At 48.1% G+C, this 71,544-nt stretch overlaps 2 protein-coding genes across 2 annotated transcripts; both read left to right on the forward strand.

The window, feature by feature from the left end:
- Positions 1 to 6,419: 6,419 nt before the first annotated feature.
- Positions 6,420 to 25,359, forward strand: LOC309415142 (serine/threonine-protein kinase PAK 3-like; the record flags this gene model as incomplete). The annotated part of the gene is given in 13 exon segments (XM_082012585.1): positions 6,420 to 6,470; positions 8,563 to 8,587; positions 8,590 to 8,696; positions 9,012 to 9,168; positions 12,590 to 12,653; positions 15,029 to 15,077; positions 16,396 to 16,508; positions 17,364 to 17,391; positions 17,393 to 17,509; positions 18,356 to 18,455; positions 18,897 to 19,093; positions 23,970 to 24,107; positions 25,267 to 25,359. Coding segments are annotated over 13 exon segments (1,239 nt in total).
- A 3,098-nt stretch (positions 25,360 to 28,457) lies between these two features.
- LOC309415143 (E3 ubiquitin-protein ligase RBBP6-like) lies at positions 28,458 to 38,920 on the forward strand (the record flags this gene model as incomplete). The annotated part of the gene is made up of 2 exons (XM_082012586.1): positions 28,458 to 28,623; positions 38,817 to 38,920. 2 exons carry the CDS (start codon positions 28,458 to 28,460, stop codon positions 38,918 to 38,920), a joined length of 270 nt encoding a protein of 89 aa, XP_081868712.1.
- Between the last annotated feature and the right edge of the window lie 32,624 nt (positions 38,921 to 71,544).

Consider the following 71,544-nt stretch of genomic DNA (forward strand, 5'->3'; position numbering starts at 1 on the left):
CAGTCCGGGTCCATCAGCCGCTGTGCAGCTCATGTGCTACTGACAGCTAAAATTAAGGCATGCACTGCTTGACGGCTTCTTGCCCACTCAGAGGTGTAGGCAGTCTGCACGGGAGGGGAAGAAAGCAGTAATTAGGATACTCTGGGTGTGTCGAATGAGAGCGCCAAGATCTGATGAACTCAAACAAATCTGAAGGAACAACTGAAAAAATAATATTGTTTTTTCTGGTCCGGTAGATTCCTAGACAAAATACAAACAATGAAGCAGAGGTGATGGCTCAAAGCAAATCTTCAGTAGTTTTTCAAAAGATGTTCAATTAAGGCAACAGGCAAGAGAACGGATGAGCCCACTAGCTATGATTACGAGCAACCAATGGATTTTGTATCTTTCTACTCTACATGTAATTAACAAAGACACAAGATTATCAGATTGGGACCCATCTGATCTGGTAATGCCTTCAGGTCCTACTTCTACCAATGGTGGATACATGAGACATGCACTCTTGTTTCATTCTTGTAAGCAAGCAATTATGGAGAGGAATACACAACCGAAGCTCTATCCTCATGTCCCACTGTTCTTCCTTAGAAAAATGTACATTTTAGAACCTTCTTAGAACACCAAGACACTACCTTATGTCTCCAGCCATGTCTTAAATGTTTTGAGTTTGCTTTGTCCTCCTTCTTTAGGCGCTGAAATCTAAGTCCTAACAGCTCCACACTAGATCACTTTTCTGTTTTTCACGTGTCATACAATGGAACCTAGAAGAGAGGTCTCCAAGGGAAGTGCCAAACACAGAGGCACTGGGCTGGGAGCAGTGTAGCTGTGTCAATATGGCACTGTGCTCAAAGCCAAAATCAGTACAACCTATTGTCAGCCAAGCTGCTCTCTCTGCAAGGTATAATTTCATGTCCTACTGACAAAAGTAGAACATGACAGTGCCTTGCAATTTTTGAAACGCAAAATATTGCATGGGATAGACATGTCTGTTGTCCTTGCCGTTTGCAGTAATGTGGATTTGAAGGAAGACCGAGAGGGCACTCTTCAAAGAGTCAACATGTAATGAATAAGAAGAGGGGAAAAAGAAGTCCCAGAAGTAAGGGTCAAACATATTAGCTTTCTGCGCAGTACAGACTGCTTGTTTCCTTTAACAAAATTTGGTTCTGATGCAAGTACAGTTGAACAGGAGAGATCACAGATTATTCACTCATTTAGCAAGGATTTAGCTGTTCCTTCCATTAGTCACCATAAAGAATTCTGCAGTTTTTGGGGTGGAGGGAGGAAGGAAAGAATAGGGAAAGAAGTGATGAGGTACCTGGTGTAATCTACGAGAGTTGAATGAGAGCCATCAGCTCCTGTTACTTCTCACTTTTCCCTTTGCTTTTTCTTGTTTCACATTGCTGCTGCTCGGCTCATGTTTCTCAACAGGTTCTTTTGCGGGTGGCACATTTTCTCCACTCACCATCTTTTTGCCAGTTTCTTAGTTAAGTTGAATCTTATTGAAGATTGTTAAGGCTTAAGGTTGTTAAGAAAAGCAGATTTATCCTTTGCTGGAGTTCGTGCTCCTTTTTCACCATCAGGCTTTGTCTTCCACTTCCATGATGTGTTTGATTCAGCACTTTCTGCTTTAGAGGCCTTCATGGAAGTGGCTTCACGATCTTTGTCAACCTTTTCATCACCTTTTATTTCTTTTTTTTCAGGTTTCGCATCAGAAGTTTTGCTTTTTTCAGTAGTTTTTTTTGACTTGTCCTCTTTGTTGGAGGGCTGCTCTGACTTGATTTCTTTTGGATGATCTTTCTTTGCCTTTTCCTCCACAGCTGGTCTATTTTCTGGGTGATCTTCTGTCACTTTTGGATGAATTTTCCATGGGGTACCAAGAGCCTTCTCATCCTTTTGAGAGGAAGATGTTTAAACATTGTCTGTCTTTGGCACGTCCTCCTTCACTTGTTTCACAGGAGGTTCCATTCGAGGAGACTTTTCACGATCATTATCCACCTTCTCTTGGGAAGCTTTAGCTGGTTTTCTTATATTGTCCTTCTGAGGAGGAACAGCCACTTCTGCTTCCCGCTTTGTCTTGCCAGTTTTTGATTTTGGCTCCTTCTCTTTCTTCTCCTTTTCAGACACCGGCTTGAACGTGTTGTGGTTTAGCCCCAGCCGGCAACTAAGCGCCATGCAGCCGCCTGCTCACTCCCCTCTCCCCCAGTGCGACGGGGGAGAGAATTGGGAAAAAACTCGTGGGTTGAGTTAAAAACAGTTTAATAGGACAGCAAGAGAGAAGGAAACAACAATGATAACAACCATAATAATACTGAAAAAGGAACATACAAGAACAAGTGATACCCAATGCAGCAATTGCTCACCCCCCGGCGATCGATAGCCCGTCCCCAAGCAGTGATTTCTGCCCCGCCGGCTAACTCCAATTTGTGTACTGGGCATGATGTTGTATGGTAGGGAATATCTCCTTGGCCAGCCTGGGTCAGCTGTGCTGGCTGTGTCCCCTCGCAGCTTCCCATGCACCCCCAGCCTTCTTGCTAGCAGGCCAGCACGAGAAGCTGGACTGTCCTTGACTACTTAGCAACAACTCAAAACATCAGCACGTTATCAACATTTTCTCATCCCAAATCCAAAACATAGCCTCACGCTAGCATCTGTGAAGAAAACCAGCTCTATCCTGGCTGAAACCAGGACAGGTATGCATCTAGTGAGGTTGAAAGTACCTACTTTGACTTTTTTGGGTTGTTTTTGCACTCTTTGTCAATATCTCCTGAAAAGTCTACTTCAGCAAAAGAAGAAGAAATCGCTTCTCATTTCTGTGTCTGACTAAGAACTAACCTGATCATACAGAGAACCAATGTGAAGAGCCATTGGTTGTCGTTACTGGGTACCACATCTGACTTGTCGTGATTTCCCTGTCAGGTGGTGGTTTGTGCGTGGCACTGGTCTGTGCTGCTGGGTCCACATCCCTGTTGGTTGCCAGATGCAAGGCAAAGGGCTTATCCTTGTTTAAAATTACTGGTCTACTTTCAGAAACTGTCTCCATAGACTTAAAAAAGAAATTCTTCCTCATCTCTTTGTGCACTAGGAGAGAAGCAGTGGGGGGGTTTCAGGGCAGTGCCCGTAAAAGAGCCTTTAGGAGGTCCTGTCCCTTGCCTGTCAGATGGCGCAATGAAGAGTTTGAGAAAGTCATGAGTGTTTTGGTGTCCACCAAAGCAGGTGGGTTTGGGGTTTTTTTGTTTGTTTGTTTTGTAGCATTTATAGCTTGTGTTTCGTACATAGGAGAGCTGGGAGGCTGGGAGGAAAGCCTGTAGGTAGCAGAGGATGTGCTTAGTTACATATCAAAGGAAGATGAAATAAATAACTATGTAAGGGTCAACATAAGTATTGAGACGTTTTGCTGTTTAAATGTCGACATAAACTTTCACTGAAATGGATTTGCTTGCACTTTTCTTCTCTCCTAGTTCATGTGTGGGTAGAAGAAAGAAGGCAGCAGACATACACACTGGCTAAAACCACTTTTTATTGCCGGCTGTAAAGGTGCCTCTTGGCTGTAAGCCTGAGAAGGACCCCGCGTTACAATTCTCGATGCCTCATATGCAATTTTAAGGCTACTCACATATTCATTTTTGCAGGCTAAAAAACCCATTGGCTTTGGCCACGACATGTTACTGTTTGCTTTTGTGTATTTGTGCGCACAACCTGCCCCGTTCAAGCATGCTTAATGCATATTTATTAGCTGAGTTGGCACTATCTCGTTGCAACTTTGCTGCTTTCAGCTGGTTTCTGTCTGGTTTCTTCTAATGCTAGGCCCACTTGTATAGGCGAGGCCACTGTTGGTCAAGTTCTCTTGTGCATGTCTTCAGAGCTACCTTTACACAGGAGCTTTTTCTTATGTAGCACAATGGGCTGATCAGCTTTGTCACCAGGGCTAGTTCAAAGCCTACGCAGCAGGAAGCAACTGCTGCCTGACAAGACTTCTTTATATCCCACGGGAGCTCAGTGGTTGTAACACACTTTCTGGTTTTCCTTGGGAGACAGGGGGGACCAAAGCTCTTGCATGAGAGCGTACCTTGGTCGGGGGAGGCAGGGTAAAAACGGTGTGGCCATCACAGGCATGGCTGTCCTGGGCTGTGAGATGTGCAAATGCTTGCAGAAAGCTCTGGGAATGCTTTTTACCTGTGCCAAAGTGTTCCTGCTGCTACCCCAAGAGTGACCTGCCCGAGCTCTGACATCTGGAGACAGGGGAAGGTAGAGCTGCCTCCGGTGTGACAGGAGGCTGCCACGCTTTGGAGCAGACATGCTCTGGTGGGCTCAGAGCAGGTGCCTTTGCTGACTCCTAGACTTCATGTGGTTCCCATGCTCATGGACAACCCCATCTCTGTTGATAGTCCTTCATAAATTTGAAGGATGCCATGAAGTACATGAATTCTGCCCCTCCACTCCGCTGTGGCAAGACCCCAGCTGGAGTACTGTGTCAGGACCCTGCACTTGGCCATGCTGAACCTTAGGAGGTTCACACGGGCCCATTCCTCGAGCTTGTCCAGGTCCCTCTGGATGGCATCCCATCCCTCAGGCGTGTCAACTGCACCACTCAGCACAGTCCACAGTCCATCAAATCTCTCTCTCTCCAATTTAGAGAGAAGGCTGTTGTGGGGACTGTCTCAAAGGCCTTACAGAACTCCGGATAGATGACGTCGGTTGCTCTTCCCTTGCCCACTGATGTGGTCACTGCATCACAGAAGGCCACTAGGTTGGTCAGGCAGGACTTGTCCTTGGTGAAGCCGTGCTGACTGTCTCGAATCACCTCCCTGTCGGTAGGTAAGTTGACATCTAGCTGCGAAAGAGGCAGTGTCAGGCCCCAAAATGAGTCAGACCCACGTTCAAAAATCAGGTGGTCAAGCAGCAACCTTAAAAACTTCCACCTTGTGGAATACTCCTGAAATGAATTCTCTTTCTCCTTTTGTCCCCTAAATGGCATTGAAACTGTGACTTTTCTTCTCTTGTTTTTTTTTAGAACGAAAGAAGATAGTAGGTGGAGCAATGATTACCATTTTTCCGGAGAAGCATTAGTGGCCAAAGGTCATGTTTACTTTTGTTTCTTTGCATCCTTGCTCCTTCACGGTGTTCAGATTTGGGTACAGTGTATACTTGTTTTGTGCATTTTATGAGTTATTCTTGGATCCTTTGAGCAACAGGTTATGGACTATGAGGATTTTTTTGTGGTGTTTTGTGATAGAGGAGAATTTTCAAGGATTTCTTGCATTAGCTGTAGAGAAGATGTGGTGGGTTGACCTTGGCTAGATGCCAGGTGCCCACCAAAGCTGCTCTGTCTCTCCCCCTCCTCAGCTGGACAGGGGAGAGAAAATATAAGGACAAGCCTGTGGCTCGAGATAAGGACAGGGAGAGATCATTCAGCAATTATCATCACGGGCAAAAACCAACTCAACTTGGGGAAATTTGTTTAAGTTCTTGCCAATCAAAATCAGAGTAGGATAATGGGGAATATGACGAAATCTTAAAACACCTTCCTGCCACCCCTCCCTTCATCCTGGGCTGTCACAGATGGATAATTTCGGCTGCTTAAAGAATCACTGCCGAAGATATCAGAAAGCGAATGATTTTAATCTAGATTTGTAAAAAGCGCGACTCTACAGAAGTCGATGGCAAGGTCCACTCTATTCCATATTCAACGTGGAAAAGCTGTGCAGAGAGAAGCCAGATTACAATTAAACTGGAATGATTTACTCGTCTATCGAATCGAGTTAATGTGTATATTGAGGAGAGAAAGTAGCGGAGACCCTCCCGTTGAGTCACAAGGCCCAGAGTGGACCGAAATCCACCCCTAGTCCTGGACTTGGTCAACGGTTTATGACTTAAGGTTAGGTAAAGAAAGTAAAGGAATGCCCTCCTGTTGAGTCACGAGGTTCAGGGTGGACCCCCATGCTTTCTAAAGTCCTTTTCAGAGAGGAGTCTAGGTGCGGCTGAATCCACTCCTAGTCCCAGACTTGGTCAACGGTTTATGAATAAAGGGATAGAGTATCAGGGATTCTGGTGTAGTGATATAGTCCATGATTTTGTGCTTCCTGTAACTTAAAGATGGCAATTTATCCAATACAAAATAGCAGCAATCACATTCACTAACAATGCTGAGATAAGTCACAGTATGAAATCATATAAAACTTAGCAGCATAATCCACTGAAACTTACTATGAGAATTCTTTTTCAAAATATTTGTTCTGCGGTCTTTCTCTTTATTGTTTTCTAACAGGAGCTTCCATGAACTTGTGATACCTGTTTGGATAGGTACACAGTCCCACTAACAAGCTGAAAATAGCACCTACCAGACACCGACAACACGGTGTTTTTCCTGCTGCCCAGCCCAGCCCAGGATTACGGCAGTGGTTGGTTTAATACTGCAGGGTCCCATGGGGATCCCTGTCTGGGGGCTGGTTAAGCTCGGCAGCGTGAGCGGGAGGGTACGCTTTCTCATCTGATGAGGAGAGGAAGAAGGCATTGAACCTCCCCCTGTTCCCGCACCCTGGCCTGAACATACAAAACCAGTAAGTCCCAGCGTTGGTTAGCTCTGTATACGGGGTAATTCAGAGCTACATGTTTCTGGTCAGACAGCACTTGTGGGTGAAGACTCTGCGGGCCGCAGTCCTACCATGACAGTGCTTCACCCAGGCCACTGACACCATGACAATCGGGTTTGAACTTTCCCATTTAGTCATGAGTTTCCTGTGATTCTGATAGGGTCTGTGAATTTATCTTAGTAGCAGAGAAAGGTATTGTTGTGTCTTTTACCACTACTGCTGTAACAGTGAGCAGCTTTGCCCAAAGTATCTGTGTAGGCTCTCTGTCATCAGTGGAGAGAGCGGTCATCAGACGCAGTTCACACCCTTGCAGGTTACTTGTCGGAGAAACTGTTCCCTGGAGGTCCCTGTCCCTCTGCACAGCCTGTACTAGTAGAAAAGCGAACAGCTCTAGACCATGCTCAGTGAGGAATGCAGTGTGCCAGTGTGACAGAGTGCCACCCTTGTAGGCTGAAGGAAAATCAACCGTAGTGTCTTTGCAACGGGCTGTATCCTACCTTTCTGTTTAAGCACTTTTAAACAGATGAAAATCTGCTTTTACAGAGAGAAGCTTGCCTTTCTATAGGGTTAAGATGACTCCTCAGTGGGAGACTGGCCTGATATAAGATGACATTGTATATGTTTTAGCTGCACAATTTAGCACTGTCAGACCAAGCGTAGAGCCCAGTGGGAAACATAGTTCTAGGCATTTGACATGACAGGAGGGCGATTATTCCCTGCTTTATTTTTCCCTTAATCATCTTCTATCCCCAGGTAAGCAAAGTGCTAGCAATGCATGGAAAGCCATGCACTGATCTAACGCATGGCAAAGGAACATTCCCCTTCCCATTAGGGCACCCCTGGCTTGAGAGAGTTGGCCCTTAATCCGGTGTTCAGGATGTCTGACGTCTCGCTCCCTCCTTTGGCCAGTTCAGTACCTGTTGCACTGTTTCTCTTTACACGTTGGGCAACAGCGCTGAGTCTCTCAGAAAATACAGGACGCTGTCTGTGTGCGTGTGTATCTCTGTGACAGTGTGTCCAAGTACAGGTGACTTAAGGCACATAAATTTGTGAGAACGTGCCCCTGCATCTGCATAGCAGCTGGGACTGGTGGGGGGGTTCAGCTCACCGAACTTCAAGGATCTGCACTGTAGGCTTCAGTTTACACGTCGCCAACGGATCAGCCAGACTTCCCTTGCCTGCCCCACATCTGGAGTCTGCCTGAAGGTCACCTACACCCTGGCGGTGGCTTTTATTCTCCACCGCCTGTAACGGGAGCCCGGGTGAGCAGTCGGGATGCCTGCCTGGCAGCCCCAGGCAGGTCGGCAGGACGCGCCTTGCTGCCGAGAGGGCTGCATTCCCTCTGGGCTCCTGCTGCGGTGAGACACAGTCAAACAGGAGAAAGATCACTGTGTGAACTTACGAGCAAGCAAAGAGGAGGTTGGTGCTGAAAAAGGAGAGGGAAGAGAGGGAAGTTCAGCACCATGGAAACAGACAATATGATTAGCCCATGGCTAAAACAGTAAAGAAACAAATAGCCATCTCTCCAAAAGCAAATTCCCAACAAGACTACGCAGCGGGCTTTGCCCTTTGATGTGCATTGATTAACGTAGCCAGTAGACATCTGTTAGCTTAATTAACTCTTACCATGTCTGTAGATACAATGCCAAAGCAATTAAGCAGCAACTAGATGTGACTTCTAGTGATATATCCAAGCATGGCATTTTGTGAAATTAGACTTTGACTAAGCACAGGCACGGTTTACTTGTTTTCAGCAAGAATGCAAAACGCCAAGACAACTTAACAAAACAGCAGGGTCATTTGTAACCTTTAAATTGTGCTGTGCCACGTGTAACTTAGCACTGGGGCTTGTAGAACTACAGGCATGTCTACTTTGGTTCCTGAAGATGTCTGAGCAGACCCAAGTGGTGTGTAATTATCACACCTCCCAAGTGCCAAAGTGGTGACTGTCGCTCATGCTCCCGTCTGTCCACAGAGCACAAAACCAGCATGTGAACCCCGCCAGCTCCGCCTGTTTCTGAAGAAGAGGATGAAGGTGATGAGGAGGAGGAAGGCGGCGGCATTGAACCTCCCTCTGTTCCCGCACCCTGGCCTGAACACACAAAACCAGTAAGTCCCAGCGTTGGTTAGCGCTGTATTTGGGGTAATTCAGAGCTGCATGTTTCTGATCAGACAGCACTTGCAGGTGAAGACTCTGCACGCTGGAGTCCTATCATGACAGTACTTCACCCAGGCCACTGACACCACGACAATCGGGTTTGAACTTTCCCATTTAGTCATGAGTTTCCTGTGATTCTGATAGGGTCCGTGAATTTATCTTAGTAGCAGAGAAGAGGCATCTTCCTAAGCATTTGCATTTGCAATATGATCTCAGGGGCATCTCTGCAAGCCACCTTTCTGACACAAAGTCATTTCTTGTCACAGATCTACACACGCTCTGTAACTGAACCTGCCGCTGCACTGGCACCAGCTAAAGTGGCCACCACTCTCCAACGTGGACAATCAAACGCTTTGTCCAGAAACACAGATCGGCAGGAGACAAAATCTGAGCTGGCAGATGAGGAGATCCTAGAGAAACTGAGTACGTATTCTCTATTTCTTGTCTGATGAGGCAGCGTACTGTCTGCACCTCTCAGGTTTGTATGTACCAAGTGTTCATCCTCAGTTTAGTGTCACTGAGGCACTTACGACTCCCTATACAAAGTGTTGTTGTGCTTAGAGGAAGCGGGAGAGCACTCTGGGTATTCCTTCTGCCTCTGCGGGCAGCTATGACTGGGTTGGAGTTGCCTGAGCTTCCTTCCATGCTCAAGGCAAAAGCAGATGGGTTGTGGTTGAGCAGAAGGCTATGACCTAGTGAACGACTTCGTGAACTCCTGTGTGCTGATGGCCAAACTGAACAGAATATTTGGGTTGCTAAATTCTCTGTAGACTCCTGACTCCTCACCAATCATCAGAGCCAAAATACTTTGCAGAAATCTGTTGGGCAGTTTGTGGGGGTTGTTTTTGTGTGTTTAGTTTTGGTTTTGTGGTGTTTTTGGGGGGTTTGTTTTGTTTTTTTGCCCAGTAGACAACTACAGCACTAAGTGGATTCCTTCAGCCTCAAGGAGCTCTCCTGCCCCAGATGTTCAACTGGTGTCATTTTTATGCTTGTTGTTACGACTACGGCTTCTTCTAATATCAGAGTTCATTTTTACAAGAATTCTATGTTTCTGTGAGAGAGAACTCCTTTGAAAGAACATCAGTTGACACCATGGAGAGAGAGGAAGAGGTGTTTTCCATGTGTCCCAAGAGAAAAAAACCCAGTCTTTCATAAAAATCCTTATTTTATTTCTCAGCTTTCTGCTTTTAAAGATGTATCAGAGGGACACAGCTATGTGGCATGACCAGGTAAAAGTGCCCTGCAAGGAAAACACGTCAAGCCCTTTGTGATTCTGCTGTACAACCAACCGAATCTGCTTCTTGCACGTCATATCTGCTGGTGCTGTGTTCTCAGATAATAAATTGTTGGGGTCATAAGAGAGCCCAGCTCCTTAGGTAGATCCTCCAACTCTTGCAGGCTGGCACAGCAGGGAAGGACCACTTCAGGCTACTCGAGACTGTGTCAGCATCCTCCGGCAGCAGGCAGGCGCTAACCCTGCCATCAGCAGTGAGCCCTGGCTGGCGTTGCTGGAGTGCCAGGTGAGGGGAGCGAGTCCCGCGGGGCAAAGGAAACCTGTTCTCCTACAGCTCCCATTAGCCATTTTGCCAAGGCCAGCAAAATAGTTTCATCAGGGAGTGTACCAGATGGTGTTGATGCCCCGTCTTCTTGCCGTGCTGGCAGGCGGGATTCCTGGCTAGGCACGCAGTCAGGTGCCCCTTTGGATGCTAAAGCCCTCTGCTGCAGAGAAATGGCCTGGGCCGGCGAGAGAGGTGTTTGTTACTCCTTACAGTGAAGAGAACATCACCTAGTTTTGTTTCGGATGCACAGGGGAAGAAGCAAGTATGTGATTGTCGTTGTGATACAGGAATATTGCCAGATCAGTCAAACAAAATCTCTGTGAAACTTCGGAAGTCTTTCCTCCTGAACTAATCTTCTGGAAGCATCTCAGTGTTGTACGTTCCAAGTTAAATCTTTAGGAGTCATTTGCTTTGAGCCATCACCTCTGCTTCATTGTTTTTATTTTGTCTAGGAATCTACCGGACCAGAAAAAACAATATTATTTTTTCAGTTGTTCCTTCAGATTTGTTTGAGTTCATCAGATCTTGGCGCTCTCATTCGACACACCCAGAGTATCCTAATTACTGCTTTCTTCCCCTCCCGTGCAGACTGCCTACACCTCTGAGTGGGCAAGAAGCCGTCAAGCAGTGCATGCCTTAATTTTAGCTGTCAGTAGCACATGAGCTGCACAGCGGCTGATGGACCCGGACTGTCCCATGCCCTGTGCTGGACGCGCCGGCCCTGCCTTCTCGCTGCTGCAGCGCAGAGCTTCCGGGAGGCGGCAGCACCCCATCTGGCCTGGCTTCTGAGCCTTACTGCTGGAATGATCAGCATCTCGTTTGTGCAGCTGCCTGTGTAATGCGGCAGCCTGAGGAATATTGCTGTTCGTGCTGTCCACCACGGCTGTGCTTATTTGTGAATAAGCATAATATTGGTAGACAGTAAGTTATCCATGGGACAGCACTGTGCCCTGGTGGCCCAGAAGACCAATGGTATCCTGGGGTGCATTAAGAAGAGTGTGGCCAGCAGGTCGAGAGAGGTTATCCTCCCCCTCTACTCTGCGCTGGTGAGGCCTCATCTGGACTATTACGTCCAGTTGTGGGTCCCCAGTTCAAGAGAGACAGGGAACTCCTGGAGCGAGTCCAACGGAGGGCTACGAGGATGATTAAGGGACTGGAACATCTCTTGTATGAGGAAAGGCTGAGAGACCTGGGGCTGTTTAGTCTGGAGAAGAGAAGACTGAGAGGGGACCTTATCAATGTCTATCAATATCTGCAGGGTGGCTGTCAGGAGGATGGAGCCAGTCTCTTTTCAGTAGTGCCCAGTGACAGGACGAGGGGCAATGGGCATAAACTGCAGCACAGGAGTTCCACCTCAACATGAGGAAAAACTTCTTTACTGTGAGGATGATGGAGCACTGGAACAGGCTGCCCAGAGAGGTTGTGGAGGCTCCCTCTCTGGAGACCTTCCAAACCCGACTGGACGCGTTCCTGTGCAAGCTGCCCTCGGTGATCCTGCCTTGGCAGGGGGGTTGGACCAGATGATCTTCAGAGGTCCCTTCTAACCCCTACCATTCTGTGATTCTGTGGAGATCGACATGCGTGCAGTGTTGAGAGTGCAGGGCAAATGCGTGTCAATCCCAGTCAGGTTGCAAACAAGCAGTGTGGTTCTTAAAGTGGCATAAGCAAGGTCTTCAGAACTTAGCCTGGTAATGAGTGATGATGGTGATAGTTCTTAAAACCCCATCATTCCTGGTTATAACATGAGAAGCTGTTCTTTAAAAACATAAAGGCATTCTTCCGGCAAACTGCTGAAAGGTTGAGAAGATCCCCTCTTGGAAACACTCTGCAATATTTTTCCTGTTCTGAAAATGGCACCTGTTCATCAAAATTGATTCCAGAACCCAAGGTGCATGTAATCTTTGGAAGTATTAAACCTTCTGTTGAATCACACAGAGTATTTATTCCTAAGGAAATAAAGGCTCTGTTGTTCCAGCGCTCATTAGTGTTTCTCGACAACAAACACTTGCATTGGTGCTTGTTCTTTTCCGATACCTGTCTGCTGTGAATGTTTCTCCATGCTCTTAGTTTGCTGTCAAGGTAACTCTCCAAAGGACTGTAGAAAATCCGTCTTTGCGGAGGTTGTTTCTGCTATGGAGCTGCCTGTGTGCCCAAGTTATTGTTGTTGTTGTTCCCCAAGTGGCTACAAACGACTCACAAGCCCAGACAGTGGAGCTGCATTTCTGACCTGCTGAAAGTTGGTATCTCCAGTTTGCAGTGAGCATCTTTAATTTTGTTTCTTTCAGGGAGCGTTGTGAGCATGGGAGATCCTAAGAAGAAATATACTGAATTGGAGCAAATTGGCCAAGGGTAAGTCCGACCACAGTTACTGACACGAAAAATGGGCCAGGTATTTTGCTGGTGTAATATCAAGCGTGAAGTCGGGCAAGCTCCAGACGTGTTCAGACAACCCTGGATTTAGATTCTCCTGTCTCTCAGTATGGATCGAATTTATAAGTGTGGTCAGAAGGCACGGCCAAAGACAGCCTGATGGAGCCAATGTCTTGTCTGCAGCAAGGAGCAGGACCGGGAAGGTCTACTGTCCCTCAAGTGTGTGGCCCCTGTTTGCTTATTTTCTTAGGGGGAATAGTTTTTTTGTATGTCGCAAAATAATCTGGCCACGCTAAAGAATGGCAAAAAAACTTTGTTGCCTAAAAGAGCCACTTAGCACCTGCTAGTTGTCAGATGGATAACAGTTCTCAATACCATTTCTTTCAAATATTTTGCTTAAAAAGATATTCAGTGATCTGGATTATAACCACATAGTTTAGCAACAGAACCCAGAGATTAAATAATAAGCTCTCTTTTCTAGCCGAGGCAGTAAAGAACAAAAATTCAGTAATAAACAGAGAGTTGAAGCACAAAGTACTCGATGAGAAAATGCATCTTCTTCCTGATGGCAGACCACTCGTGGATCCTGCAGGTTTTAGGAGTTTACAGAAAAAACCCCATCAGGCTATTTCCCTTTGAAACCCAACCGTGCTTACTGTAACTAGGATTGATTTGAAATGGTTCCGACGTGAGGAGGCAAGAACAAAATAAATGACATCAAAATTAGGTATCTGACTTGCCTTTTAAATACAGACAGACTCCCTGCTCGGTCAAAGTTTCTGTGGCTGTGTCGTAGTTCCGGGAGGGCCAGCGCCATTGTGTAGCACCAGGATCACGCTGCTGTCAGTGTCTGACAGAAGCTGTTCTCTGACATTGGGAGATGTTTTCCTGCCTGTTAAGGCAGGTGACCTTAGTGTTTGTAAAGAAACCGTGACTGCTTGTGAGGTTTGAAGTCAGGGTAGCACGTTGCTGACCTAGAACTGATAGATGCTGCAGAAAGCCAGACGCACTCATGCTCTTTCTCTGGCAGGCTTTATCGTAGACACTTCTTGTTTGGTGGGGCACTTGTGGGAAGGTGTTTCTGCTCCATTCATTGTATAAAAACCCTTTCTGGGATTGCCGCTTGCGTTGTACCCGAAGGTTTGGTTCTCATTGTCATTGGTAAAATGTCAGTGGACACTTAGAGCTGTGCCAGGCTCTGAAAAGATACGTGTCGACTGAAAAAGTGAGAGCCAGAAGAAACATACGTGTGAAGCACATGTGACCGTGACAGTAGGACCATCGCCCTCACAGTCTTTTGTTTTGCCCATCCTAGGAGTGAGCTGGTACAAAGGTGCCTCAGCAGCTGGTGGGAAGTGGCTAATATCTGGCCTAAAAGGGTCTCTCAAATGATTTCCTCCAGCTCGTGACTGTCATGCCGCAGGTCAATTTGTAGTGATGGGGAAAGATCCTCCAGAAAAAAATAATTTCTGGTGCCTGTTGGATTCCAGTGCTTCAGACATATTTCAGCCTGCAGGTACACAAACAAGCTGGGGGATCAGGTGAAAAGGAGCAAACTGATTTTGGCATTGTCAGTCAGTGGGACACTTGCCGGATGGGTGTTCCCACTTCTCAAAATTCCTTCCCTGGCTCTCCCTTGCCTCACTGCCCATGCAGACGTCAGCTTTGACATGATGGCAGTGTAAACCTGTGCTTAGCTCACAAGGAACACTAATGGGGTTTACAAGCCTGCAGTTACTTTAAACCCAAAGGGGTTTCCTCTGATCGTGGCCTTTCAGGCCCTTCACATCATTACAGGGGAAGAACCTCTTTTAACGAGAGGCAGATGGCAAACAAAACGCCACACTGCCTAGTCCACAGATGAGAGCACCATTTCTTTCTGGTGGCTCTACAACACGACCTGTGTCTGCCACAGGAGGAAAATACAGATACCATGAAGAGTCCTTCACGTGTCCGGTGCACCTAACAGAAGCAGCTGCTGACGGCTCTTGACACCTAAAGAAGCTGTCTAAGGTTCCCCTGTTTGGAGCACAACATGCCTTAACCTGCTCTAGCTGTGACCTCGTAGGATGGCTGGAGAATAGTTTCCTTGCTTTGCTATGCTGGAGAAAGCTGTGTCTGGATCCTTTCCTCATGTTGGACATCCCTTGTTCTTCATGATGGGCATAAGTTTTCTCTTGGATACCCTGTGTGGCAGAGGGCTGGTGGGCTGCTGCGCTGTGCGCTGCTGCCTGAAGGGGTGGGTGAACAACGGTGTTTTTTAAACCCTACAGGCAGCAGAGATCTCCTGTCTGGGCTTGCTTTCACTCCTAGGGACTAAAGTGCTCCTTTCTTTGCTGCTGTTTTGTTTCTAGGGCGTCAGGAACTGTTTACATGGCGATCGACATCACCACAGGACAAGAGGTAAGTGTCTACAGTCCCAGCCGATTTTGCAGGTCTTTAGTGCTCTCCCCTCTGGTGCAAAGGGTGGATGGGGTTTTTGGGTGGCCAGTAGATCTTTACTGCCAAGGCGGTTCCTCTGAAGCACAGGCTAGTGTCAGCTGGCAAAATACATCATCTGCTGCCTTCAGCCTTCAGAAATCCCAGCAAGCTTTTGGGACTGATAAAAACAGTATCATTTTTATTGCCAGCATCAATGTATTGGTTTAGAAATCATTCTCTCGTCTGCCAGATGAGAAGACGTATATCAAGAGCAAAGATCTCTCCCAAACCAAACAGTCGTGTTTAAGTCTGGTGTCGGTGACAGCCCATTACACCCTGTGAAGTGCTCGCAGGGAAGTGGGGGCCAGGAGGGTGAGAAACGAATCTTGAAGGAAAGCGGCGTTAGCTTTGACAGTCCCTGTAGTGGCCGATTTAAAGCGGCCTCTTCACATTCCTTTCCTTTTCCAAGGCAAGCGTTCTTGAACCTATACAAACCCTGCCTGAAAATGTGGCTAGAAACCCAGGAATGGGAGCGGAGGGGTGGTCTCTTTCGTGCCATGTTGAGAGCAGGACTAGACAGAGGCACTTTATAACCGCTCTTAGATAGAGGTCTACCCCTGCTTAGAACCCGGGGTGTATCCATAAAATGACATAGAATGGATTATTTTTTTGAAACCCTCAAAGTAATTGCCAATCTAAACTGTGTTAAGGAATGTGTATTTCGAGTTGCAAAATCAAGATTCAAGAAGCTAGGAAGTGCCAGGATTGTATTTTTTGTGTGTGTAACCTTAATGATTGTTTTAGTATGGCTTTTTAAATGTAATGTACGTCTGTGTTTTCTCTCTGTTATGCAGTCAAGTCAAGAGTAACAGCAGTTGCTGAAATAATGATGACAAATCGTACAATTACTAAAGCATTACCAGCAGTTTTTGTGTATCTTGGCAGTAACAAAATCACTTCCTGCTTGCAAAATGTGCATCAACAATAATAGTGGTGGTAAACTAAGACCGTCTGAGAAGAATGTCGATCCAGAGAGTGTTGTTAGAGATGCGTGCTTGATAGTTTAAAGAGCATTTGTACAGATTTTACAAGACAAAATGTATATGGCCATGTGTCCTGTAACTAGCACCCAGGCTAGCAGAGAAATCGGGTGTTGTAATGTAAGTTACTGAGCTCTTTGGTCTGATACCAAGACAGTTTGGCACAGCTCTGCTATGTCATTCCAAAACCACTCGCTCCATGTTCATTGGGACCTTGTGCAACAGACTACTCAAGTTAATGGCTTTCAATGTCGTTTTAGGTGGCCATAAAGCAAATTAATCTCCAACAACAGCCCAAAAAGGAACTAATTGTTAACGAAATCCTCATCATGAGAGAAAACAAGAGCTCCAATATTGTGAACTATTTAGACAGGTGAGTAGTTCTGGTATGATCACGTGAATGTTCATTTACATGCTGCAAGCCAAACCTTTTTAAAAACCCCTTTGGTCGCTGGCAGAAAATTGACCTCTATTGTTTATCTACTCATAGCCAGTGTATGGGAGGAGACTGCATTTTGTCTGCATTAATCTTTTCTGGCATATATTGTTTAAGACTGTTTTCAAGGACCTGGCACAGCCATCTCAGCCTACCTCCATGTTGTTTTGTTGTTGGCTTGTTTGGTTTTGTGTTTTTTTAAGTTGGTCATCTTTTCTGTGTCTTATCATAAGTGCTGATAAATCCTCATCGAAATTACTTCCTTTGGGCCGTTCCTGCTATTTTCCATTGCTGTGAATATGAGGAAGGCGAAGTACTTGTTTGCAGAAACACGTAATTTGCCACTTTTTAAATTGTTTTTCCTGTTCCTGGATGTATTTTCTGGTAGGTTTTCCAAACTGTTGACCAATTCCTGTCCTCACTGGTACACACCCTCCTAGCATGGACAATGATGGAAGTTGTGTTGCCTTGTTCCTGGAGCTGATCATGGAATGTGCGTGTTAAGATGGTGAACCAGATGATGGGATATGTCCTGCTCCAAGATTTATCTTTCCCATTACTGAACTTCAATTTTTCACTTGCTTGCCAGCTCGGACCTCTAATTGTTCACTTATGGGCCTTCCTCATTTAGACCGCACAGATTCTAAGTCCTGTGTAGCCTGGAGGGAATGTCTATTCATGTTATCCTGTTCTCATGTAAGAATGACCTGGAAACAAAATCAGCTGTAGCCTTTTTCCTGAGGTAATTTAGCCGTGCACATTCATCTCAGTGCCATTGTTTTCTTCTTTCAGCTACCTCGTCGGTGACACACTGTCCTGGTTTCAGGACACGACACACACTCAGGGTGGTTATGGAATACTTAGCTGGAGGCTCTTTAAATGATGTTCTTGAGGAGACATGTATGGATGAAGGACAGATAGCAGCTGTCTGTAGGGAGGTAAGGGATCCCGCCTGTGCTTCCGATTACTGGGACAGGATGGTACTTCTAAGCAGGTGGTAAGAAGATGAGAGGTTTCATGTTCAGAGCTTTGTTTCTGTGTTGCTTTTATGATACGGAGAAGAAAGAGCATCTTAAGTGAACTGCCTGCCAGTATCGCTGCACTTATTACACTCTGTTGTTTTATTCATATAATTTTATTGTACTACTTCTTTTTTGTTTGTTTTTAGTTTTACTCTTCTCAACTTTGCCTCTCTAAACCTTTGCCTGGAGCATGCCTGTACTGCATTCCTTTCGTGTACAAGCAAACATGCTGGTGACAGAATTTTAAAATACCAGCAGAGAAAAATAGGGGCTCCTTCATCACAGTCCTCGGCTTAAAAGAATAGCACTCCACCCAAAATGGTGGTTGCTCCTGAAAAATGACTAACGCGCTATTTCCAGATCTGCCGTCAAGCCTAACAATAAAATCTTTCTCATGCGACCTCCGACCCAAAAGTGATCCATCTTATACAGAAGGAAGGGACTTTTTGGTTTTTGGCAAACCATAGTTTGTCACCTGGGTGGAGATAGCACATTCCCTGCAGCAGCAGTCATTCCGTGTGTGCTTTCAGGGGACAGTCTGTGGCAAGAATTGACATTTCTGTTTCAAAAGCTACTACGCCTTCATTTAGGAAGTTATTACTCTGTGTTGAAGCAGCAAGCTATTCCTCTTGAGAGCACAATATTCTGCCATTACTCCCAATTCAACTAGAAATTAAATCCTTTAGAGCCATTTCTTTTCTTGTGTGATGAAATCTGGTCACTAAGTAAGTTTTACCCTCATGTTTCTTTTTTATCTATGAGTGCCTGCAAGCTCTGGATTGCCTTCATTCCAACCAAGTGATCCACAGAGACATCAAAAGTGACAATATCCTCCTTGGAATGGATGGATCTGTCAAACTGGGTAGGTATCCTTGGTCAGGTGCAGCATTCCCAGGACGTGGTGTGGGGCTGCTTTTGACTGACTGCCCGTTACCCAAAAGCGATGCCTGTGGTAGTGCACTGGCAGACCACTGGTGCGAGCTAAGAGTACAGTGCCAACGTCCAGAGAGGTACAGAAAGGAAAAAGGTGTAAAGAGTGGTTTCGGTTTGTGTAGGTCCCTTCCAGAAGGGACAGTAATAAAGAATAATCTAAAGCTTCAAGTGAATAAAAGCCACTGCATGAAACTTGAGGGGTTTTTTAAGTGGCCAATTCAGTATTTCCTCGGCTCGAGCACTGAGTAAACAGAGCACGGCCGCTTTACCAGATAGATTCAACAACGCCTTCTGAGGCATCTGGACGGGATTTCTTTTGCTTGGTTTCATAAATCAAGCTGCCTTTAACAGTACTTGGTTTTTTCCTCAGCTGATTTTGGCTTGTGTGCTCAGATCACCCCTGAGCAGAGTCAACAGAGCACGATGGTCGGGTCTCCTTACTGGATGGCACCAGAAGTGGTGTCGGGAAACGCATACGGGCCCAAAGTGGACATCTGGTCGCTTGGGATCACGGCAATAGAAATGGTGCAAGGAGAACCTCCTTACGTTAATGCTCATCCTCTCAGGGTAAGGTGCAAATAAAACCAGATACCACCGTCTTTCTAACCTGCCCCATGTTTTGTCTCCCATGAGACAAAATCCCAGTTACACCAGCTTGAACTAGTTCCACCAAGGGCTGCTTCTAAAAATGTCACTGGAGCATATCGGCATATACTGTCGCTGTCGTTATGTCAATGGGAGAACCTTAAAAGAGAAGTGACATGTAGCCCGTTCAGAGATGTGTCATTTTTGCCCTCAACGATGCTTGAGATTTCTCATGCGCTTTTGGAACTCTCTTTGAGCTGTATCTCTGAATGACAAGAATTTTTCAGCAGCAAGATCCTCCAGTTGGGGAATTTTTATGACAAGTATTTCAACTGTACCTGCAGGAGAAGTCTTTCCAAACTCAGATCAGTGCCGATTGCTCACCTGCGCCTTTCAGGAAGTGTCACTGGTTCTAGTAACGCCATAATTACTTCTTAGCAAATGCATTTCTACAAGTATGTTTTAGCACAGATACTTGTAGTAAGCTAATGTATTTTGATGTTTTGAAGTTTCCAGTTTTGTCCTAATTCCTTAAAATGAAATGACCAGTTCTTATACCAAAGGAGCGTGTCATAGTGGAAGAACGTCTGCCAAGATAACACCTCATGACTGAGAGCTGAAACAGAGCTCAATGCTGCACAGTTAATTCCTGACAGGATGCAGGAATTCAGGAGGAAATTAATTTTGCTCTATGCGTATACATATGCAATTCTTATTAAGGCTAGAATTAAAATAGAGCCTGACTTTTAGCTTTTCTCATAGCAGTAAGGCTGCGCTCTCTCTGGTCTGTGGCACCCCGACTGCGTACTGCAGACTGAAAGAAGAAACAAGAGAATGGTCAGGAAATATCCCTGGCCAAGCAAAGAGAGGAGCCCATACTTCACCTGCTTCCCTGGGAGACCCTTGCAAAAAATGCATTTGCCTTGCATAAGGCAGCAAAAACCCGTGAAGAGCATTAGCATGACTGGTCGGGATGCTGAAAGTTCCCTGCCTCCTTAACCTCAAATGCTGATTAGGGCTCCTCGAGAAGCCTCAGGTCAACTGTTTGTGAGAAAGATCACTGGATTTCTTCTCTCTGACCAAAGTCACATTCAGCTCTTCCTGCCCTCACCCAGATTCTTTGAGATGCTTTTTTTCTCCATACATGCCTCATCTCCTGCTGGAGATAAGATCAGCTTGGACACTTAGAGCTTCAAGGCATCTTCAGGTGTCTTAGTAAAACTGTGGTAGATGAAAATCAGGCACCTGAAGTTGCTTCCCTCTGCATTGGCTTCCTGGGCTCTTTTTCAGAGGTTGTTGCCCCTGAGCTAGGAACAGTGAACAGCCTGTGATGGACTGCCTGAAGTTCCCCAGTTATCAGCTAGTTTTATTAAGGTCAATCAACCCCAACAGGGACAGGATCCATCTGCTGTTGTATGTGGAATCAGGGACTTCAGTGAGAGGTCTCGGCTGCGCCCAAACAGGAGAGCTTATGAGCAGGGCCTGTTTTGACAGCAAAGGTTTTTAGCTGGTGGCACACAGTAGTTGTTGGCTTTAATAGTCATGTTTAGACAACGTTCAGGGAATTCTGCAAAGCCTGGAAACAAAAGGATGCTCTTTCATTTTTATGAAGGATTGTTTTAATAATGGAAGGCACACAGGAGCTTCCGTTACTTAAAGACCTAAATAAATTGTAAGGGCATGAAAGGCTCATTAATCCTAGAGTTAGCAGCAGTCTTCATGTAGATGCAGTGTTGTTTTCCACGTGTAGAGCAGGCGCATCCCATGCTGCTCACGTTCTTTCCAGCTGATGCAGAACTCACAGGAATGAACAATTTTCGAGCCATGTGTGTCCTGGATGTGTCTGTGATGGTATTTGTTTCCTCTCACAGTGATTTCCTTCCATCCGGCGCATGCCTAGGGCCTGGGGGACAAACACTGGTGTGATAAAAACCCTTTGAAATGCAGGTTGGGCCTCCTCCTGATTTCAATTAAAAAAATCACCCCAAACACACAGAAACAAAACAAACCCTTAAGCATTTCTTTTTCATTTCTTAACCACAGCGCATCAATTTGCCTCAAAACTGTAGCATTTTTTTCAAATGCTGCAGATCTTCTACAGTTTCAGGCTTCTTAATCATCTGTATGTTGTTCTGTCACATATCTGGGTGGCCTGGATACCTTTAGGATCTTGCTTTCACAGACTGCAGCTGTAATGGTCTGCTGAAGCCTTTCTTGTTTCTTGGCATGTGAAACAAATTAATGAGCTTATTGCCCATTTGCAGCTACTGCAAACACTCATTTCCTTTCTACAGTACTTGCTTTTCTTTGCCAGCTGCATATCATAGGAGACCAAAAGATATGTGATAAGAAGGTACTTCAGCTTTCCGTAGACCTTTTCCTGTTCTGGTAGAAATATTGAAAAGGGGCCGTACCGAGCTGAAGATGACTCTTCCTCATGATTCATGTTCTGAGAAGAAACAAGTAACTAAAAGAGCTCCATTTGTCCTGGCACTCCTGTTTCACACTCAGGTGAATGTGGCTGCAGTAAAACCCCCAAAGCTGCCATCGGTGCTGTAGTCCTTTACCGCAGGAGTAGTATCATCCCTCGGGTAGCGCAATTGAAGCGTAGTGAGGACAGGCACTCCAGCTCACCACTGTGTCCGGTGGCTGAGGTCAGCTGCAGATGGACAAGATCAGACTGATTTTGTGACATTTATGTTGTGGGAAAAGTAAAGAAGCTTCCTTTTATTGTTTTTACTCTAGGATCGTTTCTTTGTCTTTTTAGGCTTGGAAATTTTCCTCTGTATTGAAGAGGACAATAGCAAAGTCAATGTGGTCCCGGTCTAGTTAAGTGCCAGTAGCACAGAGCTGTTCTAATGGCAGACGTTTGTCCTGGTTTCAGCCAGGGTAGAGTTAATTTTCTTCATAGAAGCTAGCGTGAGGCTATGTTTTGGATCTGGGATGAAAAAATGTTGATAAGGTGCTGATGTTTTGAGTTGTTGCTAAGTACTCAAGGACAGTCCAGCTTCTCATGCTGGCCTGCATGAGCAGGCTGGGGGTGCACGGGAAGCTGGGAGGGGACACAGCCGGGACAGCTGACCCAGGCTGGCCAAAGAGATATTCCCTACCATATAACGTCATGCTTGGTATACAAAGCTGGGACGAAGAAGAAGGAAGGGGTGGAGGGACGTTCGGAGTTATGGCATCTGTCTTCCCAAGAAACCATTACGCGTGACAGAGCCCTACTTCCCTGGAGATGGCTGAACACCTGCCTGCCCATGGGGAGTGGTGAACAAATTCCTTGTTTTGCTTTGCTTGCGTGCACGGCTTTTGCTTTACTTATTAAACTGTCTTTATCTCAAACCATGAGTTTCCTCACTTTTACTCTTCCGATTCTCTCCCCCATCCCACCGTGGGGGAGTGAGCGAGCGGCTGCGTGGTGCATAGTTGCTGGCTGGGGCTAAACCACGACAACGTTTTAATGGAAGACCCCCACGGTCTATTTCTATCATTATTGCTGTGTATTTTAGGCATATTCTGCAAGTTTATGTCTGAATATTTCAAAGGGTTTGTCTTACGTTTCTACATAATATCTTGCAAAAGCTCAATGAACTCATCTCGCTGGCTTCTCAGCATGTTAGACCTTGGTTACAAGCGAACCACGCTGGCTACTGCTCACCCTATGTTTTGCAAAATGACGTTGTACTTCCTTGGCCTGAGGAATATCAGGAAGACTTGCTCAGCTGCATGAACACCGTCAGCTGCTTGGCAGTGAACTTCCTTGGCTTTGCTTAGGAAACTTGAGCTTAGCTTCGGCTGGATGCTGTTGAGGAGGAGAAAGGCTGGAATTTTCAAGTGTTTGGCTAGGCTTGTGTGCACAGAATGACTGTGCATTCAGATGAGCAGCTGGACATTTATGCACAACATGGAGGGGAATCCACAGAGCCCTCAACCCTTAACACAGGTGAATACTCCCAATTCTGAGGTAGCGGAGTGTTACCATAGCGATGGAATTACTCCTTTTTCTGATAGCAAGCATTAAAAGTTTTTCTTTTAACACATAAGTGACGCTGATCTGGAATTTGGAGACTGCTGAAAGACGTTGTTGCAGCTGGCTCCCGTCTGCCCAAAGATGCATTTTCTTCATAAGATATTTGTGCATGCAACTTATGTGTCTGTGTTGAAAAAAAGGTTCCCAATGTTTCTGTTTCTTTATCCAAGGGCTAAGCTGATGGATTTCCTTTTTTCCCATCTGGTTACCATTTTTATCAAGAGCAGAGCAAAAAACTTGTCTACCTTTGCTTTATGGAAGCTGTACTTTAGGGAACAGTGAGCCCCGCCGAGATGCATTTTCTGTAGTAATCCTCTGAAATAATAGCGTTAGGCCAAATTCACTCTTTAAAAGAGCCTGTAAACTGTCACTGTCACAAGCCTGTCACTACTTGGAGAAGCAAAATGTGCTTTTGCTGATGTAGTTCACAGAATCACAGAATCACTAGGTTGGAAAGGGCCTTCAAGATCATCAAGTCCAACCATTAATCCAGTGCCACCATGTTCCCTAAACCATGTCTTGAAGCGCCACATCCACACGTTTTTTGAACACTTCCAGAGATGGCGACTCCACCACCTCCCTGGGCAGCCTGTTCCAATGCCTGACCACCCTCTCAGTGAAATCAGCTGTCAAGGCAAGATCATTTTGATGTTGGAAGAGCTGTGGCTGCCTCAAGGTTTTTTATGTAGCTATAGAAAAATCCTGTCTGACCCCCTGCCAGGGAAGAAACTGCCACTGGAGACCGAACCTTAAAAAATGGGGTCTATCTGAGCAGTTATGGATATGAAGGAAACAGGTGGAGTCTCATGTTCCCTTTTTCTCTAGGCGCTGCATCTGATAGCTACGAACGGGACACCAGAGCTGCAGAACCCTGAGCGATTGTCCGCGGTGTTTCGCGACTTTCTGAGCTGCTGCCTGGAGGTGGATGTGGACAGGCGAGGGTCTGCCAAGGAACTTCTGCAGGTAAAATGGGACGCGGCTGCAAGCGAAACAGCTGTTCTATGTAATGGTTTTCTCACCAGCTAAACTCAAAGGCATGAGACGGAACCCCCTCATATTAGTCTCCAGTCTTGGTGCTTTTCAAAAGGAAAATAAGTGGAATCATAGAATGGTTTGGGTTGGAAGGGATCTTTAAAGGTCATCTAGTCCAACCCCCGTACAGTGAGCAGGGACATCTTCAACTAGAGCAGGTTGCTCAGAGCCCCGTCCAACCTGGCCTGGAATGTTCCCAGGGGTGGGGCATCTACCACCTCTCCGGGCAACCTGTGCCAGTGTTTCACCACCTCATTGCAAAAAAATTCTTCCTTAGATCCAGCCTGAATCTACCCTCTTGTCGTTTAAAACCATGACCCCTTGTCCTGTTGCAAGAGACCCTGCTAAAAAACCTGTCCCCATCTTTCTTTAGAAGCCCCCTTTAAGTACTGGAAGGCTGCAAAAAGGTCTCCCCGGAGCCTCCTCTTCTCCAGGCTGAACAACCCCAACTCTCTCAGCCTGTCCTCCTAGGAGAGGTGTTCTGTCCCTCTGATCATTTTTGCGGCCCTGTGTTGAATTTTGGTAGTATATTCAGCTGTACATAGTGGCAAATGGGATGGTAGCCACTGCTCTCACTGCAACCCAGAGCTGAGTCTGTCAGCACTGTCACTGGTGTCCCTGCTCTTGTCTTGGTGCTGAAAACCTGTACCTCCGTGGCCTTCAGAAGAACACATGGGCCTAGATACTCCTGGCATAAACATTTCCTAGAGGTATTGGAGTTCCCTAAGGAACGGCTTATGCCTCTGATCTTTTCTGACAACTCAAATAGCCCATGTCTTTAGAAAACAGGAACCTAAGTAAGTAGCTTGCGTTTCCTGAAAGGAACAAGGCCCTGGGAGAGCAAACAGCATTCCCAGAGTGCTGGCAGGGCAGAAATCCCAGCACGCTGAAGACAACTTGATAAAGGGATTAACGGGATTTTGGGCCCTGTTTGCCTGTGATAGCAAGGTACTGGACATGAAGACGCAGGTGCAGATGGTCCCCTCAGTCCTGTTTCAGCGTATTCCCCATAACCAGAGAAATGCTGCTTGAGGCTGTGAGTACCTGAGTTTGGAAAGTAATGGTTCATTTCTTTTTTTCCTTTGCACAGCATCCATTCCTAAAATTAGCCAAGCCTCTCTCCAGCCTGACGCCGCTGATCACTGAAGCAAGGGAAGCAAATAAGAACGGCAGCAGCCACTAGTGCTTCAGGCCGGCTTTCTCCCATGCCAGCTCAGAGCAGGACTGAGAATAAAACTCTACAGAACCTCAACACTTGTGCTGTGGGACAGGTGGATGGATGAAGAAGCCAATGGTCACAGTCATGGTGGTAGGAGGGAGAACAACCCAGTCCCTCAAGGAGTAAAAAATGACTGTTTCTCTTCTTCCTGCTTTCTGGCTCCTGAATTTATTTTTAAGACGAAACAGGGCTTAAGACAGAGAGGTAATGACCACAAATGCTTGCCTGCCTCAGCCATTTCCAAGGGAAAGCAAATTCAGTTGGAAGGACCCCTTCCTTCTCACCCTGTGAATAAGCTGTACACTCACTTTGAAATTGTGACAGTCAAAACAGCAAGTGAAGCAACACCCACCCAGTGTTTAAGAAAAAAAAAAAAAAAAGGAAAAAACCAGTAAAACAGCTTAGCTCTGTAGTCTTCATGTCTAGGCCCGGTCCTCAAAGGGCTATGTAGCCTTTAAGGCATGAACCACCGTCCTGTTTTGGCAGTAGGAAGGCAGGATGCTTGGGCTGTTCTTGAATTAGACCATTAGCTTGTTTGGCTTTGGCTTCTTGTTTAGTTCCAGTCTTTGTGTTGCCACTGTCATTCATACCTCAACTGACCTACCCTCGCTCGCTCTGTCCGTCCCAGTGTCTTTGGCTGAGGCAACAGACGGATGCAATGCTCATGGATGGCAGCAGTGAGCACAGCTGTGGGAGGTGCACCCAGGGAGAGGAACTCTTCCACATAGTGACAGAGCTCCGGGAGGAGGTGACTAGGTTGAGGCTATCAGGGAGAGCGAGCGAGCGAGAGACTCCTGGAAGCGCACCCTGCCTTCCCTGGGACATGCCCACCAGGCAGACAGGACGCATCATATGGGGGATTCCCCATCCTCTCCCCAGCTGGCTGAACACAGTGACTCCAGTATGCCCTCCGGAAGTCCAAAGGGGCAGCTCTGCTGATCCCTCTCCTTACTTTTCCAAGAATCGAAAACTCTACCATTTTCCAATTGCTATGCCCAAGGTGGCCTCCAAGTGTCACATGATCCACAAGTCCTTCTCAGGTCACAAACAACAGGTCCAGCGGGGCACCATCCGTAGTTGGCTCACTTGCTATCTGTGTCAGGATCTTCTGTTGCACACACTCCAGGAACATCCTGGACCGTTTTCTCTGCTCTATATGATGTTTCCAGCAGACATCTGGTGAGTAAAGTCTCCCACGAGAAAAAGGGCTAGTGATCGTGAGACTTCTCCTAGCCGCTTATAGAATATTTAATCTGCCTCTTCATCCTGATTGGGTGGTCTATAGCAGACTCCCACCATGCTATCTGCCTTGTTGGCCTTCCCCCTGATTTTTACCCATAAACAGCCAAGCCCATTGTCACCATCATTAAGCTCTAGACAGTCAACACACTCCCTAACATACAGGGCTACTTTGCCTCCTCTCCTTCCTTGCCTGTCCCTTGTGAAGGGTTTATAGCCGTCCGTTGCAGCACCTCAGTTGTGTGAGTCATCCCGCCATGATTCCATGATGGCAACTCTGTCATAGTTTTCCTGCTGCACAATGGCTTCCAGCTCCACCTGTTTGTTGCCCATGCTGCATGCATTGGTGCAGATGCACTTCAGGTGGCTATTGATCCCCCCACCTTTTTGGGGGGAGAAGCCCTAATTCCTACGTGACCATTCTCAGGCGCTTCCGTGGTTTCTAACACATCAATAACCCTTGCGTCTTTGCTGTCACACAGCTCTCCATCCTCGCTACCTCCACTGAGCTGGCAGACTGCAGCACCTCGCTAGCACCATCCCTCAAACATCGGCGTGCTGCCCCCAGGCTTATCTCTAGTGAGCCTGGTTTTATCCCCTTCCCCCTTCGAATCTAGTTTAAGGCTCTTTCATTGAGCCCTGCTAAGTCCTGAGCAAAGACCCTTTTCCCCCTTTGAGACACATGTACCCCGCCTGTCACCAGCAGGCCTGGTGTCGTGTGGACCAGCTCATGATCAAAAACCCACCAATTCTGCCGGTGTCACCGGGCTCAAGCTGCTGGCTCTTCCTGTTCCTTCCCTCAGCATTCCTGCAACTGGAAGGTCCGAGGAGAACCTACCTGTGCTCCTGATCCCTTAGCCAGTCGTGCCAAGGCCCTGAAGTCTCTCTTGATTGCCCTTGAACTTCTTACTGCAACTTTGTCACTACCTATGTGAAAAATCAATAATGGAGAATAATCTGAGGCCATACCAGGGTAGGAAGCTTATTCTTCACACCTTTAACTGGGGCCCCAGGGAGGCAGCAGACTTCCCTAAGAAGTGGGTCCGGTCTGCATATGGGGCCTTCTGTGCCCTTCAGAAGGGAGTCTCCTCTGACAATGACCTGTCGTCTTCTTTTTGTGGAAGCGGTACCAGTACAAGCAGATGGGTTTATGGCAATAACCATCAATGGCCATTGGCTCTTTGACCGAACTTCCTGTAAATGCAAGAAGAGACACTCAGACACCCTGAGATGTCCCCTCCATTCGCTGGGCCTGGGCACGGGCAGCCAAGCGCCGCACGGCAAAGCCCACTGCATCTTCCCCAGGCTGTCTTGTCCTGGCTGGCTGCTGCCAGGAGGGGACAGCGGGTGATGACAGCCTGGGGGTGACAGGAGGAACAGCAGGCAGTGACAGGCCTGGGGGGTGACAGGAGGGTCACCACAAGCCTGGGGGGTGACAAGACACTGAGCAATGACTGGCCAGGGGTGTGACAGGAGGGACACCACAGGCCAGGTGAGGCGTGGGGGGGTGCAGTGTTCCGTTGGGCATGCGCAGTGATGCGATCAGGGCAGCCCCTGCGGTTGGCGTCCGGTAAACCCCTAACGGAACGCTGAGGCAGAGGTGCCCGAGTGCCCACAGCGAGTGGTTGGGCCTGGGAGCGCTGCGTGAGAGCGGGAGCAGAGGCCGAGCCGGGGCCGCGGGGGCCTCTCCCTGTCGTCCGCCCGCCCGCCCGTCGCTGAGGGCCGCAGGCCGGACTTGTTGCGGGGGTGAGCTCAGCCCACGCTGCTCGCCCCGGCCCCCTCGGTCTGCTGCTCTAGACGCTGTCGTGGAGCAGGCCCCGACCATGTCGTGCGTCCACTACAAGTTCTCCTCCAAGCTGAGCTATGACACGGTCACCTTCACCGGCCTCCACATCTCCCTGTGCGACCTCAAGCGCCAGATCATGGGCCGGGAGAAGCTGAAGGCAGCCAGCTGTGACCTGCAGATCACCAACGCCCAGACCAAAGAAGGTGCGTGGGGGCGGCGGGCATGGGGGCTTGGGGACTGCCCAGCTGGCAGTGTCACAGGCCACCCTGTGATTGCCATGGCCTGCGGGAGCCACGCTCTGCTCTTTGTGGCTCGTCCCCACGTAGCCTGAGTCAGCCTGAGGCCCATCTTGCCAGCCTGCGGGGGGACTGGTAGGGCAAGCGGCGCGGGGGCTTACATGGGGTGGGAAGCGATAATGTGATTCGGCCACGCTCGGTAGCTGTGGCTTGTGTTGGGGGCCTCAGGGCTGTTCTTTTGTAGTTGCTGTTCTGACAACTACCTTCAGATCTGTGCTTTGGGCACAGAGCAGGCATAGAAGAATGTGTGGTTGATGTGTGATGTACAGGGCTTACAAATTTTTGCTTTCCTGGAATTCTTCTAGGTAAAATGATAAGGAAATATGGGAGGATATCTTATATTAATAACCTCTCCAGATGTCTTGGAAATCAGGTGGAGAAAGCTGAAAGGGATGGGAATAGAACAGGTGGCTACTTTGAAGAAATAAATTGTCTTTGGTGACTTCGTTTTGTGATCACCTTGCTTTACTCCACTGCACTGGAAAACTGGTTTGGTGGCTGTTGCAGAAACTGCTCGCTAGCAACACTTTGGATCAAGAGTGTAGCTGTGAGTTACCATCTATGCAGACCCTTTAATGGCATCTCTGCCATGGGTGTTCTCCGTATCTAAATGACACCTTGGAATTTCTTGTTAATATCGCTTCTTTTCTACACCAAAGACTTTGTCGTTCAGGTGCTATCGAGCATCATTTCACCATTTGTCTCCAAGCGTTTTTTTTCCCTGGTACTACGTGTGAACCATATCAGGGCAGTACTGAACTTTTCCGGCAGAACATTTATGGTGACTATACGTAAGAAACGTTCTTAGAGGAGTCATAAATTCTTTTAAACCTAAAAAATGGTGCTTGATTCTCAGAGATGATAATGGTTTCGTGGTACTTAGTATGGTATTTCAGTTTGGTAAGCTGCTGACTTGACAAGTTTGAATGTGATTACAGACCTTGGGGTGTGACTTTTCAGAAATAGATTTGTTGCCAAGTCTCTGCTCGGGGATGTTGCTGCCCAGGAGGAAAAGGTTCCTGCTGGGAGATGCCAGTTTTGTCTGAGAGCTGCTAGACTAAGCTGGCATCTGTTAAATTCAAATCAAGCAAACAAAAATTTCCAGGCACTTCAGGAATAGTGCTCCAGCTTTATTCCTTTCCTATTAAAAGAAGAAAAAGAAAGTTAACTTTTTAGTCTACGTTGTTTGACTTCACATTTATTAAGGTGCCATCAACCAAAATGAATTCAGTTAATTGAGGTGAAGGAAATAGAAGTGTATTAAAGCCAACTGCTACCATGTCCCTTCACAGAACTCACTCAGCAATGTTCTCTGCCGTAGGTAAACACCCTTCCGCAAATTCTCTGACACGGTGACCAAGCTGGTGGGGTACTTCAAGTACCAAATACAAGTATGTGCAAGTGTCCTATGCAAAGAAAGCCTTTACTTCCCCAAGCTATTGTCCCTCTACAGCTGATGCCTTTCAAAGTGTGCTGATTGACTTCTAAGGGGAATTCCTGTGGCTATCGGTCTGCTCTCGGGTGGCTGGAGCTCTCTTCACTCTGCACTGAACAAGCAGACTGTAAACAAGCATATCACAGGAGGTGCTGCCACTTGTAACCTTCTGCAGAGCTACCACAATCCTCAGTTCAGCACAGGCATTACAATCTCCTGCCTTTTTGTGGAGCCGCTGTCGCTTAGCCCAGATCTCTGAAAGGTCACTCCAGTGGTTTGTGATCTGTACCAGAAGGATACTCTGTATGACTCCGTCCTGCAGGCAGAAGCAGCTGCTTTGGGCTTCTAGAACTGCGGCTGGTGTGACCTGCCAGTTGTTTGTCTGGGCCTCAGTACGGTTTGAGCTCCTTCTCCATGAACAAGTGCAGCGCAGGCCTTTCTTGACAGATGGCTGTGTACTGGTTGGATTTTCCTTTTGAGAAGAGCTCTAGGGGCTGGTTTCAGGATGTGACTTGTGTAAGAGCTTCTGGTTTTGTTATTAGCAGTCCTTTCTCCTACAGTTTGAAACTACTCTCAAGTCCCGAGGAAGCTTGCTGTTCGGTTCCCGGGGCGGGGAAGATCAGGAGCTAGTTTCGGCTAAATGCTTTCTCACTTTTCTGAAGAAGCCTTCTGTCATCCAGAAATAGAAGTAGAATTTTCATTTCATGGCTGAAGTAATGTCTTGTGGTAGGTATGTTTTGGTCCATGAGAGGTTCCTGCCTGTAGGAATAATCTACTGAAAAATGGAGCCTGAATTGTGAGAGAGTCCTGTTTTGTCTGTGATCACTGAGCAAAACCACCCTGACAGAGCTTGTCTAGATAGACAGCATCTTTGGTTTTTAGATCATTGTTCTGTTTCAGTCTGCAAAGGTGAGGGCTTTTAACATGTAAAACTGTAGGCAGATCATGAAAGCGTGGAGAGCTTCGGGCACATGCTGGTTTTGACTGGCTTTTAAAGGCTGTCTTCATCAGTAATTTCATTGGAGTCTGTCTCTGCTGTGCAGGAAGGGAATCCAAAGGATTCATGTCTGTCGTGGTTTAGCCCCAGCCGGCAACTAAGCACCACGCAGCCGCTCGCTCACTCTCCCTCCCACAGCGGGACGGGGGAGAGAATTAGGAAAAACCTCGTGGGTTGAGATAAACACGGTTTAATAGGACAGAAAGAAAGAAGGGAACAATAATGATAATACCAACAAAGGAATGTACAAGAACAAGTGAGGCCCAATACAGCGATTGCTCACCACCCCGTGATCGACAGCCCGTCCCCGAGCAGCGATTTCCGCCCCCCCGGCCAACTCCAGTTTATGTACTGGGCATGACGTCGTATGGTAGGGAATATCTCTTTGGCCAGTCTGGGTCAGCTGTCCCGGCTGTGTCCCCTCCCAGCTCCCCGTGCATCCCCAGCCTGCTCGCTGGCAGGCCAGCACAAGAAGCTGGACTGTCCTTGACGGCTCAGCAACAACCCAAAACATCAGCACATTATCAACAGTTCCTCATCCCAAATCCAAAACACAGTCTCACACTAGCTTCTGTGAGGAAAACCAGCTCTATCCTGGCTGAAACCAGGACAGTATCCACCCCTTATTCCATACCATTTACGTCATGCCCAGGTCCTATACTTTTCAATACATTCCAATTATTCATTATTACTCTTCCTGTCCTTTAATATATACACACAGATATCACTCTCTTAGTCCATGGGCCATCACTTAAAATGTCTATGGAGTTCAGTCAGTCCATGACTCTGGGCTTCATCCATCATAGCAGTCTCTCAGGGCAGGGGAGATGGTATGTGGTGTTGGATTGTCATCTGGCACGGTCCATGTCCATGATCTGCAGGTCGAAGATGTCGATCTCGAGGGATTTGTTGGGCGCAAGCTGCTGAAGCCAGTTCTGGTTTCATCACTGCTGCACGTTGCTTGGTTTCAGTGAAGCTCATTCTTCATCAGTCTGGGTGATTCTTACTATAATACCATTGATATGGTAGATAGCAGCCATAGTAGTAATGTCATTCTGAACAATTAACATAATACAATTCAAATCATTGACTGTTTTCACCCAAAATCAAGTCTCCTTGAGGTACACATCGGACTTCCCCATCCTTCCGCATTACCCACCAAGTGCACCCAGGTCCCTGGGCAAAGGCAATCCCACGAATGGGTTTGCCTTTTCCTAATGCAGGAGTAACCCAGACTGTCTTCCCCAGCATGTTTCTCACATGCACCACAGGGACTTTATCCCCTTCTACAGTACGTAGAAGTTTTGATTGGGCAGGGCCGGCTCTATTAGTAGATCCCCTAGTGTTGACTAACCAGGTGGCTTTGGCTAAATGTTTATCCCAATTTTTGAATGTCCCATCACCCATTGCTCTCAGTGTAGTCTTTAACAGTCCATTGTATCGTTCAATTTTTCCGGAAGCTGGTGCATGATAGGGGATATGATACACCCACTCAATGCCGTGCTCTTTGGCCCAGGTGTCTATGAGGTTGTTTCGGAAATGAGTCCCATTGTCTGACTCAATTCTTTCGGGGGTGCCATGTCGCCATAAGACTTGCTTTTCAAGGCCCAGGATAGTGTTCCGGGCGGTGGCATGGGGCACAGGGTATGTTTCCAGCCATCCGGTGGTTGCTTCCACCATGGTAAGCACATAGCGCTTGCCTTGGCGAGTTTGTGGAAGTGTGATATAGTCAATCTGCCAGGCCTCCCCATATTTATATTTCAACCATCGTCCTTCATACCAGAGAGGCTTTAACCGCTTGGCTTGTTTGATCGCAGCACACGTTTCACATTCATGGATAACCTGTGCAATAGCATCCATGGTCAGGTCCACCCCTCGATCCCGAGCCCATCTATATGTTGCATCTCTTCCCTGATGGCCTGAGGTGTCATGGGCCCACCGAGCTATAAATAATTCACCCTTATGTTGCCAGTCCAGATCCACCTGAGCCACTTCAATCTTAGCAGCCTGATCCACCTGATGGTTGTTTTGATGTTCTTCGGTGGCCCGACTCTTGGGTACGTGAGCATCTACGTGACGTACTTTTATGACGAGATTCTCTAGTCGGGCAGCAATATCTTGCCACAATTCAGCAGCCCAGATGGGCTTGCCTCTGCGTTGCCAGTTGCTCTGCTTCCATTGCTGCAGCCACCCCCATAGAGCATTTGCTACCATCCATGAGTCAGTATAAAGATAGAGTACTGGCCATTTTTCTCGTTCAGCAATATCTAAAGCCAGCTGGATGGCTTTCACCTCCGCAAACTGACTTGATTCACCTTGTCCTTCAGCCACTTCTGCAACTCGTCGTATAGGGCTCCATACAGCAGCTTTCCACCTTCGATGTTTGCCTACAATACGACAGGACCCATCAGTAAACAGGGCATATTGCCTTTCGTTCTCTGGCAGTTCATTATATGGTGGAGCCTCTTCAGCACGCGCCACCTCCTCTTCCGGTGATATTCCAAAATCTTTGCCTTCTGGCCAGTCCATGATCACTTCCAAGATTCCCGGGCGATTAAGATTTCCTATTCGAGCCCGCTGTGTAATAAGCGCGACCCACTTACTCCACGTAGCATCAGTCGCATGATGTGTAGAGGGGACCCTCCCTTTGAACATCCAGCCCAGCACCGGCAGTCGGGGTGCCAGGAGGAGCTGTGCTTCAGTACCAACCACTTCTGAGGCAGCTCGAACTCCTTCATATGCCGCCAATATCTCCTTTTCAGTTGGAGTATAGCGGGACTCAGATCCCCTATATCCTCGACTCCAAAACCCTAGAGGTCGACCTCGAGTCTCTCCTGGTGCCTTCTGCCAGAGACTCCAGGTAGGGCCATTCTCCCCGGCTGCCGTGTAGAGCACATTTTTAACATCTTGTCCTGCCCGGACTGGCCCGAGGGCTACGGCATGAACTATCTCCTGTTTGATTTGTTCGAAGGCTTGTCGTTGCTCAGGGCCCCATTTAAAATCGTTCTTCTTCCGGGTCACTTGATAAAGAGGGCTTACAATCAGACTGTAATTTGGAATATGCATTCTCCAGAAACCCACAACACCCAGAAATGCTTGTGTTTCTTTTTTGCTAGTTGGTGGAGACATAGCTGTTATTTTGTTGATCACATCCGTTGGGATCTGTCGACGTCCATCTTGCCATTTTATTCCTAAAAACTGGATCTCTTGTGCAGGTCCCTTGACTTTACTTTGCTTTATAGCAAAACCAGCTTTCAGAAGGACTTGAATTATTTTCTTCCCTTTCTCGAAAACTTCTTCTGCTGTGTTGCCCCATACGATGATGTCATCAATGTATTGCAGATGCTCTGGAGCTTCACCCTGTTCCAGTGCAGTTTGTATCAGCCCATGGCAAATGGTAGGGCTGTGTTTCCACCCCTGGGGAAGTCGATTCCAGGTGTATTGGACACCTCTCCAAGTGAAAGCAAACTGTGGCCTGCACTCTGCTGCCAAAGGGATCGAGAAAAACGCGTTAGCAATATCAATGGTGGCGTACCACTTGGCTGCCTTTGACTCCAGTTCATATTGAAGTTCTAGCATGTCCGGCACAGCAGCGCTCAGTGGCGGCGTGACTTCATTCAGGCCACGATAGTCTACTGTCAGTCTCCACTCTCCATTAGACTTTTGCACTGGCCATATGGGGCTGTTGAAGGGTGAGTGAGTCTTGCTGATCACTCCTTGGCTCTCCAGCCGACGAATCAGCTCATGGATGGGGATCAGGGAGTCTCTGTTGGTGCGATATTGCCGCCGGTGCACTGTTGTGGTAGCGATCGGCACCTGTTGTTCTTTGACCCTGAGCAACCCCACCACAGAAGGGTCCTCTGAGAGACCAGGCAAGGTGGACAGCTGTTTAATTTCTTCCGTCTCCAAGGCAGCTATACCAAAAGCCCACCGGTACCCTTTTGGATCCTTGAAATACCCTCTGCTGAGGTAGTCTATGCCCAGGATGCACGGAGCCTCCGGGCCAGTCACAACGGGGTGCTTCTGCCACTCATTCCCAGTTAGGCTCACTTCAGCCTCCAGTACAGTCAGCTGTTGGGATCCCCCTGTCACTCCAGAAATACAGATGGGTTCTGCCCCTATATGGCTTGATGGCATCAGGGTACATTGTGCACCGGTGTCCACTAAAGCCTTATATTCCTGTGGGTCTGACGTGCCAGGCCATCTAATCCACACAGTCCAATAAACTCGGTTGTCCCTCTCCTCCGCCTGGCTGGAGGCAGGGCCCCTCTAATCCTGCTCATAGTACTCGTTACCCACTTCTTGTAAATAGGAATCAGAAGTCCCTTCAAGAGGATCAGAGGTGAGATCAGCTCTTCTATTCTTTCTGGGAAGCTGCCCACTGGAAAGTGGAGCGACGATTTTCCTCGAGGAACCTGAACCCCCTTTTGTAATTGTTTTTCCTTGCAGCTCGCGTATTCGTGCCTCTAGGGTCGAGGTAGGTTTTCCATCCCACCTCCTCATGTCCTCTCCGTAGTCACGCAATTGAAACCACAGGGTGGCTCGTGGTGTGTATCCTCTATATCTTCTCTCTTGAACAGAAGAGCGCTTACTCCTAATGGCTGAGACACTGGTCCGTATGGGTGGAGGGTAGGGCATATCCTCTTTGAATTGCCGGAACTCTCGGGACAGTTTCTCTATAGCAGAGACGCAGGCCCGTAGGGAGGAAGAGAGACTTTCTTCGTATTGCCGGAGTTGGCCAGCCAATTCATCCACCGTTGGTCTCTCTCCGTCCTTCCAGGCCATTACTGCTAATGAGTTGGCATATGATGATGGTGCACTCCGTACAAACTTCCGCCACATAGGTTGCGTGCAATTGACTTCATCTGGATCTTTGGATGATTGTCCATTGTCCAAGTCACCATAAATCACTTCCAGCACCGCTAGCTCCCTCAGGTACTGGATACCTTTCTCCATGGTGGTCCACTTGCCTGGGTGACATAGAACATCTTCCTTGAAGGGATACCTTTCCTTCACACCCGACAGGAGTCGTCTCCAGAGGCTGAGGACTTGTGCACCTTTTCCAATTGCTTTGTCAATGCCCCCTTCCCTAGAAAGGGATCCCAGCTGCTTGGCTTCCCTACCCTCTAATTCCAGGCTACTGGCCCCATTATCCCAGCATCGGAGCAGCCAGGTGACAATGTGCTCACCTGGACGACGGCTGAAATCCTTTCGCATATCTCGCAATTCACTCAGGGATAGAGATCGGGTAGTTACCGTCTCTTTTATGAGTTCTTCCTCTTCCTCCTCTTCAAGCGATGACTCGCTCTCTTCCCTCTTCCGTGCTTGTGATGGCCCTGCTTCAGAGCACTCTGCCTCCTTCTTAGCAGGATCTTCCTCCTCCCTTACTAAACGAGCTGACTTCCGCTTCCAAGATTTCTTCTTTTGTACAGGGGCAACTGATACCGGGATGGGCTGGTCCTCTGGTTCAGCTGCAACAGTCTGAGTAGCTACAGTGCCCGCCGTGGGGGTTGGAGTAGTGGCAGTGCCCGCCGTGGGGGTTGGAGTAGTGACAGTGCCTGCTACAGACGTTGGAGTAGTCACAGTGCCTGCCACATTGCCATCAGACCCAGAGAGCCCCTCTCCCCTTTGCACAGTGTTAAATAGGGTTCGGTAGGCATGGGCCAGGCCCCAGCACATGGCAATGATTTGTGTCTCCTTGGAGCTGCCAGGCTGACAGCATACTTCTTCCAGATATTCTGCTAGTTTATCAGGATTCTGCACTTGTTCGGGAGTGAAGCTCCAAAACACCGGAGGTGCCCACCGCCCCAGGCATTTGCCCATGCTGTTCCACACACCCTGCCATTCATAACTATCCAGCCTTGGGGCAGATCTCCGGGTGATATTCTTAAATTGCTTGCCAACCTTAGACAAAACTGAAACCATGTTCCCCAGAAGTAGCAATAGAGGTATTTTAACCAGCCAAGGGTGTTCAAAATACTGAAAAATTATTGTGATGAAGGAGGAAATGTTATGATAGAGGGTATCAAAGGTACCATTCTGCATTTCCTCCATAAAAAACCTTTCAGAGGCAGAAGTATAATTGCTAATCGTCTCCACAAGACTGTAGCCAAAATACAGTAACGGCTTTAGTACAGAGCTCAGATGATACCACATTAAGCTCAAGGTCACTGCTCTAAAAACAAAATTCACAGGCGAGACATTACTAATCATTGCAGAGTACAGCAGCCCGCAGAAACCAACACCGATCCTTAACATGTACAGCAAAGACGAGAGCATGATGCAAATCAAACTGATATTGTGACCTGCAACCGTTATTATCTCAAGCCTCGGGCCCCACGTTGGGCGCCAAAAAGGACTGTCGTGGTTTAGCCCCAGCCGGCAACTAAGCACCACGCAGCCGCTCGCTCACTCTCCCTCCCACAGCGGGACGGGGGAGAGAATTAGGAAAAACCTCGTGGGTTGAGATAAACACGGTTTAATAGGACAGAAAGAAAGAAGGGAACAATAATGATAATACCAACAAAGGAATGTACAAGAACAAGTGAGGCCCAATACAGCAATTGCTCACCACCCCGTGATCGACAGCCCGTCCCCGAGCAGCGATTTCCGCCCCCCCGGCCAACTCCAGTTTATGTACTGGGCATGACGTCGTATGGTAGGGAATATCTCTTTGGCCAGTCTGGGTCAGCTGTCCCGGCTGTGTCCCCTCCCAGCTCCCCGTGCATCCCCAGCCTGCTCGCTGGCAGGCCAGCACAAGAAGCTGGACTGTCCTTGACGGCTCAGCAACAACCCAAAACATCAGCACATTATCAACAGTTCCTCATCCCAAATCCAAAACACAGTCTCACACTAGCTTCTGTGAGGAAAACCAGCTCTATCCTGGCTGAAACCAGGACAATGTCCCTTTGGTTAATTCAGACCAGATGATTAGCTTAAGAGGAGAGATCTAATTCTGCCCTACTTGTGAAAGCACGCTCAACCCCCCCCTCCGAATTTCTGTGATCCACATTCTAGTTCTAGCACTGCCAGTTCTGTTTCCATTTCATTGTAAAGCACCAAGCAGCTGAGAAGTGTGGTTGTTGGTGGATTAAGCTGCAAGCCATAGGCAGAGGTGGCCGGCTGTCTTCTGTGTTCCATCGGCCTTGAGCACCAGCAGCGTGGCTGAATCGCTTTTAGTGAACAGCTATGAAAGCAACGGCGCAGAGATTTCATGCTTTAGCTAAGGGCCTGTTTTGTAGCAGGGCAAGCTTGTCCGACTTTAGATCTGCTTTACGCAGGTGAGACTTGGCTGTGCTTTGTTTTTCTCCAAAGATCTCTTGGTTTTGTAGCCTAACAGAAGCAAATGCCACTTAAGCTAGATCAGGACAGAACCTCATGCGTTAGCAGACTCTCCTTTAGTGACCTTTGGGAGCATTTTGCTGTTGGCATTCACGCTCTCTCAAAAAAAATGGAAAAGATTGTGCAGCTTGCGTTTGGTTCTCAAACCTGAAGATTTCTTGGAATGTACTGCTAGTGTGCTGAGACGATAAAAATGCACCCTTACATCTGAAATCTGGCTTTTCTATCTGCAAAGGGCTTCCCTCTCTGCTGTGCTGTGTAATTACATATTCATATACATTCTTTTGAATTGACTAATGTCTTTTTCTGTGTTTATGTTGTTTTCAGAATACACAGAGGCTAATGCCCTGATTCCTAAGAACTCGTCAGTAATTGTGAGAAGAATCCCTGTCGGAGGAGTTAAAGCTACCAGCAAAACATACGTTCTGTAGGTATCCATAAAGCACTGTGTTCTGTGTTAGTGGTTTGGGTGTGTTACCTTTTCTAATTGATATTCGTTTCCAGAGGCACTCAGATTGTATCTTTCTTGTTAAAGCTGCTGTTACTTTTTGTTGTAATGCGGTAGATTTTATTGTTCCTGTCCCAAAGTAAACTTATGCTTTTCGGCCTGCTGGGACATGGGGTTCAAACTCCAACAATGGTAACTTTTAAGAATGATTCTATTTGGCTTGATCTTGGGGTTGTTTTTTCTGAGCGCCAAGTTGTAGATGCTGTTTCCTCTACGTGGAGAGATTCCTTGTTATACATGTTTGCTTGCCTTGCTTTTAGAGTGAAGACAGGTACACATTGGAGTGTAAACTTAGAATTTGTTCCCATCTCAGAAGAGTCTGATTCTCAGTGTTTCTGCGAATCCGTCTATTTTTTGCATTTGGGGCAGGGGGGGTGGCATACGGCAGGTATCCTTATGCCCCAAATCTGGTGTTTTTGCATACTAGCTAGAGGGGAAAGACCAAGGGTTGCCAGCTCTGCTGATGGGACACTTGGGATGATGCAGGAATTATTTGTTAACTATATCGATGGCTGCATGTCTCATTCATGATGATCTGCATGCAGATACAGATCAATGAGTATGTGGAATCTCAGCAAGTTCCCAGATGTAATAAATATTTCCCCAAATACTGTAGCATTTTCAAGGTTATCTTAAAGCAAATTCTTGCAATTAAGTCCTTTTTTTTTTTTTTTTTATTTCCCTACAGGACTCCTAAATCGCAGAAAATCCTAGGCACTGCCTTCAGGTGACATTTCTACTACTATTTTTAGTCACCATGTTTAAGACACAAAACTGTAGTACAGACTTCATATTTTTGATACTTACGTAGCAGAGACAAAATATCTGAGGCACTTTTGTGTTCTATTTCTGTAAGTCTTAGAGTAATTTTCTGACAAAGTAGAAATGGGCTTTTGGGGGTTTTTTTAGTTGCACTGAAGGTACCAAGAGAGAACCATTTATGTATATGAATACGTTTCCACATGCACTAGACTATCAGAACATCACGTTTTGATGTTCAAGTTCTGTAATCTGTTTTCATTGCTGTATGTTGGGCACAAGGGCTTTCTTTTAAGTTCTGATCACTTTTATTTCTTCTTCCAGATGTCAGACTGAGCCAGTGAGTGGAATATCAAGAGGCGTATGTAAAACACCATCTCACACTTTTTTCTACCCACTGCACTTAATTCCAATCAATGTAGCCTTGTGTTAATTTCCCCAACATTAACCTAATATATTTTCCACTAAAACATAGATGTTGTATGTACAATGTATTTGATTCAGCATCATAGAAATTTTATTCTACGTTTCTAAAAAACTAAGCAGTGATTCGGATGTCTTTCTGATGATGTTTTACTAGTGTCAGCTTAACTGCTGCTTGTGGCATCATAGAATTCAATATCCTGGAAAAGGAACCAGATGAGAGCTACCCTTTTTACTTGTGGAAAAACTGCACGTCATATTAGTTCCCAGTAAATGCCGCAGTCCGTTGCTGACTGGTGGCCTGAGGACTTCAATCCTGCAAGCTGTTGCAGGAGGTAGCTGGGAGGGAGCAGTGTGGTTGCAAAGGAGAAAAAAAAAAAAAATCTCAGGATTGTGCTCTGAATCCATGTTTTCGTCATCATTAAGACTTGGTTTTGGTCTGCTGGCAAGGAGAATAATATTAAATTCTCACACTTCCCAAACTAATTTGCGTAGTGTGGCCTGTGGTCTAATACACGACAAGAAATCAATTTTCTCAGTTTTTATAGGCTACTCTGTCATGGCAGACACCTTAATTTCAATAATTTGAGCAGCTTATTTTTTTTCTTGATAAAGTGGTGGGTTACTTTTATGGCTGATGCTTTGGAGTGGTGTTTCCATTTGGGTTTTGTGGGGTGTGGTGAGCCTGGCATTTTTAAACTTATGGAGAGGAGAGGCAGAGTTCCTGTTTCAGGGCTGATGTGCCCATGCTTGATTTTGACAGGCATAGTTTTTTCCAAAGCATGAACATTAATCAGCAGTGATAGAAGTGATTCTTTAAAACAGAAGGATGACATAAACAGTGCATCTCAGAACCTCCCAATTGTCTACTAGCATACATAAAACGGCTTTAGATTCCAACTTCAAAGCAAATGTTGCTAGGAGGATTTGGTTTTGAGGATAAGCAGTCAAGTTTCTACTATTCTTTTGATTTTACACACAGAATCTTCTGATTAGTTCTGAGAAAGCACTGATTAAAAACAATGCAGCTCTACCTTAAAATCTGTAGTACTTTTATGCTACCAGCAGCCAAGTTACAACCACAGATAATTATATCAATTTTCATTAGTTAGCAAAATGAATGAAAACAACCAGAACCAATGTTCTAAGCTCCTCCTAGAGACCAAAATTTGTAGCTGCATTTTTGCTTGCTTTTGAAAGAACTCGGCCATAACTGACAAATACAATCATTTCCTGAACTACAGTATAAAGTGGTGTCCCAATGTGTAATTTCAAAGCACAAGATGGCGTTTTTGCTATTCTAGGAATTAACCTAGGTGAAATATGCAGAGCCCATTGAATCAAGTTAAAACTTACCTGCCACATTTCTACATTCTGCTTCACTTCATCCTCTCCCAGAAATTCATTTATATCTGCAAGTGCTTTTGCTGCCAAAACTCTTCGGGCTTCCAAACTTAATTCTGACTGCAGAACAATGTGTGGAATTGCCTCTGACACATCTTTGCTACCTTGGTTTTCACATCCAATGGAAAAGTTCACTTTAGAAGAAGAATCAGAGTCCTCAGACACATAGACTCTTCTGCTATACATATTAGTCTTGTGGTCTTTTCTATGACCAATCTCATTGGTAAAATTGTGCCTTGGCGTTCCAGGTTCCGTGGTATTATGGATAGATGCTAGACCTGAAGAAAAGGTTCTGCTGCGTTGTACTTCTTTGGTGGAGTTCCGTCTGTTATAAAGTGAGGATCCATCTTTTCGTCCATCCAAATTAAATTTACCTTCACTCCAGAACATGCATGTATTACGCACTAATGCTTCTTTGTTTAAATCCAACTGCAGCTTTTGTTCACCTGTGGCAGAACATTCCTCACCACTGTTCTGCTTAAGTTTGTTGCACAGTAGTATCTCAGCAGGTACTGTCCATGCAGTTTCTCCTTGTTCTAAAAGAAACTCAGTTCTCCTTAAATCTGAATCACTATAGCTTAGACGCCTTTTCAGACCAAAGGCCTGAGCCCAAGAGTCTGCCTGGGGAAGGATATCCCCGGTGAGCTGGCGCTTTGGAGGGCCCTCCCAAAGCAGCTAGCTGGGCAGCAGGGCAGGGAGAGCTGCCAGGCCTGGGCTCCCGCCATGCTCCTTGGGCAGTCCTGTCCTGCACAGGACTGGGGGCCGAGACGGCTCCTGGCATCTGGGCGGAGAAGACCATGGGGAAAAAGAAAGAAACCAAGACCCTTGCTCCAGGACAGAGCCTTGCTGAATGCCTCAGCTGGTGCCCAGGCTTGCCTCGCAGGCATCTCTGAGCTGCAGGCTGCTCCCGTGTGCGGGGAAGGGGAGAGAGCCTGGCTGGAGGGCGCCTGGCTCCTTACCTGCACTGAGGAACAGCTGGCCACTTCCTGCCTAGCATCTTCCTTGGAGAAAAAAAAGAGTGCAACGTTTCAATCTCGCAGTTGGGAGCACAACAGTGAGAAAAAGCAGAGTGCCTGTTTGCAAGGCTAGGAAAGAGCAGAGCCCCAGTCTTGCTGTTTATCTGCAATGACTCCAAGGGCAAGTGAGGACCAGCAAGACAATTCCTTCCCAGCACCTTCCTTGGAGGAGAGTGCAATGTTTCAATGTCGCAGGCAGGAGCGCAAGAGTGAGAAAAAGCAGTTTGCCTGTTTTCAAGGCTAGGAAGGAGCAGAGCCGCAGTCTTCCTTTTTATCTGCAATGATTGCAAGGGGAAGTGAGGACCAGCAAGACAATTCCTTCCCAGCACCTTCCTTGGAGGAGAGTGCAATGTTTCAATGTCGCAGGCAGGAGCGCAAGAGTGAGAAAAAGCAGTTTGCCTGTTTTCAAGGCTAGGAAGGAGCAGAGCCGCAGTCTTCCTTTTTATCTGCAATGATTGCAAGGGGAAGTGAGGACCAGCAAGACAATTCCTTCCTAGCTCCTTCCTTAGAGGAGAGAGAAAGTGCAACGTTTTAATGTCGCAGTTGGGATTGCGAGAGTGAGAAAAAGCAGAGTGCCTGTTTGCAGGGCTAGGAAAGAGCAGAGCCCCAGTCTTGCTGTTTATGTGCAAGGACTGCAAGGGCAAGTGAGGACCAGCAAGACAATTGCTGCCTAGCACCTTCCTTGGAGGAGAGCGAGTGCAATGTTTCAATCTCGCAGTTGGGAGTGCGAGAGTGAGAAAATGCAGAGTCCGTGTTTTCAAGGCTAGGAAAGAGCAGAGCCCCAGTCTTGCTGTTTATCTGCAATGAGTGCAAGGGCCAGTGAGGACCAGCAAGACAATTCCTTCCTAGCACCTTCCTTGGAGAGGAGAGAGTGCAACGTTTCAATTTCGGAGTTTGGCGTTTGAGAATGAGAGAAACCGCATTGGCTGTTTGCAGGGCTAGGAAAGAGCAGAGCCCCAGTCTTGATGTTTATCTGCAATGAGTGCAAGGGCAAGTGAGGACCAGCAAGACAATTTTTGCCTGGCACCTTCCTTGGAGGAGAGCGAGTGCAATGTTTCAGTCTCGCAGTTGGGAGTGCGAGAGTGAGAAAATGCAGAGTCCGTGTTTTCAAGGCTAGGAAGGAGCAGAGCCCCAGTCTTGCTGTTTATCTGCAATGAGTGCAAAGGCAAGTTGAGGACCAGCAAGACAATTCCTGTCTAGCACCTTCCTTGGAGGAGGTCCTGACAGTCAGGGAGAAGAGAGACAGAGGGAGGCTGAGGGGGCAGAGGCACGGCCAGCAGGCTGCCTCGATGGTGCAGGGGGCCGGCAGGGGCGCAGCTCTGCACGGCCAGCAGCGCTCTGAGAGCCCGTGCGCAGGCAGCAGACATGGCAGCACCCAGCTGGGAGCAGCAGGCAGGGACTTGCTGACAAAGGCTGCAGTTACCCTTTTGGTGCTGTCGAGAAAGGCCAATAAGTAGTCGTAGGCTTCCTTCTCTTTCTCCTCCGTCTGGCAGGTGGAGGCGGTATCGGCTTCACCTGATGAAGAGCAAGAGTGAGGAGAGCTGTAGGCAGGGTAGGAGGTAGAGGGACGAGAGAGGCCCTCTCTGCAGCCCTGCACCTGCTGCCCTGCACACGGCAAGCCCTGGGCCAGGGTGCTGAGGCTCTGTCTCCTCCAGGAAGCCGCTGGCAGCAGGGTGGGAAGGTGCCAGCCCTGCAGCACCGCTGCCTCCTGCCAGCCCAGCTGCCTCTCCCTGCCCTGCTCTCCATCCCGAGGCCGGAGGTGGTCCCCTGGGGTCCTGTTGATAGCCACTCATAGCAAGGATGTCCTCCTTGTCCTCTGCGATGACAACAGAGCTGGTGGAGCCCAAGTCCACAGTGTGCACACTATTGCTGATACAGGCCAGGACGCTGTTGGCCTTCTTGGCCACCTGGGCACACTGCCAGCTCATGTTCAGCCGGCTGTCAACCAGCACTCCCGGTCCTTTTCCGCTGGGCAGCTCTCCAGCCACTCCTCCCCAAGCCTGTAGCATTGCATGGAGTTGTTGTGACCGAATTGCAGGACCCGGCACGTGGCCTTATTAAACCTCATACAGGCATATATAGGAACCCTAACTCTAACCCGAACACAAACCTTAACCCTCCCCTCCCCTTAGGGTTCGGGTTCGGGTTCGGGTTCGGGTTAGGGTTAGTGTTCGGGTTAGTGTTTGGGTTCGGGTTAGGGGTTCGGGTTAGGGTTTGGGTTCGGGTTCGGGCCAGAATGCCCATCAGACCTCTGGAAGTCACACTCTATGTAACAGCACTCCTCCAAAACTATGGAAAATTGTCCAAAATTAACCACAAAAATAACTAAAAGTTAACAAAACAAAGCAACCACTGTGGAAATGTCTTCTCCACCACAAAAAGTTGACAGAACTTGAACATATGTGGTAGAATAATCACCAGAGGAGACTTGGAACTCCCAGAAGGAAAAAACGGAGCTGCCAGAAGTCAGTCATACTCGACCGGAACTAACAGATAAAACACCAGAATTAGAATATAAAACAAAACAAGTACACACCCAGAAGTAATGTCAAACACACATCCTACACCCCTATCCTGACCCCAGGACAGACAACAAGAGGAAAGACAACACCCTGAAATAAAAAAGACTATGAAACACTCCTGGTAAGGCAAAACCAACTAAACCACACCAGTCCAAAACCCTACCCCCCCCAGCTGATACTCTTTAACCATATCCCACTTAAACTTTAGCACTCAATAACCCCAACATCACCAGAACGCTATGTTGTGATCTTGTGTGAGAGACTGAACCATAAAACATTTGTCTCAAAGATTGTTTATCTAAGCGAAAATTCCTTTGGCTGATAAGGGTGGTCACATGGCCACAGAGATCTCCGGTTGATGAGAAACACCCTGCCAAGATGACGGCTACAAGACATGCGATAGTCGTGTGAAGACAGTCCTGTGAGGAGCGGGGCTGGAGCCACCCACCGTGAAGTGTATGTGCATACGCAGCAATGCGAAGATGTGCTAAATTGCAGGCCTTGAACGAGAATAAAAAGGACTGCCAAGACGAGCCCTTGTGCCGGCTGCCGCCGAGCGCGATCACCCACCACCGAAAACATTGAGAGACTTGGACCCCGGGACACTGCAGATCCATGGTGGTGACTATCCTTGCAACTCTATCCCGAACCACGTTGCTTTTAAAGTTTTGTTTCTGTCTTCATTTATTTAGTTTGCTGTCCTTATTTTTTATGTTTTTCCTTTATTTCCTTAATCCTGTTGCTTTTTAAATCTTCTGCCTATGTGTATATATCCAGTTTGCTGCCCTATTTTTTAATTCTTTACTTTCTGTCTGGTACCCTGTCGCTTTTAAAATTTTCTTTCTGTGCCTCAGTTTATTTAGTTTTCTGTCCTTTTTACTGTCTTTTCTTAATCCCTATGCTTTTAAAATTTTGTTTCAATGTGTACTTTTATTGAGTTTGCTATCCCTATTTTTTAATTCTTTCCTCTCTGTCATGTACCCTGTTGCTTTTACAGTTTTTTCCTATGCCTATTTTTATCCAGTTCACTGTCTTTATTTTTAAATTTTTTTCTTTTTATTCTCTACTCCATCACTTTTTAATTTTTCTTTCTATGTCTTTATCTATTTAGTTTGATGTCCCTATTTTTTAATTTTTTCCTTTATTTCCTTAATCTCATTGCTTTTAAAATTTTCTTCCCATTTTTACTTTTATCCAGTTAGCTGTCTTTATTTTTAATTTTTTTTTCCTTTCTGTTCTGAACCCCACTGCTTTTAAAACTGTCTTTCTACATCTACCTTTACCAAGCTGTCTATCCCTAATTTTTAATATTTTCCTGTCTGTCCTGTACCGTGTTGCTTTTAAATTTTTTAGAAATGTCTACTTTTATCCAGTTCACTGTCTTTATTTTTCAATTCTTTCTTGTCTGTCCTGTACCCTATTTCTTTTTGTATTTTCTTTCTATGTCTTTTTTATTTGTGTTGTGGTTTAACCCCAGCCAGCAGCTAAGTACCACACAGCCACTCGCTCACTCCCCCATGGTGGGACAGTGGAGACAATTGGAAGAGTGAAACTGAGGAAACTTGTGGTTTGAGATAAAGACAGTTTACCAGGTAAAGCAAAAGCCATGCACACGATCAGAGCAGAACGAGGAATCCATTCACCACTCCCCATGGGCAGGCAGGTGTTCAGCCATCTCCAGGGAAGCAGGGCTGCATCACACGTAATGGTTTCTTGGAAGACGGACGCCATAACTCTGAACGTCCCCACACCCCTTCCTTCTCCTTCGTCCCAGCTTTATATACCACGCATGACGTCATATGGTATGGAATATCTCTTTGGCCAGCCTGGGTCAGCTGTCCTGGCTGTGCCCCCTCCCAGCTCCCCGAGCACCCCCAGCCTTCTCGCTGCCAGGCCAGCATGAGAAGCTGGAGAGTCCTTGACTGCTTAGCAACAACCCAAAACATCAGCACGTTATCCACATTTTTCATCCCAAATCAAAAACACAGCCTCACATTAGTCTCTATGAAGAAAATTAACTCTACCCCAGCTGAAACCAGGACATTGAGTAATGTTGATAACACACTGATATTTTTAGTTGTTGTGTAGTGCTTATACTAAGTCAAGGACTTTTCATCTTCGCATGCGCTGCCAGCGGGGAGGTGCACAAGAAACTGGGAGGGGGCATTGCCAGGACAGCTGATCCAGACTGACCAAAAGGATATTCCCTACCATATAACGACATGCTCAGTATATAAAACTGGAGTTGGCCAGGGGGTGGGAATCACTGCTCAGGGATGGGCTATTGATCACACCGGGTGGGTGGTGAGCAGTTGTTGCATTGTGCATCACTTATTTTTGTATATTCCTTTATCAGTGATATTATGATGATGATGATGATGATTTCCTCTGCCTTTGCTGTCCTATTAAGCTGTTTTTAACCCAACCCATGAGTATTTTTTTCCAGCTCTCTCCCCCATCCCACCTGGGATGGGCAGGAGGCAAGTGAGCGGCTGCGTGGTGCTTAGTTGCCAGCTGAGGCTAAACCACAATAGCCCCACAGCTCTTTTTAGGGTCTATAGCAAGCTTTGTAGCGCTCTTCTTCCTCCAGAAGCCCTCAGGCTTTCATTGTGCCCCAGAGCACTCTTACCTTCCTGTCTGCCATCTACAATGCCTTTGTTTGGTCCCTGCTCTCCTGAGGGTATCTGTACTCTGTTCATATCCCCTCCTGAACACCTCATTGTGTCACCAATCTTTTGTTTGTCTCCCTCTTCCCCAACATCCCCCACCCCCAGAGTCCTCTCATCTCTGTCATGATGCCTCCTGAGACTGTTCTGGTGTGCCATGGCACCCTTCAAGCTCTGCAGCCCTCTTTGTCTCTCTCTTATTCAGCCAGATCCATTCCTCAGGCTTTCTCTGTGCCCCAGAGCTCTCTTACCTTTATTCACTGCCATCTAGGACATCTAGTCTATCCAGTCACTCATTCCATGAGGACATCTGTACATTGCTGGGACACCCTTTTGAGTTTTGCATTGTGCCCGAGTCGTCTTCTGTCTCTCACTCTCAGCTCTCATCATCATGCCTTCTGAGGCCATCCTTGTGCCCCCTTTGTTCAGCCCCTGGCCACTCAAGACCATCTGTATTCTGCTCAACTGATCAACTGAAATTGAAGGAGGAACTGCCGCCCTGGGCAGCAGAAGGTGGAGAAGGGACAGGCTCCATCATGGCCCATTTCCTACCCGGATAGAGCTGCCAGGCTTGGCTGGGGCCCGGGCAGGGCCCTGCTGCCCTCCAGAGAACCCCAGGGCCTCTGACAGGCCTCCCAGGGGCACATGTGGGGCCAAGCAGCCCCTCCAGAGAGCCCCAGGGGCTCTCCCGGGCCTCGCAGGGCACCGTGGAAGGCGCTGTAGGGCCGCTGCGAAGGCCTGGGGAGCAGCACGGCTACCTGGGGCTCCACGCGGGGCGCAGCAGAGCCCCTCCAGCTGTCTGGGGAACAGCAAGGCTCCACGGGGCTATGTACAGGCCCTCCCGGGGCCCTTGGGGGGGCCTGGGGGGCAGCAGGGCTCCCCAGGGGCGCAAGCGGGACCCAACGCGGCCCCCACAGCTGCCTGGGGGGCGGCAGGGTCCGCAGGGGTGCGTGGGGGGCCTGTCAGAATAGGAACCCTCCGGGTGTCTGAGGGGCAGCGCGGGGCGGGGAAGAAGAGCTCAAAACAGCACGTCAAGTTCCGCAGCCTTTATCGATGGCTGGGAGGCACAGGCAGGCCGGCTGTACTAAGGTCTCTGCCTGCGGCCTGCAGAACGCCCGTTTCCATCCTGGGTCACCATCTGAAGCGTTCCTCTCGCTGCCCTTTGGCTGCTTCTTCAGGCTTGATGGCCAGCACACCCACTAGAGCCACGGCCCACGGCCCACCTGTCCCCTTCGCCACGAAATGGGAGCGGTGCAGAGGGCGGGCACCATCCAGGCTGGGATCTCCCTGGAGAGGGCAGAGCAGGCAAAAGCTTTCCTTCACCGTTCCTCTGGGTTTCACAGCTTGGCAGAGCAGCTGGTGCCTTGGGGCCATGATGCAGGGCGTGGTGCATCCTGCACGGCCCCGGGCTGCTGGCAAGGGGGCAGGTCCAGCTGCTCAGGGGGTGCCAGTGCGCAGAGCACCCCGGGATCAGCTCTGCCCACAGCTCCAGCAGCACAGCCAGCCGCCTCCTGGGGCAGGGGTCCTCCTCCTCCATGCCCTCCGGAGCCAGGAGCACAGCGCTTGCAGGTGGGATCCGGAGGGAGGCTTTTTCGCTGCAGCGTCCAGGACCAGCAGGGTTTGAGTTGCCAGGGAAGAGATGCAGGCGCTGCTGTCTCTTGCCTTGTCTTGAAGGGCTGGCACGGAAAGGAGCAGAGCCGAGGTCAGAGCCCGCATCTGCAGGGCATCTGCAGAGCCCCTCTGGCCAGCACCCCCCCAAGCCCCCAGCTCTTCCCATGGCCAGGCAGGAGGCAGGAGTGCCGGGATGAGCGGGAAGGTGCTGCCACCAATGCCCCACACCCCCCTGAAATCTCTCTCTGCTCTGCCCACGCCGCCCCTCATGTGTGCAGGGAGCAGTGCCCTGCCCAGCTGGGGCAGGCGTTGGAGCTTCCTTCCCAGGGTCTTTCCCTCTCTCCGCCAGCCCCTGCGGACACCCCACTGCCCTCACTCACCCCTGTAGATGACCTGGAGCTTCTCCGGGTACCCATCCCTCAGCTGCAGCCCGGCGAGCCCTAGGCACACACAGCCCGTCACAGATCCCACTGGCCTGCCTGCCCCAGCAGCCCAGCTCCCCGCCACCAGCCCCGCAGGCCTGGCCACGTGGCCTCCTCCCCCTGGGCAAGGCTGAACCCAGGGCGGTCCCCTGAGCGTGAAGGCCACGGCGGCTGCGAGGGACCCAAGAAGGCTCCCACCAGTCCCCGCGACCAGGCAGGGGTGTGAGAGGGCAGCAGGGAGCCTGTCAGCTCAAGCATCAGGCAGTCCGGGCTCTGCAGCCGCTCGCTGGATTCAGCAGCCACCGTGGCTGGGGATAAGCTGCCGCGGGGCAGAGACGCACCCCCGGCGGGGTTGTGGCTCACCAATGAACCTGATGGCCACCTCACGCAAGGGCTCCTGTGGGCTTTGCAGGTACTGCAGGCTCTGCTGCAGGTGCTCCTCCACTCTGCCACCGTCCTCCAGGAGCTGGAGAGAGCACAGGGGGCCAGCGTTGGCACAGATCCTCCCCCTGCACCCAGGACTGGCCTCCCCTGCCTTCCCCAGCCCTGCCACCCAGGACGCCCAGCCAGTGGACGGCTGGTGCCGGGGTTCGGAGGCAGCAGAGGGCACGGTGCTCCCTGGGGTGCTGCAGTGCCACCCTGCTGCCACAGCCCAGCCTGGTGGGGGCTCCGTCAGCACTCCTGGCCTCTGGAGCCAAAGGGAGCCTGTATGCGGTGCAGGCAGGCAGTGCTGGGCTGCCACAGTGGGCAGGGGCACAGCTGCTAGCCCCACGCATTGGGGCAGAGGGGCTTCTCCAGGCTGGGTGTGGAGCTTCGGGGCCACCCTTACCAGGCACTCGCTGACCCTCCATGTCTGCTCTGTCTCCAGCAGCTTCCTGAGCTGCCTCCGCTTCAGCAACTTGGCAGCTCCAAGGAGGGCTTCCCGAGAGGCCTGCAGAGCAGCAGAGACCAGGAGATGGCACCGCCAGCCAGGGGACAGGACCTGGGCGTCCCTGGGCGGAGCAGGGGGGCAGCAAGGGTTGGGGCTCCAATGCCTGGCCTCAGACACCTGCAGGCGCCGCTGGGAAGCCCACGGGGGCTCCAGCGCCAAGGTCTTTGTGGCCGCGCACTGCTGCTGAGTTCTGCTGGATCGGGCAGGGCAGGTGTAGGAAACGTCCCCGCCCACCTTCTCAGCTGCTGCCAGCTCTGCGGCCACAGGCAGGGAGGGGCTCTGAGCCCAACTCAGGGACTCCAGAGGTTGGGCCCCAACTGAGGCACATTCAAAGGGCTTAGAAATCCCCACCTGAGACACACTGTGGTCCATGTCATGCAGGTGGAAGAACAGGGGCATCAGGCTCCTCTGCATGACCTCCCTCATCTGCTTTTTGTGGATGCTGACTGCAACCTGCATCGCATCTCTGCAGAGGAGGATGGAGCGCTCTTGCACGCAGCTGGACTCCTAGGAAGAGAGAAGGAAGAGGGGAGGACCTCAGTCCTGGCTCCTCCAAGCCCATGGGGAGGAGACGAATGCTTGTGGCTCTCCCTCTGCAGTGAGGGGAAGAGCTCACGGGCCAGGGGGCATGTGCAGAGAGGGACACGCCACCCCGGGCCACACACACGTGCCCCCCCCCAGGCATGCTAAACAAGCCTCTGCTCTCCGGCCACCTTACATTCTCAAAGAGTGGCGGGAGCATCTCCACCAGCTGCAGAGTGACGGGGACAGCCACCTGCCTGTCCAGCAGGCAGAGCATGTTGCTGAGGACAGTCAGGGCCGCCGTCCTGATGTTGCAGTCATCATCCTGCAGTCGCCGCATGACGTCTGGCAGCAGGTCTTGCAGGTTTGCTGCCTATGGGAAACACACGACTTCGCGCTGTGACGCAAAACCACTCTGCATGTAGTGGGTGCAGCGCTGGTCAGACAGAGATCTCCTCCCGTGCAGCACAGCCCAGGGCCTGGCCTGAGGTGCTCAGGGGCCGCTGAAGAGGGCAGCAGGGGCAGTGGGCACCCTTTCCGCTGGTCCGTTCCCGATTCCTGGCAAGCCGCTGCGTGCACCACCACCCCAGGCAGATGCCCTCACTGTGCCTGGCTGCCCCTGCTCACCTGCTGGGGTCTTCCAGACAGCGTGACGAGGCTTCTGACTGCCAGCCTGTGCAGCACCACGCTCTGGCTCTGCAGGTGAGACTGGATGACGTGCCAAACTTTGCTGTTGACGTGCTTACAGTCAGTGTAGTCCAGGAGCTGAAAGTCACCCGGCAGCAGAGTGAGAGGCCGGCACAGCCAGCAGAGCTCCCGGACAGATCTGGGCACGGCACCAGGGCCAGCCACAGCCCAGGTGGGAGGCAGCCGGGCCCGCAGAGGGCCCTCGCCGCCTCCCCTCTGCCCTCTGCCTCAGGCACGCAGCCCCGCTTCCCCCCGCCTGCCCCCTGAGAGGCGGCGCTTGCCACCAGGCCCACCTCGACAAAGACAGTCATGGCACCGATGTCTTGGTAATCCTGTCTCTGCAGGAGGCCTATGACCGCCAGTTCAGACATGGAGACGCAGCAGGCCGGTGCTTCACGCTGCAGCACCCTGGCCAGGGGAAGAAGGCATTGGCGGCACCGAGCTGGGCAGGCAAACTTCTCCGGGCCTGCGCTGTCAGCCCCAACCACTACCCCGCGGGCCAGGCCACGCGCAGTACGGCTGGGCTTGCGCCTTGCGTTGCCTGCTTGTGCCCCACCACCCACGAGGAAGGGGGTCGTGCGGGGGGCCCTTCCTCTGCAGGGGAGAATCGCCGGGGCAGACAAGGACGACTGATGAGGCTCTCACCTAGTCAGCATGGCGATAGCAGTGTGGTACGTCTCAGATCTCATGAGCAGGTCCCAGGCACCCTGCCTCCCGATGTCTTCAACCAGGGCGTCGCCGCCCAGGTGACGGAACAGAGCTTGCATGATGCTCACGGCGCTCCTGCACACGGGGCAAAGTGCGGTCACACGCGGAGCCCTGGCCCCAGCTCTGGGCCCGGGGCAGAGATCAGGGAGCAGGGACAGAGCACCTGAGCAGGTAGACTGTAGGATGCTTGGTGCCCCTGCTCTGACTGCCAGAGCTGCAGCAGCCCTGCTGTGAGCCCTTCACGCTGAAGGAGATCTGTATGACCATTTCCACGAAGAGCTGGTCTAAAAGCAACCGCATGCAGCGTTCACTGGAGGGCAACGGGAAGGTCTTCTGCATGGCACTGGCTACCTGTGGAAAACACCCGGGGACTGCTGTCACTGCAGAGATGTGCCTGCCGCATTGCCCGGGGCTGGGTGGGGCTCAGGCGCTGCACTGAGCCGAGGGAGATGCCAGGGCAGAGCCCAGCCCAGTTGCCTGGCCTGGAGCCCACCCGTGGTGGTACTCAGGGCTCAACTCCCATTTGTAGCACGGGCAGGCAAGCCTTCGTGGCCCGGAGGGAAGAGCCCAGCCAGCCACATGGGCCCTGCCGGCTGGCCGGGGCTCCCTCTCCCCGGCCACGCAGCCTGCTCTGGCCAGGCAGCTGCCCTGCCTCAGGCTTCCCAGCTGCCGAGCGGGGAGGACCGCTGAGGGCAGCGGGGCAGTGGCAGGGGCAGGGTCAGGTTGCCTGCTGGTGCACCGCGGGGCCAAGCAGCATGCGCTGCCCTGCCTGGCTGTGGCCCCGACGCCCCTGGCCAGGGACCCCGCGGGAGGTCCAGGTTTGGGGGCAGGCAGAGAGGGGAGGAGGGGCTGGAGAGAGGCACGCAGCCCCGGGCAGAGTGCAGCAGGCCTCCACCGGACACTCACAGCCAGCAAATGGGAGCAGTTGCATTTTCCCTTGGAGTTGTGCCACCTGATGCCGTTCTGCTGGACCTGCAGCAGCGTCTTCAGCACGTCGTGTGTGAGGCAGGGCTCAGAGACCAGCATGTTCCATGTGGCCCTGGCAGTGCTGCAGAGGCAGAGCGCACTGTCAGTGGGGCCACCTCGGCCAACACCCCTTATGCCTGGGCAGGCCCCGGAGGTGCTGAGCTGCCCCTCAGGCTGATGGGCCATGTACCTGTCACAGAGCAGGGAAGCCTTCAGCAGGACAATGGTCACCTTCTGAGGGTACAATTGGGCCACCTGGAGAAGGGTCCTCCTCAGGATGTCCCAGAACGGCTCCTGGGTGACCCTCACCAGCTGCCTATAGATGGTCTTCACAACCTTGTCCACCTGGCAGAGGCAGGGGCATGGAGTGGGAAGGAGCGCAGCCATGGCCCCAGCTGCCACCAAGAACCGCTTCCCTCCCATCACTTTTTGGTGGCCTCAAAGGCTGCCCGTCGGGTGCTCCCAAGTCCTGGACTCGGGGCAGGGGGAGCGGCCCCCAGCGGGCACATGCACAGGGCCGTCCGGCTGCAGACGACCTACCTTGTTGAGCTCCGACTGCGGGTCTCTCAAGACCGCCTCCAGCACGTTGGCCACTATCTGGATGTTGGAGACCCTTGGGTGCATCATGCTTCTCAAGACCGTGAGGATGAAGCTGTCCCTCTCGGTCAGGAGGAGGAAGCTCCCAAATATCTGAGGCAGGGAAGAGGTGTCGCACTGAGTGCACTTGTGGCGGGGCAGAGCTGAGCAGCAGGGGCGGCTCCGCAGCGAGAAACTGGGGGCAGCGCTGGCTCCCTGCCTCAGGACAAGTGCCGGCCGCAGGGGCTGGTCTGGGCTGGTTCAGCTCTGGGGGTGTGGAGACAGAGCTGCCCTGTGGGCTGAAGGAGGGTGCCGGGGGCTGATACACTGGTTCATCCAAGCTTCCTGCCAGCTCCATGGCCAAGACCCCCAGCACGGGAGGAGCTCATTACCATCGCCTCGTCCCTGGGCTCCTTAGGCCAGGAGGTGCTGCGTGTCTGCCTGTCCAGCTGTAGCTCTGGATCCTCACGTGCTGCCTGGAAGCCTGGGTGGGAAGGGAAACACACAGTTAGCAGGAGCAATGGAGCGCTGGAGACAGCAGGCAAGGGCATCAGGAAGAGCTCTGTGCCTGGCTCTCCGTTCTGTGGGGAGCTGGAGATGTGCCGGGGTGGCAGTGGGCGCATCTCCAGGGGGAGGAGGGGAAATCACCTCTTCGGCACAGTAGTAGGCTTTTGGACGCTGTATCCAGCCTCCGGCAACTGTCTACGTTTACTGTGCTTAACGCCAGGGCTCTTGGCCCAGGACCTTGTATTACTGAACCCAAGTCAGGAGTCTGGACAAAAACCACTTATATTTGGAATTAAAAATACCTCCTCATGGGCGGTGGTCTTGCCTGCCACCCCATGGGTTTTGGTATACCATGTCCTGAGTGCACCACCGGTTAAAGAGACCACATGGTAGTTCGCTGGGATGCGAGTATGGTATCGACCCCCGTTAGGACAACCAGTTGCGGCTGAGGTTATAGCTGCTGATGACTCACAAGCTGTAACTATCATAGTGCAGGGAGAATCTGCGTGGCGGCACATGCCAGCACAGCATTTAACGTGGCAGGAATAGGGTATAGGCCGTGTTTTCACCCCCTCTCTTGTGTTCACAGATGGACACAGTCGTGGGTACCGTTGCAACCCAAGGAAAACATCTGGGTGACTTTGGCTAACGTGGTCAGACAAGATTCCTTGTGTCTCAGTACAGCAACACCAAATAATCCCTTTTCCACATGTCTAATAGGGGTTCCGCTGTCATCAACGGAGTTCAAAGGTCTGTCGACGGCTGCCATACAGCCAGCCATAAATCCAACGGACTGGAATGCCTGGTTTCCACGAATCGGACATTCACCTTCATTGCCACCCCAGGAACTGCAGACTGAGGTCCCTGGATGCAGATTGGTCTACCTATTTTAATTACACAGGTAAAGAGAGTGCATCGTGGTGGGCTAATGCCACTTTACCAGGATATTCCAACGCATCGTGCTGGTGTAACACCACCTCCAACAGTATTACGCTAAGTTTTTCCACACATATGTCTTTGCCACAGGGACTGTTTTTGATATGTGGTGACCGAGCCTGGCCAGGAGTACCACGAGCCATCAAAGGTGGGCCATGTACCCTGGGCCGACTCACCTTGTTAGCCCTGAACATTACCCTTGCAATCTGGATGCATAAAGCATCCTTGCTAGGAAGGACTTCTAGTGCTGGTCCTCACTTATCCTTGCAGCACATTCAGAGGCAAACCAAGACTGGGGCTCTGCTCTTTCCTAGCCTTGGAAACAGCCAGTAGGATTTTTCTTACTCTTGAACACCCAATCTGCTGAATGGGACACTTACACTGGCTGCTTCAACAAGGAAGGTGCTAGGAAGGACTTCTATTGCTGGTCCTTACTTCCCCTTGCAGCCCTTTCAGTGAAACACCAAGACTGGGGCTCTGTTCTTTCTGAGCCCTGGAAAGAGCCAGAATGCTTTCTCTCACTCTTGCACTCCCAGTCTGCAGAACTGGACACTTCCACTGACAGCTCCCACAAGGAAGGTGTTAGGAAGAACTGCTGTTACTGGTCCTCACTTTCCCTTGCAGCACTTTCAGAGACACACAAAATTTGGGTCTCTGCTCTTTCCTAGCCTTGGAAACAGCCACTATGGTTTGTCTCTCTCTCGCACTCCCTGTCTGCTGCATTAAATCTTCCACTGTCAGCTCTGCCAAGGAAGGTGTTAGGAAGAACTGGTATTCCTGGTCCTCACTTTCCCCTGCAGCGCTTTCAGGCAGACACAGTAGCTGGGGCTCTGTTCTTTTCGAGCCTTGGAAAGAGCCAGAATGCTTTCTCTCCCTCTCGCATAACCAATCAGCTGAATTGGACACTTCCACTGACTGCTCCCAAAAGGAAGGTGCTAAGAAGGATTTCTATAGTTGGGCTTCACTTTTCCTTGCATGCCTTTCAGAAAAAGACAAAGACTTGGGCTCTGCTGTTTCCCAGCCTTGGGAACAGCCACTATGCTTCTTGTATCAGTCTCCTGCACTCCCAATCTGCAGATTGGACAACTTCCCTTGACTGGTCCCACAAGGCAGGGGCTAGGAAGGTCTTCTACTGCTGGTCCTCACTCTCAGTCAGAGAAATCTGACTGATACTTTCTCTCACTCTCACACTACCAATCTGCAAAACAGAAAACTTCCCCTGACTGCTCCCATAAGGAAGGTGCTAAGAAGGACTGCTATTGCTGTTCCTCACTTTCCCTTGCAGCACATTCAGAGATACACCAAAACTTTGGCTCTGATCTTTCCTAGCCTTGGAAAGAACCACCCTCGACAGATCCTTTTCTATACAGAGATGGGAGGAGCTGCAACAACGGCTCCGCCCAGGGAACAATGCATCATGATAAGATCCGAATCCTGAATGGAGGCTTAAGTACAGCACTTAACGAGGGCACCAGACAAGCAAGGACCCTCCCCCAAGCATGCGATAAGAATGTGTCGGGTGGGCAGTAAAAACGTGCCCTTTCCTTGGGCAACAGGAGTGAAAAAGTCGGGACTGAAAAGTATAAAAGGCCGCGTTCACAGTGCCTGGGGGGACCCCCACCACCAAGGGACAACAAGTATCGAGAGGACCAACGGGACGCCGCTGGATCCGCGGGTGGTGATATCTTCTTTGTCTCCGTCTGTCTCTTTCTCCTCATCTCTTTGTCAAATTGCGAAAGATGTGTTGCACGGGACTTGTTGGTCTAGTTAGATTGTTTAGTTTACTATTAAATTGTTACATTGGTTGGCTTGTCTGTAGCCAATTGGTTGGCTGGTGTTCTACTGCTTCTGTACCTCAGGCAATGCAATCAGTGAGGGGGGATGGAGGGTTTGGCTCAACAGGAAGACCACAAATCTTTCTAGCATTAGATATCAGCAGAAGAAAACCGACTTTGAAAATGAAGTTTAGGCATCCTGACCCCACCGCACGACCGCGACAATGGACCATCGATTTGTTGGTGGACATAGGAGCTGATGTGACCATAATCAGTCAGCGAGAGTGGCCGCCAGGCTGGCTGGCTCAGTCTCCAGCTCACGGACTTGTAGGGGTTGGTGGGTTTTCTGCAACACAACAGAGCGTAACAACCGTAACCTGTGAAAATCCAGACGGGCTAGTGTGTTCAGTACGACCATATGTAGCCGTATTACCATTAAGTCTGCTTGGGCAGGATGTACTGAGTCAAATGAACGTATCACTCTAGCAATCCGCAGGGTTTTTGGTAGCGGCCATTGAAATGCGACCTGTGCTCAAACTGGAATGGAAAACCGATGATCCAGTGTGGGTAAATCAATGGCCGCTGACCACGGAAAAGGTCGCCCACCTGGAAGATTTGGCAAAAGAACAGCTAGAAAAAGGCCATATCGTGCCAACCACTAGTCCTTGGAACACACCTGTTTTTGTGATCCCAAAGAAAAGTGGAAAATGGAGACTATTACATGACTTGCGAGAGGTCAATAAGGTTATAGTGGACATGGGAGCCTTGCAACTAGGGCTACCATCTCCCTGTATGATACCGAAGTATTGGAAGCTTTTGATTATAGATCTCAAAGATTGTTTTTTTACAATCCCGCTGCATTAAGACGATGCCAAACATTTTGCATTCTCAGTCCCAAGTACAAACAAGGCGCAACCCATGCAAAGATATCATTGGACAGTATTGCCACAAGGCATGAAAAATTCACCCACAATGTGTCAAATTTATGTAAATTGGGCTTTACAGCCAATCAGAAAAAGGTGGCCTCAGTATCTCATCTATCATTATATGGATGACATACTGTTGGCCGATGATCAATTAAATCCGGAAGAAATGATCGGGGAGCTCGTTGAGCTTTTGAGGCAAAGTGGGCTGCAAGTGGCACCAGAAAAGATACAAACTGAAGCACCTTGGAGGTACTTGGGGTGGAAGATCACCGAAACATCGGCAACCACCCAGAAAGTTGAATTAAGAACTCAGTTTAAAACATTAAATGATGTGCAAAAATTGGTAGGAGACGTTAATTGGATTCGACCTATTTGTGGGATCACAAACCAAGATATGGAGCCCTTGGTTCAGCTCTTGCGAGGGGATAGCAGGTTAAACTCTCCTCGGCAATTGACCAAGGAAGCCCAGGAAGCAGTAGCAAACATTTCTGAAAAGGTGTGTCGCGGCCCGAAAGGAGTCATTCAGGACGACCTCCTTCCCCGTGAGACCAACGACCAAATTCGTGATCCCCCTGGACTGAATTAAGGTGAAATGACACTAACCAACCAATTTAACAATTTAATAATACAAAATGCAAGGCATGAGGTTACATAAATGACTCAATGGCAACTACTCTAAGTAATTCAACTAAACAAACAAGTCCCCTACAGCACATCTTTTACACTTCAACAAAGAGAGGAGAGAGAAAGAGATGGGAGGGGGGAGGGGAGAGGGGAGAGAGAGAGAGAGAAAGATGACAAAGAAGATATCACCACCCGTGGATCCAGCGGCGTCCCGTTGGTCCTCTTGATGCTCCTTGGTGGTGGAGGTCCCGCTTTTTGCTTCTGATGGTGTCATTTTTATACAGTCCGAGTCCCACAATCTCCGTACTTCATGCATATGCAACAGGCTGATTAAATCAGGCAACAGTACATCTGCAGGCCTTGGTGTCTCCTCTCACCATATCTCTGCTCTGCAGGTGACGCGGAAGTCACGGACACGACGTATACGACCAATATGATCAGGTCAATGCCGTTTATTGTCTTGTCTGACTCCAATATATATCATAATTTTTGCTTAGTCACTGCGCACACACTCATGATTGGTTACAGCTTGTTACACACATTATGGCAATTGGCTACATACAAAATATCACGCGCTGTCCATGCGCCTCTCACACAGTCAGGATTCGCTGCTTGCAGGTGTTCCTGCACTCCTTTGCTGCTGCTTAGTTGTTTACCACAGCTCCTTCTCCTCAAGGCCGAGCCCTGCAGATGTCCAGCTGTTTACCAGCTTCTCAATGCCACAGCTCCTTCTCCTTAAGGTCGAGCTGTGCAGATCAATGCCACAGCTCCTTCTCCTTAAGGTCGAGCCCTTGCAGGGTGATCCCAATGTAACCAAGGTGGTAGGGAATTAAAATAAAATAGGGTTAGAAAATAGGTTTGTGAATTTGTAGCAAGTTGTAACTATAAGAACATTATGCACCAGCAATGCTGCTCGAGAACCCACCTAACCCTTCCCATCTTGATTTAATGATCAAGGAGTTAAGTGTAACATTGTGATCATGGTATTATGTTTTGTTCTAATAACAAGTAGTCAGAAAGAAGGAACACCTTGGTCAGTTCTACGGTCCGGTGGGTGGGTAATTATTCATTCTATAGTCCTGTCTTAAAACAAAGGACTGTGGGGTGAATGATTGCATATTGGACCGATAGCCCGTGAAGATGTATTTAGTGTTGCCAAGTTTAAATGAACTTAGAGGGAAAGGTAATTCCGGCAGGGGGAGATCGCGACCACCGACTCAGAGACCACCCACTCAAGAAACCCTCCGACTCAAAAGATTAAGGAAGTAAAATCCCGAGAAATTATAGTGAGCATGCATGGTCATTTACATGGTAGGCGAGGAATATTTAACCAATCATTGTATGGACACTTGATGAATATGTATTAATCTTGCCTATAAATGTTTGATTTTTGAACCGATCGATGAACACGATTTAGGAGGAGCTATCCCCCGTGTTCCCGGCGCTGTGAATAAAGAATGCCTGCCTTTTAACACTACATTGGTGTTACGAGGTTTATTCCCGATTTCGGTGACAGTTTTGGCGACCCAGATGGGACACTGCTTGTGAATCTCAACGGATCCGCGGGATCACAGGCCCTCCAGCCGGCACCGAGGGATTCTCGGGGAGAACCTCTGATCCCCGGACCGAAGAATTCTGAGCAAGTCCCCTGGAAAGGTAATAAGGCATTCTTTCAAGGATTGAAGTAACGTGGGTTCGAGTCCCACTAGCTCGCTCGTAAGGCGCGGCGAAAGCTACGCAGAGTAGGGCTGAAAGGTACCTCTGGAAAGGGTGAGGGTACGAGACCCTCACAAGGAATGCCTGCCTATAAGACGTGGCGAAAGCCTCGCAAGGTTGGGCTAGGGGCCCAGGTAAGGAGGTTGGGGGATTTCTAGCAGGGGGCTAGAAGATCCAGAGGGACCCTCGAGGAGAGTAGGGGTCCCTCCGACTAGTGCCTGTGATAGTGCACAATCACACCCACTAGTCTTGGGAAGATGGGAACATTTCCGAGTAAAAGATCTATCCCACAAAAAAAAACACCTTTGGGATGTATTTTGAGGCATTGCAAAGATCTGGGAGGTGATCCTCTGACTCGGAAGCAATTAATTGAATATTGCAATCATTGGTGGCCAATGTATGTCCAAGGTTGGACAGTGGGGAGAAATGGCCAGAAAATGGGACATTGCAACATAGCACCATCTTGCAATTAATGTTGTTTTGTAAAAAGGAGGGTAAATGGGAAGAAATGGCTTATGTTGATTTATTCTTTACACTACAAAATCATCCAGAATGGCAGAGACAGTGTGGAATACATCTGTATGATCCCATGGTAAAGATTGTGAAAAAGGGAAAATGTGATGAGAACTCGAAACAGTGGTGGTGAAAGTTCCTTTTTCAATTACTGATTTAAGATCATGGAAAGAGACTGCAGGTACCTATCAGGAGGATCCCGAAAGGGTGGCTAAGGTAAAATGCTTGAAATTGCTTAGGCTGTATATAACAATAGAGTAAAAGAAAAATAGGTGAGGCAAGCCCGAAGGGGTGGAAAGCTACTAGCAGTTTTGGCAGGGAATAACAGGATAGGCAGAGGGAGAGGACGAGGAATGAATATCAGAGAGAGAAGGAAAATAAGCCCCGATTGGCAGAAGATCAATGTGCTGTTTGCAAGAAGTGTGGGCACTGGAAAAGAGAATGTCCTAAGGCAGGAGAGTTAGATCCGGCTCTCCAGGCAATTAAATTAATGACTCTGGATGAAGAACTATGAAGGAGACTGGGGGAATCAACCCTAGCTGAACGTCTGGTTACATTGAAGCTAGGGAATGAAGAAATAGAGTTTCTGGAGCTACTTACTCAGTATTGTATACATGTAAAGGGAAATTTAGTCACAAATCGGTAGATGTTGTTGGTGCGACAGGGCGGAAGGAAAATTGGCCATTTTTAGAGCCATTAAAGTTTAAATTGGGAAAACAATGGGTAACTCACCAGTTTCTGTATATGCCTGAATGTCCACTGCCTTTGTTGGGACGAGATCTATTGAGTAAATTAGATGCACAAATAACTTTCAAAGACGGAGAGATTAAATTGTTAATACCAGAATCAAAAGCCATAGAGGCAAGAGTGTTTATGTTACAGGATTCCTACAGGGAAGAACAGATTCCAGAAGAAGTGGAAAATGCAGTTATTCCTTTGGTCTGGGCGAGTGGAATTCTGGGACGATCTAAATTGGCAGAGCTGGTAAAGGTGATTTTAAAACCTGGAGCCAAACCGGTAAGACAAAAACAATATCCTATTAAGTGGGAGGCTCGAAAAGGATTAAAGGGGTTGATTACAAAATTTTTAGAATGTGGACTATTGGTAGAGTGTGAATCAGAATATAACACTCCCATATTACCAGTAAGGAAATCTGGAGGCAAGGAATACCAATTGATTCAGGATTTAAGAGTTATAAATCAGATAGTCCAAGATATACACCCAGTAGTGGCTAATCCATATATTTTACTGACTTCCTTAAAAGAGGAACATAAATGGTTTACTGTACTAGATTTAAAGGATGCCTTCTTCTGCATACCTCTAGATATAGGCAGCCAAAACATATTTGCTTTTGAGTGAGAAAGTCTGGCCACAGGGCAAAAGACCCAATTGACATGGACTGTACTTCCACAAGGATTCAAAAATAGCCCTATGATATTTGGGAATCAATTGGCCAAGGAATTAGAGATATGGAAGAGACAGGACCAAAAGGGAAGTGTTCTGCTATCAGTTTACTAAATTTCTAGGCCAAGGAGGATATAGAGTCTCCAGAAATAAGGCCCAAATAGGAACAGAAACAGTAATTAATTTGGGATTTGAAATATCCCAAGGACAGAGACAATTGGGAAATGAAAGAAAAGAAGCTATCTGTCAAATTCCTGAACCAAGTAGCCCGAAAGAATTGAGAACTTTTCTGGGAATGATTGGGTGGTGCTGACTTTGAATTTTGGATTATGGATTGTATGTAAAGCCACCGTATGAGGCTTTAAAGGAATCCAAGGATCAGTATCTGACTTGGACACCTCAATGTCAGAAATCATTCAAAGAACTGAAAAAGGCATTAATGATGGCACCTGCTCTGGGATTACCTGATGTGACCAAACCTTTTGAGTTGTTTGCACATGAAAGGCAACATCTGGCTCTTGGAGTGCTGACGCAACAGCTGGGACCCTGGAGACGACCAGTGAGGTACTTCTCTAAACAACTTGACAACGTGAGTAAAGGATGGCCAGGATGTTTACGCGCTGTGGCAGCAACAGTATTGCTGATCCAAGAAGCTCGAAAATTGACCATGGGTCAAAAGATGATGGTGTATGTACCGCATATGGTAATAACTGTTCTAGAGCAAAAGGGGGGTCACTGGCTATCCCCCAGCAGAATGCTGAAGTATCAGGTTGTCCTATTGGAACAAGATGATGTGGAATTGAAAACCACACCGATTGTTAATCCAGCAATATTTTTGTCAACAGAGAATCCAACAGGAAATTTGGAACATGATTGTTTGTTAACTATTGAACAAGTTTATTCCAGTAGACCAGACCTGAGAGATGAACCTCTGGAAAAGCCTGATCTGGAGTTATACACAGATGGAAGCAGTTTTGTACAAGAAGGAAAACGAATGGCTGGATATGCTGTCGTCACCACCTCTGAGGTATTGGAATCAAGGACACTACCTGTAAGTACCTCAGCACAGAAAGCAGAATTGGTGGCATTGAGGCGGGCTCTGCAAATAGCAGAAGGAAAAAGGGTAAATATTTGGACTGATTCTAAATATGCATTTGGTGTGATCCATGCTCATGGAGCCCTCTGGCAAGAAAGGGGATTGCTGTCAGCCCAAGGAACATCAATAAAGTATAAAGAAGAAATTCTCCAACTCCTGGAAGATGTGCAGAGACCGAAAGAAGTGGCGGTAATGCATTGTAAAGCTCATCAATTTTGTCAGACGGCTGTAAATGTAGGTAACTGATTGGCAGACAAAGCTGCAAAAGAGGTCACAGAACGAGGTATCCTTGCACTAGTACCAGTAAAACAAAAAAAACAGGTGATAGTAACCCTGCAAATTATGACATAACTCGCAGAGGAAAAACATGAACAAACACATTGGGGAGTAGATGCAATGGTTTCAAGTTTAAAAACATCTGTAGTATGTGTAGGAATGACAGGAATAGTTAAATCAATAATAGCTAGATGTCCGATCTGCCTTAAAAATAACCCCATGAACCAAAAGAGGCCACCTCTCGGAATGATAAAACAAGGAAATTCTTCAGGAGATTATTGGCAAATTGATTTCTCTGAGTTACCCAGTCAGAATGGATACAGGTATTAGTACTAATTGATACATTTTCTGGATGGCCGGAGGCCTTCCCTTACCGCACCAACAAAGCTAGAGAGGTAGTTAAAGTGTTGTTGAAGGAAATAATACCAAGATTCGGAATGCCATTGGGAATGTCTTCTGATAGGGGACCACACTTTGTGGCAGATGTAGTTCAACAGATCAGTAAAATTTTGGGTATAAAATGGGACTTATATACCCCCTGGAGGCCACAATCGAGTGGAAAAATTGAGAGATTGAATCAAATGTTGAAAAGACAAATAAGTAAAATTTGTCAGGAAACATCTTTGAAGTGGCCACAGGCTTTACCACTAGCTCTCTTGAGAATCAGGATCCAACCAAGATCAAGAGACGGTATAAGTCCATATGAAGTCCTGTATGGTAAACTGTACCAGACTCCTTTAATCCCAGGGGATATGAAGGTAGCTGGGGAAACTGATTTGAAAGTGTATCTAATTTCTTTAGGAAAAGTCCTTGGAGCACTTTGGAGATATATTGTGCTGACTAGGTCACTTGCCTTGGATACGCCTGTACGTCAGTATCAGCCAGGTGATCTTTAAACTTGGAACTCTGAACCACTGCAGGAAAAGTGGAAGGGACCATTCTAGGTACTGTTAACAACTCATACTGCAATCAAGGTTGGAGGAGTGGAACCGGGGATACACTACACCCGAGTGAAGAAAGCCCCGGCATGGAAGGTCATCAATAGGGATTCAGAGACTACAAAGTTGACTTTAAAACATGTTTAAGAAATTATCATTGGAAAATGTGGAAAAATGGGTTTTGATTTGGAAACTGATGATGTTGGGAGCATTATTTGAGATGATAATAGATCAATTGGAAGGGAGAGTGAAGCAGAGCAGCTAATATACATTCCAAGGAGAACTCCAGAAGAAAATTTAATGGTAGGATTGATAAAAGAATTTGCAAATTTACAAAATGTAACCCAAATAACCGCATGTCTTCCAATTCCAAGAGCAGTAGGTGAATCAATTCCATGGGGAATCTTAACAACAAATTTGAGTGCAGTAAGCACAAGGGATGAATAATTATGCAAAGAAATAAGTAGAGGCCTCCCTGTACATGATCCCGAGGAAGCTGGACGAGTAGTCCATAATTGTGAAAATCAAACTAAGTGAGAGGCAGAGGTTGCATGGGATTCAGTGTGGTCTATGGATATTTTATCTCAATTTCAATATATGGCTAATACTTCATGGTGTTTTGCCTGGGATGGAACAGTCTTTACAGTTTTCCCATCAGTTAATGACAAGAGAACCACATCCAAGGAAAAGGAGGATATAGTACCCTGGTGGAATTGTAAAAAGATATGTAATTGCAGTACAGTTTATAGAGCAGTTCAAGAAATCCCTCCCTTAGCAGCTACATTGAAATATGGGTATTGGTGCAAAGGACTCAAGAACGATTTAAATTTGACTAGTGTATATAAAATTAGAAAGGGATCAATATTTAGTTGTAGAAGATCTACAGTTCAGAACCCAGGACATTTAGTTTGGGCAATGAGTGATGGAACTTGGACCACCCATTTACCGGTGGATGGGAAAGTAAAACAAATTACTTTAGGAATGCCAACATTATGTCCAATCTGAAAGAAAGCTCCCTTTAGGGGAGATTCTGAAAATTTAAATTTAATATGGACAAAAAGATCACAAATTGATGATGATGATTGGAATGAACCCTCGACAGGAGTGAAACTTGGATGAACCTTAGAATCCTTATTGACTCCCTTGGCAACTTACAGGAATAGAGATTGGTTATATAAGTTGACAGGTCAAGTGAAAAGATTAGCCAAAATAACGAGGAAAGGATTTAAACAACTAAATTTACAGTTACAAACCACTTTGAAGATGACCCTACAAAATACGATGGCTCTAGATATGCTCTTACTAAAAGAACATGGAGTTTGTGGATACCTGAGGGATAGGATAGATCATTGTTGCATACATATCCCAAATGTTACTCACGATGTTGAATATGATTTGGACTTACTGAGAAAAATAGAAAAGGATACTCAGGAAATACAACAAGACACGCAAGAAAATTGGTTTGATAAAATTTTCACTGGATTGGGATGAAACTTGAGTTCTTGGGTGAAGTCCTTAATTGGTACTGTGTTATTATTATTATTAATATCTTTGGGAATATTATCCATTTATCATTGTTTGAAAAAGGAATTTACAAAAAGAGCTACCATTGATAACAGAATTAGACTTGCATTGACTACAAAACACCAAAATTTAAATGGACTAACTAATAATGCTCCTACCATCATACAATAAAGTGATTGAATGTTAATAAGGAAATTAATTTGTAATGGAAGTATTGAAAAGAAATTATTTCAAAACTTCCAAAGGGGGGAAATGTAACCAAGGTGGTAGGGAATTAAAATAAAATAGGGTTAGAAAATAGGTTTGTGAATTTGTAGCAAGTTGTAACTATAAGAACATTATGCACCAGCAATGCTGCTCGAGAACCCACCTAACCCTTCCCATCTTGATTTAATGATCAAGGAGTTAAGTGTAACATTGTGATCATGGTATTATGTTTTGTTCTAATAACAAGTAGTCAGAAAGAAGGAACACCTTGGTCAGTTCTACGGTCCGGTGGGTGGGTAATTATTCATTCTATAGTCCTGTCTTAAAACAAAGGACTGTGGGGTGAATGATTGCATATTGGACCGATAGCCCGTGAAGATGTATTTAGTGTTGCCAAGTTTAAATGAACTTAGAGGGAAAGGTAATTCCGGCAGGGGGAGATCGCGACCACCGACTCAGAGACCACCCACTCAAGAAACCCTCCGACTCAAAAGATTAAGGAAGTAAAATCCCAAGAAATTATAGTGAGCATGCGTGGTCATTTACATGGTAGGCGAGGAATACTTAACCAATCATTGTATGGACACTTGATGAATATGTATTAATCTTGCCTATAAATGTTTGATTTTTGAACCGATCGATGAACACGATTTAGGAGGAGCTATCCCCCGTGTTCCCGGTGCCGTGAATAAAGAATGCCTGCCTTTTAACACTACATTGGTGTTACGAGGTTTATTCCCGATTTCGGTGACACCAACATGCAGGAACCGGTCAGGCTGATTCAATCAGGCAACGGCACATCTGCAGACCTTGGTGTCTCCTCTCACCATATCTCTGCTCTGCAGGAACCAGTCAGTGCGCAGGTACCGTATCTCTGCTTTACGGGAACAGGTCCTTGCGCCTGCACCATATCTTGGTCTTTTCTGGGGTCCACTCCATATCGAGGCATGTTCAAGCTGTTGTGGGTTCCTCGGAACCGTGAAATGTTTAAGACAGAAACCGCATATTGGTCCGCCACATCACCCGGTGGCTTAAACATTGATCGAAAGTCTTGTCCACGGGTGTGATATGAAGTTAAGTTTAGAAGGGAGAGAAAAAGGAAAAAGAAAAGGTCGAAGTGACAATGCATGCACACGGTAACTACAACTATTTTTAACTGGTTCACAACATCTCCTTTTAATTATAATATATCTAAATCTAACAGATTCTACATAACAGAAACATGTCCCATGCCAAGTTTGAGAACTTGTTTACGGCTCGGGGGGATTAGAAGCAGGAGGTGATTGTCCACAATGATAATCACAAGGTAAACACACATATATCAGAAGAACAATTACAGCAATAGTTAACAAAATTAACGCCGCAAAATAAAGTGTAATGACTAGGCATATTTCGGCTATTTTGTCCTCTCCTCTTGTGATTCTTCTGGTAATAGAGTTCATGGATGGTGTCTTTGTCATGATGGGAGAGTACCTTTTTTGCGTTGGTCTCGGGTTTTCAGCAATACGAAGCTGGTCGTTGTTGTCGGTTGGGGTCCTCGTGGTCAGTACAGAGGCTGATGGCCACGCTACCCTGGCGCATTGGAGTTGGGGTCTGCATATGCAGCAAGAAAAACAGATTTCCACGCCTCCAGCCCAGAGCGCATGTGTGGTTTGGGTCTGGGTACTCTCGTCACGGATTTTTCCCGCCTTCCCATTTCGTTGTTTCAATTCCAATACAAATTATCAACAATATTTGCTGTATTCACCTCCCCTCACCCTGTGAGACCATCTGATCTTAAATTGCTATTTCAGAATTAGGGACATCGATTAAGTTTTCCTCAACTTCCTGCAAGGGTGTATAATTAGTTAGCTGGACCATTCGTATGTTAACAGCTTTCATTATAGCTGATTTTATACAAGATAGTGCTACACCTATGATAATTACAATTACAATAAACATCATTACAGACTGTATCAAACTTTGGACCCAACCAGTGACACCAAATCCAAACCAACTAAATACCTTTGAAAGCCAGCTAACACTCATTGATTCTTGGAGCTCATGGGTGTCCTTCGCTACTTGTCGCATCTTCTCTAGCTGGATATTAAGATCCAGCGTAACATTAGGGATATGAATACAACAATCAGTATCCAAAAGATTCAAATAACCACAAAGACCATTTTGATATACCAACATTAAGTCTAGTGCCATGCGGTTTTGAAGAGCCATTTTTGATGTAGCTTGCAATTGTTGATTAAGCAGCTGTACGCTAGTTTCAGTAGTATTAGCTAGTTTTTCTACTTGATAAGCTAACCTACTTAACCATAATCGCATCCGCACGGTAGCACTCCCAAATCCCCAGAATCCTTCCATTCCCCAGGCTATGCGGGTGGCGGCCCCTGGGTCTTGCCACCCCTCTACCTCTCCGTCCAGTGTCACTTTTGGCTGCTTCATGCGGGTTATCCAGTGGGGTCGAATAGGGGTTTGCTTCCACATGGGACATAATGTCGGGAGACCCAAAGTACATTGAAGTTCAGGTAGTCCTGCCCATAAAGAAGTGTACATATTGCCATCGCTACAGGCCTAAATCAAACCAGCCGGAGCGTCACCAGAGGCAACATGACAATCATTGCAAGGTGCAAAATCTGCACTCACTGATTTATATGATACACTATGATTTTGACATAAACAGCCCATTTTTAAGGTGGTATAAACTGGCCAATAATATTTAACCCAATCATATTGTTTCCAGTTAGAGCAATTTATTACATTTTGACAGGACCACAACGCTGACTTGTTTGCTGGTCCTCACTTGCCCTTACAGTCATTGCAGATAAACAGCAAGACTGCGGCTCTGCTCTTTCCTAGCCTTGCAAACAGCCAATGCAGTTCCTCGCACTCTCGCACTCCCAACTGCGAGATTGAAACGTTACACTCTCTCTCCTCCAAGGAAGGTGCTAGGCAGGAATTGTCATGCTGGTCCTCACTGGCCCTTGCACTCATTGCAGATAAAGAGCAAGTCTGGGGATCTGCTCTTTCCTAGCCTTGCAAACATGCACTCTGCTTTTTCTCACTCTCGCACTCCCAACTGCGAGATTGAAACGTTGCACTCTCTCTCCTCCAAGGAAGGTGCTAGGCAGGCATTGTCTTCCTAGTCCTCACTTGCCCTTGTAGTCATTGCACATAAACAGCAAGACTGGGGCTCTGCTCTTTCCTAGCCTTACAAACAGCCAATGCAGTTCCTCGCACTATCACACTCCCAACTGCGAGATTGAAACGTTGCTCTCTCTCCTCCAAGGAATGTGCTAGGCAGGAATTGTCTTCCTTGTCCTAACTTGTTCTTACAGTCATTGCAGATAAACAGCAAGACTGCGGCTCTGCTCTTTCCTAGCCTTGCAAACAGCCAATGCAGTTCCTCGCACTCTGGAATGCCAAACTCCTGAATTGAAATGTTGCACACTCTCTCCTCCAAGGAAGGTGCTAGGCTGTAATTGTCTTGCTGGTCCTCACTTGCCCTTGCAGTCATTGCAGATAAACAGCAAGACTGGGGCTCTGGTTTTTCCTAGCCTTGCAAACAGCCAATGCAGTTCCTCGCACTCCCAATGGCGAGATTGAAACGTTGCACTCTCTCTCCTCCAAGGAAGGTGCTAGGCAGTAATTTGCGGGAGAAGGATGGACTTCACAGCTCCATGAGAGTTATATTCCGAAGCCCTTTATTGTCTTGTCTGACTCCAATATATATCATAATTTTCGCTTAGTCACTGCGCACACACTCACGACTGGTTACAGCTTGTTACACACACTATTGCAATTGGCTATATACAAAATACCACGCGCTGTCCACGCGCCCCTCACACAGTCAGGATTCGCTGCTTGCAGGTGTTCCTGTTTTCCTTGCTTCTTCTTAGTTGTTTATCACAGCTCCTTCTCCTCAAGGCCGAGCCGTGCAGATATCCAGCTGTTTACCAGCTTCTCAGTGCCACAGCTCCTTCTCCTTAAGGTCGAGTTGTGCAGATCAACGCCACAGCTCCTTCTCCTTAAGGTCGAGCCATGCAGGGTGATCCCAACATCTCCCCCTTTTTGTTTATTTATAAACAAAACCTGATGGATCATTTGCAACCCAAGGACTGTGAGGAAGATGGACCATCTGTACATTATTGTATCATCCTGTGCCGCGAACTCAGCCCAGCAGTTGGTAGGTGCCAGCTTTACGTGGGTGTCCCCACGGAGGCAACGGTGGCCTTGCCATACACCGATCCCCCTGCTCTTCGGGAAATCCCGATATTTATACATTTGCCAAGGAACGAGTTTCGACACACGTGGCCAGTGAGTGTCGGAACACGCCTCGGTTGTCACCTTTCAACACAGGGAATCTATGGCGCATGTGCCCGCTGGCCAGACGAGCTGCACGCGCCACAGCCACCCCGTCTATTGGTTCATAGGTTTTGTTCACACGGCATCTTACCATAATCCAGAGCAGAATGTTACAAGGCAAACAATTCTAGCTGTACTACTCCTAGCGATGGAAAAAGCGCCTGCACAAAGCTATGAAAACCAATAGTATATCTTACCAAAGGATTTGTAGTTATAGAGCGCTTTGCCCTAAAAGCTTTCCATGTTCCTCTCATGATACTGCTAATTTCAGTGTGATTTACCCATACATTTTCTTTTGGCTGAGGTGGCATCCAGATTGCGATGACACCTGATAGTGTCAAGATGTGTCCGACAATGACGATGGTGACTGTTTCGCCCATGGTTTTACCCATTTTGCGGGTACCTAACAAGTTCCAGAATCTGTAATGACACAAGCATAACCTCGTCCCCAGGTTAGCAGTTGAAAAGGTCCTTCCCACATATTCTTTTCCAAATTTTTAACTTTTACTTGCACATTTTGTGTTAACTCAAACAGA

The sequence above is a fragment of the Phaethon aethereus genome, assembly GCF_964289735.1.
Source record: "Phaethon aethereus genome assembly, chromosome: W".
Taxonomy (NCBI): Eukaryota; Metazoa; Chordata; class Aves; order Phaethontiformes; family Phaethontidae; genus Phaethon; species Phaethon aethereus.